The sequence below is a fragment of the Pteropus medius genome, unplaced genomic scaffold (assembly GCF_902729225.1).
Source record: "Pteropus medius unplaced genomic scaffold, Ma_sr-lr_union100, whole genome shotgun sequence".
NCBI lineage: Eukaryota > Metazoa > Chordata > Mammalia > Chiroptera > Pteropodidae > Pteropus > Pteropus medius.
This window is the reverse complement of record NW_024340697.1, coordinates 2,608,489-2,680,577: the sequence shown is the minus strand read 5'-3', so window position 1 is coordinate 2,680,577 and position 72,089 is coordinate 2,608,489. Positions and strand designations below refer to the sequence as shown.

Genomic DNA, 72,089 nt, shown 5'->3' with positions numbered 1-72,089 from the left:
TATTGCTCCGAACACCGAGAATTCATGAATCTGTCTTTTCATTTCTGTGTGTACAGCTGGGTCCTGGAGAGGTGGATTTTGGGTTTCACACATGGCCTTTTTGCTGTGTTTGGAACTTGTGCATTTGAGTTGAACAGTTAGTTCTTTATCGAGCAACTGTCTTGACACTACTTTGGGGCTTCTTGATGAACCATCAGGGAGTGCCACGACAGACACTGTAGGGGAATGAATGACAAAGAGACCAAGCTTTCACTTGAAGGCAGCAGACAAACTCCTGGAAACAACTGGGAATAAAGTGTACCCTTCAGAGCTGTGCTTGATCCCAGCTCAGCAGAGCAGTGGAGGTGGCCTAGCAACTATGTTGACATTTAATAAGGAAGCAAGGTGGGAGTGGTTTAATTAGGTGCAGATAAGTATTTTCTATCAATAAAAGTCTTCATTAAATAATAGTCTAGCCTGCTCCAGGGAGACAGACTGGCGGGTACCAGCTGCTGAAAAGGCCTTTCACCTCTAGCTGTATTCCACATCTGTCTGTGCGTGGAGGCTACGACCATTTTCCGGATGGCCTAGAAAGCCCCTCTGTGGATTCCTTCTACAGCAAACTCTTTCTGTAAAGGACGACGTAATAAGTATGTTTGGCTTTGTGGGCCATATGATCCATGTTGCAACTACTCCACTCTGCCGTTCTGGCATGGTGTATGCCGTAGACTATACCTGAATGAATGAGCATGGCTATGTTCCAGTAAAACTTAATTTATAAAAGAAGGTGGCTGTGAGATTTTGCCCGTAGGCTGTAGTTTGCCATCCCTGCTCTAGGGAGCCTTTCATGCTCAGAGCCAGGTTCTGTTTGAGCCACTATATGTCCCTGTTGTGCTCCCTCTGAAATCTGGAAACGTTCTCTACATAGAGTTAGTTATCTCTCAGAGATACAGTGAAAGTCACTCTCACTGCTTAGAGGTTCAAATTTAAACCATTGATGGACAGTCATAAAAAAATAAGACCTAGAAATCCTTGAGGCCTAATGTTATTTTGCCTCTTGGAAGACTTGCACCAAACGTTAAAACTTTTGAAACTTTGTTTGCCCTACTCATTAGGAATTAAATTTGTTTTCGAAATGAGAAATTATTTTGTAAAAATAAGCAAATTTGATCATTTACTAAGCTGTGTACACCATGATGGTACGAACCATCTTCTTGGCTACCCACTGTAGACCGAGCTCCTAGTCATAGGTCCAAATTAAATATTTGGTGAATGAGCTGAAGAATGGGGCGTGCAGATAAGATTATCTATTTTCTGAGCATATTTATCGTGAAAGGAAATTGCCGTACTGTAATTCCAGTGCACAAGACCATGCTGTCTTTTTTTATAGGATTCGTTAGAGCAGACTTCAGGTTTGACATCCTTGCATCGTATTCTGGCCTTCTTGATTTGCTCTGCTCTGGTGACACAGTCTTGCCTATCTATCCCCTTAGTGTAAGAGTTGTTGATTGGATCAGAAAGGATATCCGCGCCCATAACTCCTTACTGGTCTTAGTCCTACTCAATCCCTCAGAAAACATGAAGTGAGAATGTTAAAATAAAACGCAGCAACTATCACCAGTCTGATTTCCTACCTTCCCTCCAATGAATATTGTCATTAAATGAAATCAGTAAATTTTCTTGAGCTATATATATTCAGCATAAACTAGCGTTCATGTGGAGTAACTGCTTATAAAGCTATATAATCCCCAAGCCAATGTAGCTAAATTGCCTTAATTTGAGAAGTTGCTTATAATGGGTAACCGTTTTCAACTTGAGCAGTAGCATACTCTGATATAACCAGAAGTCTTTATCTGCCCAACAAGGAAGACGATCCATAAGTAGGTTGAAATTTCCGCTCTATTTCTGCTGGTAGGTAGATGTTCCTCTCCAGGTTTCCTTATGTTTTATTTACCCTTTAACTTTTGTTCTATAGTCTTGAATTTTATTTCTTACAAGCAGCATAATGTTGAAATTATAAATTGTTTAATATTATTTTCTGTTTTAACTTGAGTGTTTATTTCATTTACATTTAATGTAATTATGGACATTAATATGCATGGTTTTAAATCTACCATCTTATTCTGTGCTTTGTACTTGTCTCGGTGATTCCATGTTCCTTTTCTATTTTTTGTTGCATTATTTATTTTTTTGAGAGGGGTCAGGTTCTATGCCTACCAGGGCAGGATTCTTTATACTCCCATATATCTGTTCATCCACTGCCATCATCACTGGGTATGGGCGTGACGTTAAAATTGTGGCTGATTTGGGAGATTTTAATTTTTTTAGTGGTTTCTATAGAAAATAAAATATGACTTATTAGCTATGGACATGTAAAGTTAATACTTTCATTTTCAAACCATGAGAGTAAACAGAATATTTAAATTCTATTTGCTCATTTCCTCACTTAGAAACGTATATTCTGTTGTTAGTATTATTGTGTATTTCAATTTATCCCACAGGATGAGATGAGTTTTGCTTGATACAATCAGTGTTCATTTAGTTACCCAAAATTTTACTGTCCTTATTCTTCTTTACTTGTTGCATCTTAGAAATTTCTTCTGGTATGTCCTTTCTCTCTCTCATTCCCTCTTTTTAAAAATTTTTTTAACTCAGTTTGTGTACATGCTTTAGAATTTCATTTAGAGTAACTCTGTTGATGGTAACCTATTTTCCCTTACTTGGAAATGTATATGTTTTGCTTTTATTCTTGAAAGGAATTTTTGTTTATTGTTCTAGGTTGGCAGTAATTTCTCTCTACTCGTTAAGTGTATTATTCTACTGTCTCCTAATTTCCATTGTTGTTTAGAAGTCTGCTTTAACTGTCAATGTAATTCCCTTGAAGACAATCTCTATTTTACTATTGTTACTTTAGATTATATATGTGTTTTAAGTTTCTCATTGATTTGATCCTCTTTGATGATTTTTGGGGGACTCCTTGAAATTGCGGACTGTCATCATTCATCACAGTAAAATATTCTCAGCTATTATCTCTTCATATATTGCCTCTGTGCAATACTCATTAGAAAATGTAGGTCAAGTCCTCTAACTGCATTCTATCTTTTTACCCTCTCGTTTGTTTTTAACAACATGTTATCTCTCTGTACTATATTCTGGATAATTTTTTTCTAATTTTATCATCCAGTTTCACTGATTCTTTCTTCAGCTCTAGCAGATCTGTGAGACCTGTTTACTGAGTTTTTAAATTCAGTTTCTGTAATTGTATTCGTATGATTTCTATTTTTTGGTTTGTTTACACTTTTCTTGGTGTTTTTATCTATAAGACCGACACAGATAATTAAACTAGTCATTACTGGAAGCTGGATCTCCTCGCGTTCAGCATTCTTTCCCTGTTTTTGGAAGACAGCATCCTCAAATCCTTTTTTTTTCATCCTAATCAATGACCCCTTGCAATTATAAATTTCATCTTTTATGATACCAAGTATTTTCTTATGGTTGGTTTCCTCTGCAAAGTAACACCATCCCTGCACACACTAGAGAGTGGAATAGCAGACCATAATTCAGGGATCATTTCGTGATAATTCAATATATACCCATGATGCAATGGGAGAACAGAAAGCCGAAGTCCAGAGGCTTGGAACTGGATCTTTGAGAAGACTCCGGCAGGAGTGGTAGGTAAACGATGAATGAGATCACCCAGAACATATCCCAAAAGCAGATGGAAAAGCTAAGTCTGAAAAATGCTCATAGTTCATGGGCGAGGTGGGAAAAGAGTGGCCAATTAGGAGATTTAGAAGTTGTATTTAAAAATCGGAAGAATAGTAGAGCTTTACTTTCTAGGAAGACAGGGCAAATTTCAAACTTGAGAGAATGAAGACTGGAACAGGTAATATGATCAGGCAGGTTGGTGGCCATTGATGACTTTTGAGAGTGCAGTTTTAGAAGTAGTAAGTCAGGATGCCAGGGTCAGGGACAGTAACATAAGGGAGAGTTTATAGATTAAGTGACAGTTGCCATGAGACAGAGCCTTGTGCATTCATTATACCAGGGCCTGGCAAACTATGGCCTGCAGGCCAAATCTAGCTGTCTGCTTTTTTTATAAATAAAGTTTTATCGTAAAGCAACCATGCCCATTTTTTTCACCTATTGTCTACAGCAAAGTTTAAAGAATTGGGGTACGCACCGTATGACATTCAAAAGCTGAAGACATTTATTATTTGGCCCTTCATAGAAAATGTTTGCAGAACTCTGAAATACACAGATGAATAAACTTTTGTTTCTTTTCAGTGGTACAGGTGAGTACATTTTAGGCCAATTTGAGGGGAAGAACTGGAGGGAAAAGGCTTAAGGTCGTGATAGGAGAGGGGTTAGTTGATGATGGACGGTTCTCAAGGAAATGGGATCCTGGGGCTGGTGGAAAGATCAGCTTTCAAGATGTTCACATTTGCTCTGAGTCATGCAGACAAGAGAGAGGAGACAATGTATCTACCAGAACTTTGAATTGAGAAAAAAGGAATTTTGAGAGTGCTCAGGACTAAAGTTTTCGAGTTCTTTTTCTCTTTGTAATATAAGATGTCCAGGAAGTTAAAAATCCCAGACCTTTGAAAGGGTAAGACTGTGTGACTTCTTTCCTCCATTTTTTTTCATGTTTATAACCAACTCTTTTTAATTTCCTGAGTAGTGGATGGTTTCATTTTTATTTTGCAAATCTAGTTCCTGACCTGAGCCTTGCAATATTTTTAATTTCGATTTTTTTTTCCTCCACAATCTCTACGACCTCCTCATACCCCAGGAATTTTTCAAAACTCTTCAATCTTTAGGAGTTAAATGGAGCTTCTCCAAAGTCTAATGTAATGTGTATATTATAGTATAATGAATGCAATGTACAGAATGTAAATATATTAAACTACAAAGTGGAAATTAGGACCGAGGAATGAAAGGTGGCTATAAATATTGTATGTGTAAATGATGTTAAACCTGCTTTATGGTTCAAATTCAGCAAATATTTTTGGTATTCAGAGTAAAACCCAAGACATTGCAACCTTACTCTCAGTATCAGAAAGCTGACAGTGTTTATTCGATCAATTAATTACGGATTACCTTCTATCAATTAAGCATAGAGATAGGTATAAATCTAAGACATTGTCTTTATGTAGTTTAGAGTGAAGATGGAGAAAATCACTGAATCGATCCCACTACAGTTAGTAAGGGCAGTGATATCAGAGAACTCAGAGTCCCTTGGAAATGCAAAGGTGGGCATGTTAGCTAGCTTTGAGTGATCAAACACGTTTCCTAGAGAGAGTGAACCTAAATTGTCTTATAGCTTTGGTTTGCAAAGTTTAAGGCACCTAAATATCACCTGGAGATCTTGTCAAAAATATGCATTTCCAGACTTCTCCCAGAGCTTCTAAATCAGTTTTAGGAGTGAGGCTGAGGATTCTGTGCTATCGCCTGGTGGTCTGTGAACCCTACACTGAGTAACTGGGCTGTAAAAGATGCATAGAAATTATCTAGTGGCATTCGAGATAATATCCCATTGAGATGCTCAGAACATAAAAATCTCAATTTCAAATGAGTCTGTAGTTGCTTTGGGAAAATCTGAGGTTATGAACGTTGAGTGCTTATGGTTTATGTATGTTTTTGAGACTTTTTAAAAAACTCAGTAATAGACTTGTTAGACCTGTGTTTCTCTCCTGAGTGTGGTGGTAGTCCACTTAAGAGACAAGTGACTGGGGACAGCATGATTAAAGAGGGACTCTAATTAATGACACAGCTAACACTACAAAAGCAGAGGCATCTGCTACAGTTGCTAAATATAATTGCTAGAGAAAAGTTTATAAATATTCATTTAAATGTATTTCTCAAAGCCTCGTGTTTGGAACCACAGCTGCTGGGTTGCCTAAGAGAAACACAATTACACCACAATTAATGCATTCTTAAAGAAAAAAAAAAAAGCTTTATCTTTAATGTGCAGGCATTCGAGCAAATGCCACGGATCAGCGATTTCTATAGCTGGCATTTTGCATGTCATATTTATTAAACGGTGTTACGGCTTATACTTTAGATATTTTGTAGTTTCTCTGATTATGGCTTTCTCAATTTAACAGTTATAAATTTAACTTGTGTTGAGTGACTAATATACTATTTAATGTCTTGTGTGATTAAGTTTTGAGTTTGCTTGCCAAAAATTTGGCTAAAGACTGTTGAAATGAATTTCATTTTCTTTTCAAACAGAAATCTGGAAAACTCGTTTTAATTTAATATTGCAAACAAAGGGATTTGGGGGGCGGTAAGGGAAGGTTTTGGTATTAATCTTCCATTTTATTGTCTGGGGAGGAGTGTAGTAATAATTATTCATTGACCACTTGTGCTCGTATGTCTCCCAATATTAAGAAAATGACAGTATTCCTGTGACCGTGTAATATTGTAGGGGAGGAAAAATTCTTTTTCCTTCTATCTTCCCAGGTAATCTGGCTGGGGCCCTGTAAATTGTAGTGACAAAAGACGGGTTAATAAGAGAGTAGCATACAAATTTATATAAGTTTTTATGTGATACGAGAGCCTCCATAAGGAGACGAAGACCCAAAGAAACAGTTAATCCTGAGTGTTTTTCTACTAGGTTTGATGAGGAGTGAAAAGTCATGGAAAATTGTCTTGGGAGAAGGGATGTGAGCTGAGGTTGGCAAACTAGGAGAAACTTAGCAAGGCCTCTTTTTTCAGATTCCCTTCAGCGTCCCTCTGTCTTCGACGGTAAGGATGCTCCTTTCCTCAGTCGCGGGGAGGGCATCACTCACATGAGGTTCTTATGACCTGCCTAAGGGGACAAAAAGAAGGTTAGAGAGTCCTTCCTTCACCTGCCATTTCTCAAATTCTTTCAGCTTAAAATATCCATTATGCCAAGGTTCCATGTTTTTGGTAACATGTTCTGAATTGTGTCAATAGCATCTCATATATTGAATTTGGTGGATTTGTGGGAGGGAACATAGCAAAAGCCTTGGAAAACCAGCTGGGGATTTTTAGAGGGGGTATTTAGGTGTCTAAGAATAAGATGGGCCAGGCATGTGTTAAAAATACGCAGATTCTCAAGGATAAATTGAAGGGAAGATACTTCAATGGCATCCTTATCAGAGGCGAGAGTAAGGCAAAAGGCAGAATTCATGATTGACAGACTAAAACGAGAACTAGGCAGCAATAAGCAGAATGTTGTCATGTGAGCTTGATACCAATACAAGATTTGGCCTAAGATTCATGACTGTAGCATGGTGCTCAACCTGGGGACTTTTGTCCCTTGTGGCACATCTGGCAATGTCTAGAGACATTTTTGGTTGTCACTAAATCAGGAAGAGGGGGAGATGCAACTGGCATCTAATGGGTAGAGCCCAGGGACATTGCTAACCATCCTATAATGCACAGGACCCATAACCAAGAATTATCTGGCCCCAAATAACAATTATGTGAGGGTGAGAAACCCCTCTCCTTAGGCAAGGGGCTGACAGTAGACAAAAGTGGGATTGGAGGTAAGCACATACCTCAAATGGCTTGTTAGGTTTAGTAAACTGGGTGAATTGTTACAATTTGTGTTCGTTTCCAGATTTCTTTAAGAACAAAATATTAGGTGGTAATTGCATGATCTAGATTCTGGAAAGAAAGATAAAATTAAAAGTACTCTCAACCATTGTGTGTTTGACGATGATATAGCTTTAATAGCTTTTATTAAACTCACCTGAAAGCTTGATTATTATTTCTTATGAAACAAAATGAGTTTTATTGATGCTTTTTACATTTCCCTTCTTGTTATTTTAGATTCCTTTCTGAAATATATTCCTTCACAAGGTTACCCAGGTAAATCCTCTGTGTGGTGTGCTTGCTTTCAGCATTACGGAGAGTACCATTAAAATCTTCCAGGGTTCTATGTCATTCTCTTTTACATTACAAAGTTTAGTTTGAGCCAGCCCTACCAGTGTTAGAATGCACTGACCGTATTGTCCAGTTTGAAGGTAAAGATCTTTTATAGCTGTGGGGATCATCCTTGAAAATGGCATGCACAGTGCAGCATTTTTTAGTGTTACCAAAATCATTGAAATTTATATTCACCGATGAATGTTTGTTCCGATTTAACGAACCTCCTGTTGACATTTTAAGATCTGAATATAGAGGTCATTTGAATTTTCAGGTCTTTGACGACGGTATATATTGAAGTAAACGTGGGAGTGGGAGAAATTTCCTTTTTCCCTGCTTTGATTCTTTTGGCTGTTTGAATAATTAAAATTGCATCAGACAGATCAACAGGAAAAAATAATAGATACCTACGGAGAATCTACACAAACACAAGGGATTTCAAAGACTGGCAAAAATGAGGTATATGTGTCATTGTAGAGTAAGGCGAAGGAGGTAGAGGTCTGGAACTTGAAGGGAGGAAGTAAGGTGAGTCACAGGAAAATGGAAAGCGTTAACGTTTGATAAACAGGTTTGCTGGGCCTTAGAGAAAGGATGGGTCACAGAGAGGACTTTGATCAAAAATCGATCACACCTAGTTCCTATTGAACTATGGTTATCTCTGATGATAGCTCCCTCTCCTGGAGCAAATCCTCTATCTAATTCTTTTAGGTAGTTAGGAGGAAGGTCAAAGGTTCTTCCTGAGTCCTTTGTTTACTGAAAATAATCAACCTAAGGTAATCCTTATGCCAAAGAGACCTATCTTGGGTTGGTAAATTTTGCTCACCTACAGTGGCAAAGATTTATCTACTGTCTTGTCACTAATAAGAAACATTTCCTTTGTTCTGCTTTTGTTGTAATAAGAACATAGGGGGAAGTGTGAAGAACGTTTAGCTGAAATGACAGACAACTTGCAAATTGTAATTTTGAGGGTCTCTTTTGACTGTCTTTTCTTGATATGTCTGAGTCGTTTTGGATGAGAATGCGATGACTCTGTTCAGTTAGCTCACCAAGTATTGATGTAAATTTCCCCCAAACATAAAATATTGCCTAGTTAGTGCAGAACGAAATGAGAAGTGGATTTCACTTCACTTCCCTGCCTGACTAATTGGCAGTGGGTGCCTTAGATTCCTAGAGGCTGAGAAGCATTCTCATTGATTTGTAATTTCTATCACTGGCATAGAAATGAAGGTATTGACTGACCGTCGTTACGAGGCCCTAGAACTCTGCCTTCCAGGGCAGGGGCCTCCAAGGCTGGACATGCAGCATGTTGATCCAGGATGGGCTTAATATTTGCTTTTTATCTTAAAAATAAAAACAAAAGACAAACTTTTGTCATATGCAATAAGTGGATCAATGTCGGAATGCTCATTTTGGTCTGCCATGTGTTCGCGTTTCACGTTCGATCATGTTTTATCACGTTCTACGTTTGATCATGTTTCATCACATTCCATGTTTGATCGTGTTTCATCACGTTCCATGTTTGATCATGTTTCATCACAGTCTATGTTTGATCGTGTTTTATCATGTTCCACGTTTGATCCAGAGGATAATATGAAAGTTCTGCAGTGTGGAGGGGTTGTCAACTGTACTCTCGCCCCTCTTCCCCGTTTAGGCTTTCAGTATTTTGCACTATGTTGTCATTGACATCCTCTAGGGTGTCAGTACTGTGCCTAGTTTAATCAAAACAGACCTTTAAACAGCAGATTCTTTACCAACTGTACTTTACAATGAGATGGGACGTGGCCATAAAAATTTTTTTATTTATGCGGAGGCTTGTTCTTTATCTTATGGCCAAATACTTCTAAAAGTCTTGTCAAAATCAACAGTGTTCCTTTTTATTTTACAAAAATTCTTTTCAGATATGACAAGAAAGTATTAATAGTATACTATCTAGAAGGCCTTTTTGCGATGTAAACACATTTTGTCTGTGTTTCGAGATAAAATTGTAAATAATGTATAAGCCATTAACTGTTTTCAAGACAAACCAGTTTTAAAATTCTGGACCATTTTGAAAGTTGATGTTTGTCAGTGTTTCCATTGTTGTAGATTCTGAAATAAATCTATTGTTGTTAGAAATAATAAGCGTTACTTATCAACAGTCATTGCTGTAGGCTTAAGTCCTTGGAAACAAGATTTTCTAATCTGGTTCAAAAGCTTCCAGATTTAGGGTTCCAGTGTGTTCTGAGGTCATGTTTTAAGAATATGAAAATTAGCACATTCTGATCAGTTTCTCAGACAACCAATTATTGCCAGTGAAAGTGGACATTTACTGTCAGAGTTTCAACAAAAATGATTGCCTGGAGGGTGGGCATGGGTTGAAAAATGACATTCATGAGTTGGAAAATTCAGCCAGTCAGTATTTGGGTCAACATAGCTCTGTTAAGTTTTTCTTTCAATCTGAGAGCCACTGATCCAAATTTTACAATGAACTCCATGCCAGACCTTCAGATTGCTGTGTCATATAGTATAAAGCCAAGGTTTTCAAAATAAATTAAGCATGTTAAAACAAAGTAATCTCCATAAAAAATATTAACAGGCGAGTTCCACTGGAGCACATTCTGTGCTATAAATAATAAAACACATAGCTAAGGAGACATTTGTTTTATACATTACAATTTTCCATTTGTGTTTTATTATGTATATAACTTATTAACCCAGTGATACAAGTAAATATTAATATATTCTAGGTGAGGGGTACTCAAAGCAGGGCCGCAGGGCCACGTCTGGCCCTGCGCCCCTTCATTTAGTGTTGTTTCTGGCTGCTTTGTGCTGCAAAGGTAGATTTTAGTAGTTGCGTCAGACACTGTATGGCTGGTAAAGCCAAAAGTATTTACTACCTGGCCTTTTACAGGCAGTTCGCTGATGCTTCGTGTAGGTTAATAAGGCAACAGTTGAAAAAGAGATGTCCCACTCTGTCTTTTCACTCAGGTAATATTTTTCCAAACACCTCGTAGTAGTGTTTCTCATACGCAGTTGCGCATTGCCATAGTCTTGAGAGTTTCAAATATTCTGACACCTAGACCCAGGCCTAGCTCTTCTGATGTAATTAGTGTGGAATGGGGCCTGGACCTCAGGATGTGTAAAAGCTCGCCAGGGGTCTCTCGTGTGCCGGCAGGTTTGAGAACCAGTGCCTATGGCGCTTCACAGTCCTGATGGCAAGTGGATTTCTCTACAGTCTTGAGATGCCCCAGTTGCAGCCCAGGAACCGCTCTTGCCTGCGTGTCCTGGTGAACTAATGCTGGAGGGAGCCATCCCTGCAGTGAAAAAGAGGACAGGCTTGGGAACAGCAGTCTTTTGGTAAACCTTCAGCTTCCAGAAAGTTTCTCAGAGATGTGGCATGAAGACATGAGATCGGACCCATCAAAATCCTTTTATTCTCTAGACTTCGGTGATAAGTAAAACCCAATGGCTTGTACTGCAGATGTTTTCAGTGCTTTCCTTATCTCTATGGTGCTTATTTTTACCGGAATTGAGAAAATCGCTTGGCACTGGTCCTGGCCATCGTTTTGCGTTCGCATGTCAATGGATGATCTGAAGTTCTAGGAGTTTGTCCATGGTGGATTCCTTTTCCTGCATGGTTTAGGAACTAAGGATTATTTCAGTAATAATCCTATTTCTGAATGGCTGCCACATAATGTTTTTTTGCAGCTCTGTGCATGGCTGTCATTGTAAACACTGTTTATAGAACCTTTATCAGCATTTGCCTCTGGAATTTATAAAGCACTTAGTATAATTTGCTGTGAAACCAGTTTTTTTTTTTTTTAAAGCTTAATAGAGTCGCACATATGGAGTATTCAGGAGATAGCAGTTTACATCCTATAAATGGCTTGCCAGTCTGAGGCATTTCTCTTTGAGCCATTTCAAATGATTGATCAGTTAATTCACACGGCCACGTACTGTTCTCATTTTACAAATGAGGGAAATGAGGCAAAAAGGGGACAGGGGACTTCTTTAAGGCCACGTAGCAAGTTAGGGGCCATTGAGAACTGGGACCCCAAGGTTCCTCGCTCCTCAGTCTGACATTGGCCTTCCACCACAGTCCCCTACGCCAGGCAGCGTGAATTCCCTGCGGGTCTGCGTCCTCCCAGAATGCAAAACACCCTTAGCAGATGCTTATAGTAAAACACAGGACCGAATCACTGCTCCCGCCTTGAGGAACACTTCTTCGCACTTTATTATGATATTTTCCTTAGAACGGCATAAATAAATGGCAATAGATCCATAGGGAAACAAACGTTTTGCTTTTTCAAATTAAACCAGGAGTCTGGGTAGGCAGCGTCATGTACAGAGCAGTCTGGGAGTAATTCCACCAGCGGTCTATAGGAGAAGGTGATAGCCAGCAGTGTGTTCTCTAAATCGTATGATTTAGCATGTGGTCATGCTGCGCCTTTTATTTAGAAGTCTTTTTATAGAGGTGCCGCAGAACCTCGGCTAGTCAGAAGATAAGGAAGAGAGAAATGTAGCCATCTTAATGGAACCTGGAAAGATAAAAGGTTAAAAAAAAGCCTCGTTAGGAGTTTATTCAAATTTTTAATTTCTAGACTAAGTACTGATAGAGTCCTCTTTCTGTACGATGTAATCATGTTTAATATTCATGCCATGCCGCTGAGGGGATGCAAAGCACTCGATTATCAAACAGCATTCACTTCTCTCTGTATACTTTCTAAGGCAGCAGAATAAATATTTTTAAATTATAGAACATATTCCATAACCATGGCGAAGCCGTGTTTATCCACAAGAACTCCCGTTAATTAAATTTCTCGTTTGATGCTTTAAATGTATGGAGACTTTCCTTGAGCTAATAAGGGTGTCCAGCAACATATGTTCCGGAGAACCCATCTTTGTAAAATGAGACCATTTGGCTCACTTAAAAGATGACTAAGTGCATATCTGGATATAGCAGTGTATTGTATAACTTGTAAATTTTAAAGCGAGTAGCCAGACGGATACATTTTATGTTAATTATGATTTTATTGTTACCCAGTCTGTGTCTTCTTGAGGCTTACCGTTTAGGTGGGGGGTGTGACAATAAGCAGAGAGTCTCATAAGTCAGTCCAGAGGTGGTTAGCGCTGTGTACAAGCATGGCCCAGCCCCGACACAGCAGTGCAGATTCTAGGCTGACTGTCCACATCCATATCAATTCATTCTGCGAGGAAGAGTGAGCCCAAATGGATTAAGACAGTCAGTTATTCCTCATGGCATAGCATGTGTGCAGCGTTTCGCTTGTCCCTTAAGGTGCCCAGGGCGATGTGGAGGGGTCCTGGATAGATGCTGTGTGCACAGTGGTTTCATGTCTTAACTGGGAAGCATGGCACTGAGGAATCTTCCGATGTTACAAGGAAAATGCTAGCAAACCTTCCCATCTTCCTCTCTGAGAGAGAGTCTCTTTATCAGCCTGGAGTGAATGTAAGCAGATCTTCTCCGGGGTGAGAGGGAGACTTTTCCAACCTTATTATCTTAGAGTGCGATAGAGATAAGGGCCCTCTGTGCTCTCCTGGTCAGCAGATGTACCTGTGACGCAGGGCTGCACTCTCTGTAGCTTGAAGGCTCTTTGCTCTCTAAACATCCTAGGACAAAGCTCTAACTGCCCTTGACTTAGAAGACACAGAAAAACCTGAATTCTCTCTCAAAACCAAAATGAGGCGATGTGTTATAAGGTGTCTGAAGGGTATCAGAGGAATGGGCTTGACCTCAGAGCTGATACATGAAGGCAGAGCAAATTATAGGCATGACTCTGCAAGAGTGTTTTGGGAGAGGAAGGACAACATGAGGTGGGCGATGTGCTTGGCATATGCCCAGGGGACTTCAGGAAGAGCAGGCTGGCAGGAGCGTCGTGGGCAAGCAGGAAGGTGGTGTGGCGAGTTTAAGAAGTGTGGAAGTCGGGTCGTTCAAGACCTCGTGGGCTGTGGTTTCAGTTCGGAGTTGATCTGAAGAGTGATGGGAAGCCTATGCCTGCCTATAAGCGACCTTCTGTATTTTCAAATTATAGCTTTAAACCATGCGGTGGGTAAAGTAATCAACTTAGCTGGTCTCAAGCAGAATTTTTAATTCATGAATGAATAAGATGGAAAATACCAAAGTGGCTTATATGTAGTATTGTTTCATGAAACTTTTGTTTGTTTTCATATTTTGAGGATTAAAATATTTTTCCTATATTGACGTCTTTTCTGATATCAAGGTGGGACCCACAATCAATGGCATCTATAATATGGTAAAATATGGTATAAATATTCCGTATATGCGTGTGTCAAGTGGGTTGCTGTGTAATATTTACTCGTGCTGGAGAATCTTCTCTGTGTACTAGGTCACTGTCAGCGTTTCTCCTCCAGACCCTTAGTTAATGGTAGCACGTTTGGGACACGCTGGGAGAGGTAGAATACCGTGTGGAAATTGGATGCCCCCATTTTGAGTGGGGTGATTCAGAGGAGATAGAAGTAGTTTGGGGCTCTAGAAGCAAATACAGTCGTTACTTTGGCCAACTATATCGGACGACTGGGATCAAGCCAACGGACTCAGGCAGTGACAGTCAAATGTAACAGGATGGGGAGGGCGCCCAGTGCGCAGAGCGAGCTGTGAGATGACAAGGCTTGGGCCTTCTCATGCCACTGTGCCCTCAGTGGGAAACCAGCAGAAGCGAAGACAGCTTTCTGTGGCTCATGGGCACTGGGATGGGTACAAAGAAAAGATGTGTGGCGGAAAGAAGCAGGCCCGAGCCCCATACACAGCAGGAGGCAGCCGGGCTGTGACACTGGGGAGCCAGCCTCGGGAGGAGAAGGCCGCTCTGTAGTGGGCTCACCTCTTCGATCCCTTCTCATCCACACCCAACATGTGCCTTGCTGACTCTTCCTCGTCCCATGTAGTCTTAGTGACCTACAGAGGGTTTGCTTTTGGGGAATATGTCCAGGGAGAGATCCCACCTGACTGCGCTTTGGGAGTCTGAGGTTTGGAGAGACTAAATACAAGCCAGGCCACCACTCTCTAGCCACGTGGGCAGCTGGAGTCCCACAGTGTCAGGGCTTGTGTAAATCCTTTTTGTATACATCCGAATTCAGTTCTTTTAAGAGCAAGGTCGAGCCTCTGCGGGAGATCAGCTGCTTTAAGGAAGAGAAGGGATGGATTCCTTGGCTGGAATCCTGCTGTGGGTTCCATGTTCTCATCTCTTGAGAGGATGGAAATAAGTGATGGGTGTGCAAAAATGACCACAGGTGAGTTTAGCTAACAAATAGGAAGAAGAAGAACATGCTTGTCATGCCTTAAAAGTAAAGCCCTGTGTGTCTGTCCCTCTCCAAGTGCTGTTTTGTGAAACTCTATCTTCATTTCTCCAACATAGAACAGAGAACTGCCTCTTCAGTGTGTGCCTGGTCGGCAACACACTTGCACTCACTTCTTTGAGCCTGATTATGTGTAGTTCAAGCGGTACAACCTTTTTTCCAAGGAAATGAATTCAGTCATAACGTATTTCCCAACAAGTTCTCTAAGATATGCCCTTTCCTAATTGTCAGATTATGACTAAAATTAATGAAATCGCCGAAGGATGCCCAGTACCAGTAAATTAGCATGTGATAATTTGTTCTTCACCTAATTCTTGGTTCAGACTGTAGCTTCTGCCCTTATATGTGGGCTTTGTAACATCGAAAGGCACTTCCCGAGCTTGACAAAGTGACACATTTCGCTTGTGTTTATTAATTGTTCTCAAGGATAACAGTTAGGATTTGTAAACATAATTTTGATGCATTATGAAGAGAAACTGCCATTTTAATGCATTAGGAAACAGAAACTGCCAGTTAACTAAAAAGCAGTTTGAAAATAAATGTTACAGTGAAATTTCCCTAATTTTCTTGTTATTTTGGCTTGTCTGTAAACTGAGTGTTTTCTGTTCACAAATGTTAAGTCCCCAGATTATTTTACTTCTCTTTTTGCTGACACAAGACTATTTTCATAAACAGATATGTCGATGCATACAAATTAATTACCTCTTCATTTGTCAGTACATTTAGTAAGCGATTTCCGTTACTAATAAATTTTCTAATTAAAATAATGGGGATGGAATTTTTCATGGTAACACAAGCTGTTGTTTCACGGTCTTTTCATATTTGAATCACAGGAAAAGTTCTACAGATTCAATAAAACTCTATGAGGACAGAAAACAATATTGTTTGATGCTTTGTCAAAGCTGTAAGCTCTTTAATATAATTTCCATTGAGTCTGAGTTTACTCATTGAGTTTACTGTTATTTCTATGACGCTATCCTCACCCAAAACACAAATAAAAATATGCCAGAAGAGGAAAGTATTTTAAATGAATCCAACCTGTTTCCCTTATTCAGTTATGGAAAAATATTATTTGCTATAAAATATTTTGTAACTTTTTTACATTTAACTCGTGTAATATACATTTAAAAAAAAAAATGATAGAGTGACGACCGAAGACATATACTCTAAAGTTTCTAATTCTTGAGAATTGAAACCTGTCTAAGCTGATTAACTCAATTTCACTTAGATGCAGTTTACCTTCGAAGGGAATGCTAACAGACCATGTGGCTCGCAAAGCTAAAAATACTTGCTATCTGGCCTTTTACAGAAATTGTAATCTAGATGCGTTATTCAGATTATTCGGGTACTTATTCGATTCATGGAAAATAGTCCTTAATATTGAAAGTTTGGCATCGTCGCACTAGAATTGTAGCACTTACATTGACTGCATTTGCTGGCCTGGTTAAGGCCTCTGTCACAACTACTGAATTCTGTTTCGAGGCATAAAAGCGGAAAGCAGACATTGATAATAAACAGATGAATGTGGCTCTGTTCTAATAAAACTTTATTTACACAAACAGGCTTCAGCTAGCTTTGACCCACCAGGAGCTTGCCAACCTCTTTAAAACCTTGTTACTCAAAGAAGACTCCACACAGGAGGAGCATCAGTATCCCTGGGGGCCCCTGAGAGATACAGCCCATTCAGGCCTCACCTGAGACCTACTGAACCAGAATCTATGTTTTAGCAGGAGTTCTAGGAGATTCATATACTCCTTAAAGTTTTCTAATGCTAGACTCAACTGCTCTTCACAGACAAGAAATAGCTCCTAAGGGAGCTTGTGAAATGAATAGATATTTTGACTGGCTGAGGTACAGCGACCAAGCTGTTTCACCGTGGACATCTAAATGCTCGTGTTACCAGAACCCAACATTTTTACTTAAGTCTGCCTGATCCCATCCACCGGCCCAAAAGAATGCGCCAGCAGGAGTTTCCAGTATAGAAGGAGGAAAAGAATTTAATATCCAATTGGCCAACTCCGAGAAGGAGAACTTTTGGTTTAAAAAACCCGACTCTCTGATGGCTTGTAGCTTATAGATTCTATAGGGCAAAATGGCTAGACACCAGTGAGTTAAGATTCCGGGTCATCCTTGAAACTGATCGGTCAGAGGGAGAGGTAGGTTAATAAATCATTTCTTCAGGTGTTGAGGACAGTTCTGAGGTCTTTGCTGGTGTCCCTCTGTCTAGTCTTATGGGAAAGTAGCCAGGGTGTCATTCCATCTCTGGGCTTAAGAGCCGAAACGTGACTTAGGTCAAGATGTTATCTATAGTCTGACAGAGAGGTAGCCACGTGACCATTAGTTGGGTCTGGCCTAATGTTCTCTGCTGCTTCCAGGGTTGCTGATCATCTAGGGGAAAGTCTAGGTCTATGAGAGGTATTTGTGTGTGTGTGTGTGTGTGTGTGTGTGTGTGTGTGTGTGTGTGCATGCCAGCATGTGTGTAAAAGAGAGAGAGATGATTTCTATAGCTATGATTTAAAACTAAATTTAGTCAAAATCATAAAGACCCTCGGTTTCACTAGAGTATGGAGATCTTTATCTGGGACATCGATTACTCTCACTTTCTGATTCATATCTTCTTAGGCGGTTTATTCTATTTCTTTAGAGGAGAATCATCTCCCAATTTCTTACCCTGGAAAATACTGGCTGTGGGCACTTCTGCATGAGGGAATGGGTAGGGCGAATTCTTTCATATATACATGTTTACCTTGCAAGACATTTGGTTCTGGCCAAAACATCCACAGACACATTTGGTCCACGCTAAAAAGTCCTTGATATTTGTTCCTGTCCCAAAACATTTACGGAGACGTTTGGTCCATGATTCATTACAGAATACAAACATTGAAACTCATTCAAATTGAATGAAAAAAAATTTTTGGTAATTCTTGAGGAATCTTCCATTACATGTTGATTCCTGTTCTTCATTTTGAAGTTCAGCAGTGTTACCCTCAAGTCGATGAGCAATTTCTATCGAAGCAATAATTGACCTGATTATTGCTTTCATATTTGTTCTATCTGGAGATGGTTTCGGTGATACCAATTTGATTCTTTTGGTATTGTGATGAGGTCGGTGGCTGTATTTGAGTGTGACCCTGAAGAACCTAGGTGACAACCTGATTATAGCTGCTGTTTGTCTTTTCACATTTCAAGGAACCTCCAACGTGGCCCAAATTTCTCTGTGGATGTTTTGGGACAGGACGAATATCAAGGACCTTTCAGCATGGAACAGATATCTCCCTGGACATTTTGGAATGGACGAAATGTCTGCTAATCAAATGTTTAACATTCCTTCTATTTTCTGTTTAGGTTTTGTGACCCCCCAGTTTTGTTTCTGGCATTTTTGTGTCCTAGTCTTTTCGGTCATTTTTTCCAGTCAAATCAATTCCTCCTATGCAACATCCCTCGGATGGTCCCTCAAGTTCCATCGCAACATCCTCGAAAGCAGTGTATTGGGGACTGGGGAACAGTCTTCTTTCAAATTAGAATTTTGCTATTGCTTAGTTTTCATTATGTGGCCCATGCTATATTTTAAGAAATCATCACTAAAGAATTTAATTTATGCAGCCGATTCCTTGGACTTGCTCACCACAAGTCAGGCTGGCCATATGAGTGTCCTCTGTGAGGAAGACAGCTGGCGTTTGCTCAGTTTTGTATGAGTAATCATTGCCCTCAAAAGTCTCCCCCATCTGATCAAACCTAATTCATTTACTCCTATAAAGAAACCACTCTGTATTATTCGGCGATTAAAATAATAAGTTTTCAAATATTGAACTTCTCCATTTGCTTATGTCTTGAACTTGTGGTATGCAAATTTGTAGTTGATTCAATTGACTGTAATAATCGTTGCCAGAGGGAGTAATTGTGGGTCAGCCAGAGAATAGACTCTGTAATCTGTCTCCTGAGATGAAAGTACCACATAGCAGATCTGATGTAGTTTCACTTGGATATTTCCTCATTTTCCAAAGAGATGACGATTACAGTGTTCCTGCTAGTACATACCATGCCTTTGTGACTATCAGAGGTTGATTAAAAACTCGTTTCCATTCCTTTCGTTGTCTTTGCTCATATTTGATGTCCCGTGACTTTTCAGTTTCTCCCATCAGTAGGTAAAGCCTATTTCTCCTATCGTTCTCCCAAAAGGGAGGCCTCGTGCCCTGCTTTGGCCAGTGGAATGCAGGACTGATGATGATGATGCGCTTATTCCGAGCCTAGTCCCAAAGATGCCCCACGTACTTCTGTTCTCTGTGTCTCAGAACACTGCCCAGCCCTCATGAGAACAAACATAGGCTAGATTGATGGAGGGTGATAGAGCCGTCCCAGCTAAGGCCACGTTTGACCACCAGTACTGGTCAACCAAATATTTGACTGTAGGTGCTTTATTGAGCCAAGCCTAGAACTGGACAGGTGAGCCCAATCCAGTTGCCCTCTGCAGAGTTGCGAGCTAAGAGATGTATACAGTGTTGTTGTTTTCAGCCACTAAATTTTGGTACGATTTGTTATAAAGTGAAAGTTAACCAAAATGGTCAGAAGTGGGAAAAATTACTCCTTTGGGTGGATAAGTTAGATAATGGTGCCCTTACTCTGGCACAGAATTTTCCAGAATGCATACCGTTACTCCCTTCCTTGGGTTTCCTCATTCAAGGTTGTAGCCTTCACAGTCAGAAGTGGCAGCCATGAGATCTGGGTTGCCGCATCTACTCGAGGCACAACCATGTAGGAGCTGTGTGATCCCCAGGATGGAAGCCAAGCTCTAAAAACCTCTATTATTTTTCCGAGATCGGATGTGTGAACATACTCCTGGACTTCCCAGAATATACTACTCACGAGAAGCTTTTGTTTAGAGGCAGAAGCTATGGTATAGCAAGAGGAAGCCAATGAGGGCAGGCATCTGAGTCTTAGACACATTCCAACAACGCAAATTCTCCAGGGTTCTTTTCTTTGAGTGCACAGGGCTGGACTCTGTCACTGGCTTGAATGCCATGATCTGTGTGAGGGATCTTGCCCTGGGGACACTTCAGAGTAGCTGTCAGTGCAGGGCACTCCTAAAGTCTCTTGGTCACAATCCAGCTGAGGCTGTCAAATCCATTAGGGCAGTTAGAAACCATCAGTAAACAAACTGACCGTGGTTCTAACCATAAAAAAAAAAAAATGCATCATAAATCCTACTGGTCTTATCTTTATCTTGTCCATGTGCCCCAAATCAGACATTCAGCATCCTTATAGGTGAAGATAGAGCTTTTCCCCCATCTAGTTGTTAAGTCAGTTTCATCTGCAGAGCCTCAGTTTCCTGACCTATAAAAGGGAATTAATTATAAACCTTTGCATAGGATTGCTATGGAGATTCCATAACATGATTCATGCAGAATACTCAAAAATACTGTTACCATTATTAAATAAATGAACATTCAAGCAGTGTGACTTTACACACAGTACTTCAGCTTACCTGGGCCTCAGTTTCCTCCTGCGAAATTCGAGAAGTGATGATATGATTGGACCAATCCAGTGATTACGTCTTGAACACTTTCAGTTGAACTGATGCGCTTAAACCCAATGAGAGAACCCTTTATTACCTACCAGTAGTTGACGCCAGTTAGCATGTACTAGGTGGGAAAGCTAGAAAAAGGACTTTTAATTATTCCTAGTTCTGAGAGGATAGTGCATAGTTATATGGATAATCTAGTAAACAAACTTCAGCGAGCAGATGAACTAAAGAAGGCTTGAGGTTTAGAAAAATCTGTTGAGAGAGGGTTGAGAAACTTTTGGCATTGAAAGTTTGGGCATCACAGAAAATAATCTGTTTAAGTTCACCTTGGTGTTGGCATCACTGTTGTCCGTGAATTATTGGTGATCAGTGGGCTTTCAGCAGTGCTCGGTGGACTGATGGAGACCTTAAATTGGGATGTCACTCGCTAAAAACGTATGAGTACCTTAAGGGAGAATAATGGGATGAGTGAAAAGTTTGGTTTGCCATAGTGCTCTTCTTAAGTAAGGCTTGATTTTATCTCTGAAACAATATTGTCTGTGTGTGTGTGTGTGTGTGTGTGTATGTGTGTGTATTTATGTATATGAATAATCCATACATTAAAATATTCCATTCAGTATATATTTTCTTAAAAAAGAGAAGCCCTGAAAAGACATTGAAAAGTTGGCATTTTGGTATATTAAACTTTCATTGGGGAAAAAACTTAACATGCTATTCTGCCAAATCTTATTCTCCTGGTTTTCAAAGCAGCCAATACATAGAGCAGCCTCATGAAATCTAAATCTAAGGAAATGCGTACGTCGCTCAAGTGCGCTCATTGGGAACACAATAAATGGATGAAATGCAAACATTTATGCAAAAATGTGATTAAATGCATTGTGTTTTCCAGGTGACTTTACTATTTATGTTGGAATTAATTTTCATTTAAGAAACAGATAAATTGTAATTTACTTATTTCTACCCGATCTTAAATTGGAACTAATGTTAAAACTTCGGCTCTTGGGTTCCTGGGTTTAATTGCGAATCCTGAAAGTAGTTTTTTTTGCCCCCTGGCATTTCTGACAAATAGAGTTTTCAAATTGCTTAGTAACATAATTTAGTATCTATAAAGTAAAAATAAATCCACTAATAAGTCTACAATATTGTTTATTCTTTCTTCTTGAATAATTCACTCTTAAAATACTGCCTCGGTGAGCAAGGTGCCCTTGCATTCCGAAAGCACCATATGGATAGGGTAAATATGATCCCAATTACTCTTGCTATTTTATATGGAATGGCAATATAGCTAGACAGTTTAAATACCTGTAACTTGTCAACCCCTCATTTGTGGTTTCCCACAGGACCAAGGCAGTATAGTATATTTTTCCTAACTACAGATGTTTGCCATTTTTAACCGTAATAAATGTACCAAGAGTTTTTAAAGCATTATATTATTCTACCCCATTTAAAGATAAACATCTGTGTGCTTTAAAATTGGAATAAAACATATGAATCATAGAAAAAGTGACACATTTTATGAGCCATATGTACAAACTTTAGAAACGGGCTAACTTTCAAAAATTATTATGGACAGGCAATTATGCGTTTAAAGTTTCACAAGAGCATGATTCATTACCTGAGTGACATTGAGCATTTGTCTGCGTTTTGAATATTTTTGTAAGAAGGCAGCTACTAGGGCGTGTTGCTTTTTTGGACTCTTATTTACAGAGGTGTGACCAGGATGACAGGTAACTGAAATTAGCCAATGTTGATGGATAAAGAATTACGATCCTCAGTAAACGTAGGTTTAGATGTAACAGTGCCGATAAAATGGATCCTTATTCCTTAATCAGAAAAAACGACGCGTTTGAGGATAATGGATAACCTAGGTTGTATTTTCACATGTGAAAATTAAAATGTGGGCTACAAATGGATACTGTTTTACTCTATATTTTCTGCAAAATTTGGATGGACTCTCATGACCCTGTGCAGTCTATGGTGCCAAGCTTGTAATCTTGTAAACGTAACTTTTCCCACAAAAGATGAGCATCAGCATCTTCCGTGTCTATGCTTTAACAAGCCAGCTGACCAAAGTTAGCTAGCAGGTAAGATTTCATTAAAATAGGAGAGTCTTTCTGACATCCCACACAATTTATATAGAAGGCATGTATGTACCTAGCCGGAAGAAACATATTCAGGCATGTAACTTCTGATTGTTCTGGTCATCTCCAAATTGTTTTTAGGTTAGGGCAGAAAACCACAGTAATGTGCACTTTCCGGAGCATAAGTCCGCCAGGTATAGATGATGAAAAGGTTTCCCTAGGTCCTTAGATCATGGGTAGACTTTTCTGATGTAAGGGACAGCCAGCATCGGTGAGTCTTCATCATCCTGTCCCTTTAAAAGACTCTCTTTGCACACTGTGCAGTCAACTACTTTCATCAGGAATCGTGGGAAGTGCCTCTCTGTAACACTCTTCAAATTGCAAAATGTCACCGAAGTATCCTTAGTATCTATCTGTCTTTCACCGGAAAGTAAGTTTGACAGTAAGCTTTATCCTGTGCCTTTTGTTTTCTTTGATTTCGGGAAGAGAAAAGGTCTTGAGTAAAATTGGTTTAAATATATGAATTCAGTAGAGGCAACCTAGTTATGCAGTTTGCATGCAAATAGAAATGCCTCCCTCTCCTCTCCTCCTTCCTCTCTTTCCCTTCTTCCTTCCTACAGGGTAGCAATTATAGCAACTCAAACACAAATAACCAAAAATTATCATTAAATCCATGCAGTGTATATTCCTTAGTTTAAGATTAATGTTCAATGAAAGGCGATCGTTTTGGAGGCAAGTACGTATTCATTAAGAAGCTTTTCTGGTACATTTATGTATTATCTTGATATCTTTTTAATCGCAAAAGTGAGGTAAAAATGATCATTACTGCCGTTGTTCAACAATATGGGACTATTTAGAAGTTTTAATTGAGGATCTAGAGATAAATTATATGTACCTGACTAGAAAAATACAGTTAGGAATTATAAGGAATGTACACATGTTCTAGCCTTACGCCATGTAACGTTTCTAAGTGTCAAGTTCGTGGCACTTTTTTGAGATGTTGGTTTGAGATAACGAAGTACACTATTCTGAACTCTTGATTGTGTAAGGAAAAGAAACTGGCAGGGGATGTTGTTTTCCTTAACAGGCATTCTGATAAGCAAGACCCCCTTCAAGCCTAATGTTAGCACAGATGCTTTTCAACAGTCATTTATACTCTGCAGTCAAAGTGGGTCTTGAGGTCAACTGTGACTTTGCAGGATGAACCTTGAGGAAGATTAACCATTAGAAGAAAGGTGTCTACGGCCATGCCACCCTGAACGTGCCCGATCCCTTCTGATCTCGGAAGCTAAGCAGGGTCGGGCCTGGTTAGTACTTGGATGGGAGACCACCTAGGAAGACCAGGTGCTGTAGGCGTAAGAAATAAAAAGTAAGGGATTGTAAGGTGACAAGGTCTTTTAGGGTTGCCTCGCCTAAAATAAAATTAAAAAAAAAAAAAGTAATTGAAAAGAATTCTTTATATGGTTATATTACTTTACCGTTAATATCTGATATCAGCGCCTGCCTCCATGGTGAAAAAGTTTTATAAAGGATAATATTTCACTTTACATTTGGTTTGTTTTGACTTAGAAACATAACGAAGCAGCAGTATGTGTGCTCATGTGCAGAATGCGTCTGCTCACGGATATGTGTCCTGGGCAGCACATAGCCCTATGGAAAAGGAAGGCAAAGAGCAGCTTTAAAGCGGAGTTGGCGTATCATCTTTATGCATTTGTCTGTGATTTGGCCTATGACTGAAAAAATCCACCTACGAGATTCATTCCACTGCCCATCCGTTCAATAATATTTATTGAGTGCCCATCATCGACACTGATTGAGCACCTACTACTACATACCGATCACCATGTTTGGTGTAATGCAAAGATCAATAGTCGTTTCTTTACTTGAAGAATTTACACACTGTTGGGAGCTACAGACATGATTTTAAAAACTAAAAATTTACAAGTCTTAGAAATAGATATATAATATAGAAATTCAGGAGTGGTTGCTTAATGTTACCCAAGTGAGTGAAGCCATGAGAAGACACAGAGGTGGAATTTGGACTACGTGGAAGAGCTTTTGCCAGGCATTCGCTATTACAGTGTTCAAGTTTTCCAGTGCCCATCAGGTAACCTCGTTTTTGCCTTTTAATGAGTAAGGAACTGGAGGCCTCCAGAGGTGAAGCAGCCTGCATCAGGGGAAATACCTAACCAGGAATAGAGCCAAGATTTCAATCTCAGTCCGCTTAATTCCGGAGCCCATCTTACCATTCCTCCATGTTGGATCTTTTGGGATAAAGAAGAGTTCACTAGATAACGTGTAGAGGAAAGAAAATCTCAACCTGAGAACAGAGTAGGTGGAAAGGCTTTTAAATGTCAACAAGTTGAGTTGAGACCAAACAAAGCATTTTGTGGGGAATGGCAGCAAGAAGGAAGGCACTTGGGGTAGGGTGGGGAAGGGATTATCAGATTGCCAGAACTAAAGGTTACAATCCAGGTGTAAGATGCAAGAGAATGGCAGACGGAAGGCTGGTCATCCATTTGTGACCAAAGAATTCTTTGTTTATTTTAGAGAAGCTCCATTGGCATTTGAAAAATGTTATCATGCTTTCAACTTAGGTCAAAGATTATTTTATCGTACCCTAAATCTTGATTTTTGATAGTTCCAAGCCACTTTTTTCATATTTGGACAGGATGCATATCATTATTTATGGATACCAGACTTCTGTGTATGGACCACAGCTTGCGTGAAATTTGTTTTTATTTCTTTCTCTGTTCTTGTCTTTATGCCTTGATGTTTTATATTCCTGGGTTCACTTCGCTTTTTATACTTTATCCCCACTGATGCCATCCTCACCAGTCCTGCTAACCTATGTTAAATCTGTCTGTCTACATTGCCACAATTTGCTCATTTGTTTGTGGTATATTTCACTCTCTCAGCATTTCTAGGAATTTAGGAAATAAGAGATGAGGCATAGCGTGTTCACCTTGCTGCCATACCACAGTATCATTAAAAAAAAAAAAATTTAATTAGATTAGTTAACGGACGAATTTAGCTAGCAATCAAGTCACTCAGTGCCAAATGGAATTTCCTTCCATCTTTTTGAAGACTTAATCCCAGTTTTCCTTAGAGTTGGTCTTCCCAGTGGACTACAGTTTTGGAGCCTGTCCTATGCCGGATCAGGCTTCCTGCTAGTGCCATGTCACAATAGGGTCTCAGATAACCAGGTATTTCTTAGGCCGATGTCGACCATGTGACACCAATACAGTGTTGATTGTATCATAAAAATTGTTAACTGTCCCCTTAATGCAGTCTTTCCTGTGAAAGCGAATTCATTGATTCGGTACTCAACACTTTTGCATGTACATTTAGTTATGAGGAAAATGATTTATTAACGGTTGTAGTCAGCCTAGGAACAGTGAATAATGGTTGATGTTTTTGCAAGAAAGTGATAAGCTGGTGGACAAAGAGGTCAGTCAGGTAGGGTTGTCAAAGAAAACCATCTCGATTCTTATAGATTCTCTGGAAAACATCAGATTTTAGCTGAGAAGTACACACGACCAGATATCTCTGTGTTAAATTGTATATAGCTTGTGCACCTTGATTTTAGGTTATTTTATGCATTTAAAGGTTTTGATTTTGACATCAACCTTGAATGTCATTGAGCTCCAAACCTGCCTTGCCGGCGTCCCTCACTTTACTTATAAAGATGAGCATCTGTGTGTGTATCCAATGGTCTTCCTAAATGACCTGCTTTAAGGTGCTGAGTTTTCAATCCTTTGCTTTCCCATTACTGCGTTAAAAGGTAAGTGACATTCAAATCACATTTGGAGAGCTGACCAGCACTTACTTTCTGCTGGCAGCATGCTGGCTTGAGGATTGGGATTTCTTAACTTAGTCTTTACCTCAGGAAAATTGCAAACCTTTTTTTTTTTTTTTAATTTATAAACTTCACGCCTCTTGCCCTCAGCTTAGTTTAGTTTTGTAGGGTTTTTGTTTGTTTGGTTTTTGTTTTCAAGTCAGTTTCTTTATTTGTAAAATGACTAGGCTTGAGGCCATATTTTTAAGTTCTTTCAGCCTTAAAATCTGTGGCTAGGATTATCCTTCATGAAGACTTGCCTCCGAGAGCATTCCCCTTTATCTTCAAAGCATGAAATAATCTCCTGGAATTGTGTCATTTTAGGAAACGAATCTAAAGCACTGATCAGAAAGTAATGACGCATAGAAGGGAAGCATTCTGAAATATCGTTCTATTCGGAATCTTTTGTCTTTTTTCCTCATGGCTAAGTTACTGATTTTTCTAGAACCCAAACTGTGAGTGCTCTTTAATCATGAGGACTTTGGGATCTGGATTACTGACTGAAAAAGAAAGGTCCAATTTGTTTCTCCAAATTATCCAAATTATTATGATTGTGTAATCACTACTGTTATTAATATGCACCATTCACTGAGCATTGCTCTTTCAAGGCACTCTACTGTTTTATGAGACGGGCATTGATCTTCACTTACAATTAAGGAAACTGAGGCACAGAGCTGTTCAGTGGCATGAGGTCACACATCTGGCAAATGACGAATTCAAGATTTGACTGCTCTACCATATTTGATTTTTGGTGGTTGGCTATTGTTATGACTCTTCACAGTCTATATTATTTCATATCTCCTAACAGTGAGCAATCCTTGATCTAGGGAACTTTTTAAAAATTATCCCTTTTCATACATCTTCATGGCTCTTACAGAGTCCAGGAGCATGTGATTAATCAGAGCTGGAAACTCATGTAGACTTGCTTTCTGACCTAGTCCTATTAGCTAATTTAAAAGAAGATAGTTCATTAACAAAATAGTGATTTTTGCCTCTGGATTTTGCCAAATCTTTTACTTCTTTTAGAATTGATATCCAGTAGAATAGAATGCAATTCAATTTATACATCTGAGCCACACGTATGCTATGTTCCAATTAGTAACACATGAAGGTTGACTGATAGTTATTCCTTCAAAACACTGGGTTTTTAGTGGTGCCTGCTTGAAGCCTGATACAATAAAAGACACCGCAAAGGAATAAAATAGCGTTTATCTGTAGTCTGTACATACACTATCTCATTTGGTGCTCAAGCCCTTCTAAAAACTGTACGACTTTAATCGTATTTTACATTTGAGGAAGAAATTGAGGCATGGGGAAGTTAAATGACATGATCCGGGTCACAGACTGTTGGCGGAAGAACAGGAAATGGAAATCCAGGCGTTGTGATCCAGAACAGGCCACCTCAGTGGGGCCCTTGGTGGGCGTGGTCAGCTCTAGCAAAGATGCCTGTTGGAGGAGTGGCCGCCGGAAGTTGTTATTATCAAGAAGTTCATTTTTGCTGTGAAACTTGGGGCTGGGAGGGCCACTCCAGGCTGAAGAAATATGTAGAAAAATTACAGAGGCAGGAAAGTATAACAGAGACGTTTATGGAGCAGCAGTTAAGCTGGCAGAAATGTCTTGCGTACGAGGTGCTGTGGCTAAAAGATGGGCGAGGGTCAGCTCGCAGAGGGTGGCAGAGGACAAACAAGGCAAACCACCTCAGGGCTATTTAGCGGACGTTTACACAGAAGTAACCACGTGTCCACTTACACAGTAATTAATTCCTCACAATGCAGTTAATGTGTCGCCGTCACCATTCCCTTTTTACAGACTGGGAAGCTGAGGATTCAGAGTATTACCTGGCCCAGCATCACAGAGATAGTAGGAAGGTAGAGCTGGGATTCAAACCGAGGGACTTTGGCTCCAGGGGCCATGATCGTCACTACTGTGATGTTGTAGATATTATTTGGGAGTGGAGTGATTTAATGACTCTGTGTGGGGGGGTGGCGGTGGATGTGAGTGTGTGGTGTTACTCTCACACTCCTCACGCGGGATGGTCAGTATCTGTGGTAGGATGGTAGCAGTGAACAGGACTGAGACTTGAGAAAGATGCATGCAATAGGTTTGGGATGTGGAAGTAGGAGCTGGGAGGTCGAACTGTGGCCCGGTGCTTTCCCGATTGCCATGTGACCCTGCATCCTGGGTGAGCCCCTGTGATCTGCTCTCCCTGTTCACCTAGTGGCGAAGCACAGCAGAGCTGTGGGAATGAATTCTAGTCTGGCCCTGCTGATCTCGAGGAATAGCAGGCCATCCACCTGCCCGTGCCCAGCAGGTCAGCTGGAAATCGGAGTCTGGAGCTCAAGAAAGAGATCAGGCCTATAAATGGATTTAGGAGTCACCTCCAGCCATGTGAGAGTTGAAATTGCTCACGGGGGATGAATAGAGGCCAGGAGGGCTGGTGACCAGCTGGCCGCCGCCTCCTGAGAGGGGGTCAGGATGATGAGATTACGGGGACCATATTACACTTCTCTCTTGTAACATAGTTCATATCTTTTTTTGGTATGTGAAGCTGTTTGTTGAACTCTTTCTTCACCTCGGCGTTTTTTACCCGTGCATCCTGAGATTGAGGTGAGCGTTCCTGACACTTTTTTTATTGGCCTCCACATTTGCTATTTCTTTGGATAAAATCACTTCAGCAGTGGGAGCTCAACATAGCCTCATAGTTACTAAATCTGTATACAAAACCTAAAACCAGTTTTTCCATTCATTTTCGGTGTCGCAAAGTCATTTTCTTTTTCATGGGGCACCGTACGTTGCCGGGGAAATTACGATGGTGTCATTCGGTGTTTTGTTAATGTACTGATTCCCTTAATTTAATTTGGAATTCGAAATGTAGCTTGCGATTAAAGTTGTCGGAGTGATTGCCCAACATAACGAATTTCAGCAATGGACTTTGAATTATCTTCTGCTATTGTCTTTTTTATTTATTCCAAAGTCCTTTAGTCCACATTTGCCCCCGTCTGTTAGGCAGCCCGCTCTTGCCCTAAGGTTCACCTCAGCAGGCCGTGCCATTCAAAAGAAACAAACTGGACCTCAAGAAGCCTTACTAAAGTAATGGAGGTCCTTACTTAAGGTATCAAGGACTCTGGCTGAGTGGGATTATGGGGCGGGCATCTCATCTCACTGCAGAACTTCCCCTCAAATTCTCACTCAACTTCTCTTTCCCCAAATCCCACTTCTGTCAGTATCTGCTCAAATTTCTGCTTCTCTTCTCCATTCTTCTCTCTCTCCCTCAGCCGGCACACCCTTCTCCACTTTTTGAATCTTTGTGTATTATATCTTACCTCTTCTTGTCACCACTATTACATGCACACTTGCAGTCCTTGTCAAAATCGTCATTATTTTCTTCATTATTATTCATCAACATTAGTAGGCGGAGGATCAGGAATTTTAATGCGTTGTCCTCATCACAAATATTGATTTCATCATGATAATTCTTGAAATAGAATGGGCCATATTCAACAAATTGTGTACAGTGGATTCATAGCTGAAAAACACTTGTGTTTGGGGATGTTAGGCACAATTTCACGACCTTGGCAGACTGGTGGTGGCGACTCTTTTGGAGTCTGTCTGTCTCTTTTTTTTTTTTTCTTTCCAGGCTTTAGTAGCAAGTGCCTAATGTACCCAAATGTTTGTAGACCTCGCCAGGTCACCTCGTTGGGGAGGGAGGTAAATCTAACTGAAATTCTCCTTTGCCCCCTCCTCCAACCCCTTCCTCAGCACACACAAAGCAGGTAAAAACAGTCATAAGGATTTCTTCAAAGTTTCTTTCGTTTATTCAGAGATATGTTACATCTGGTAAAAATGGATACGAGAAATTCCATGGAACATTCCACTGGACATTCTGTGGATGGGTAGATAGGTGGATGGGTGATGTATGATGGATGGATGGATGGATGGATGGATGGATGGATGGATGGATGGATGGATGGAGTGTGTGAAAAAAAGTGATTCACTTCCCCCCTTTAGTGTGTGATGGTGAGAGAAGTGGGTGGGTGCTTATGGCATGGTTATAGATATATGTGAACTTGACTTCACATCTGTTTAGCACAAGTTCAAGAAGACACTCCTTTTCCTTCTACTAATTTGTACGTCTAACCCTTTACCCGCCAAATTCAGAAAGGCCAAGTAACTTTCCCAAGGACCCAGGACCAATTAATTAGAGGTGGACCTGGGCTTCCTGTCCAGAGGTACGGAGCTGCTGAGCAGGGCTAATAACAGTTAAACACTTGAGAGTTTGGAAAGCTTTGTCTTTCCTCCTGCTGCTCATTACTATTCCCAGTGATTTGCCCAGTTGGATAAGCCTACATTTTGTCATACGGATGCATGATGTGTGGCATATTGGGAGACTGGGAGGGATGGTGCAAAATCTAATCTGTCACTAAGTCAGTTTAGTTCAATCCTGTTAATTCTGTACTTTATTGAACGCTAAATGTACTCATATCTTATAAAATATTAATCTCTCTAGCTCTTTCAGATACGACAATATATGATGTGCTTCAGGCTTGGAAACTTGACAAAGAGCCTAGGAATATTTTTTCTCTGAATTTATAAAAAGTATTAATTAGGCTATACTATACGAATAAGAAATATATAACGGCAAAGAAAAGGCAGATCTTTACTGTTTCTCTTCAGCTTCAGAATATAATTTTGTGGTTAAACTACATTTTTCATTAAAAATTTTTAAATAATTGTTTAAAAATATGTATATATGTTTTTAGATAAATGCTTAACAAAGATTAATGCAATTGAGTTGAACTACCGAAAATTATGAACCAGTATGGAAAAGCAAAGCAAAACATTAAAGATACAGTCTGTTTTGGGGATGGCAAATTGATGGTTAACTACAAGTTATCTTTAATGGAATATCATTATAATTCACCCAAAACCAATGGAAAATGTTTTTTAGGAAGATAAATTTTGCATGGAAAATCATTTGGTTGCATTGCGATAATGTAAATAAAAGACAGAAAGGCCGAATCCAGTCTGAAATTGTCTTTTTAGGGGTGGCCGAATCTTGACAAGGCTTGAGCATGATGGGCTTAGAGAGAATCCTGGGTCTAAATTCATCATCTCTCACTGATTCCTGCTGAGACCTTGGAAAATTTAAACAATTTCTTTGCTTAGATTGCCATTATCTGTAAAATCAATTAACAATACTTCCTTTGCTCTGTAGATTATGAATTCGATAGCATTTTTTTCTAGCGGACCTCTTGTACATACTCAGCTGCTGTTAGTACCCCTTAAAATATTTTGTAGTCTGCCTCCTGGTTTTGGCAAAAATGGACTGTACATTTCTATTCTCCATTCACCTTATTGTCATACTCCCTTCTTTACTTGTCGAGCGGAGGCTACTGATTTCTTGATATTTTTCTTTCATTTGTTTAGAGATTTAAAAAACCCCACAATTCTTAGTGCTTCCAATGGATGCCTTCATTATTTCTCTGAATGCTTAATAATAATAATAATAATAATAATTTTTTTCCTTTAAAAAAGGATCATCTTAAAGTTTAAAAGACTTTTTTTTCATTTATTAATACTAGTAGAATTGGCATATACAAATAGGATGTGAAATTATGTGGGATCTATTTTAAAATATTCTAAGTAATTAACATAAATAATATTTTTCACTGCCAAGAAACTTGTTGTATAATTTTCTTTTCGTGTAATTAATTGGGAGTAGTTGTGATAATATGATGATTCAGCTTATTTTGGAATATTCTGTTTAATCGTATAATCCGATTGAGGAAAAGCTGCTTTCTCTGGATTTGGGCACAGGAATGGATGCTGGCTGGGTAAACTTGGCATTATCTCTCTTGAAAATATGTGTTTAATATTTTATATCTTTAATCTTTTACATGGCCGTCTATTACAAGAATTCTTGCAGTATTTGTCATCTGTTAAAATTGTTTTTAGTACTAAAAAATAAAAATCTAGAATTAAAAAAAAAGAACCTTATAAAATTAATATAAAAATTTCACCCCAGGACTAGTTTAATTGTGCATATGCAAATATAGATGATCATGTTTGAGAAGAAATATAAACAAATGGTAAATAATAGAAAATTAAATTGTTACTCTTCCTACTTATTTCTTAGACATTTCAAAATTTCAATATTTTATTTTATGATATAAGATGATATCAGTTTATTTATATTATTATTTAGTTTGTTCATGAAAGTGAAATGTGACTAATATTATTTTGGATTTTGCATTTATTGTTTCGTTGTATTATATGTACAGATACCGTTATTTCAATTTTTTTCAAGCATCATTGTTATTTAGATTAATGCTGGAAATTTTCATTCGAAGCAGTATTTCATAAGTTAGCATATGTACATTTGACTCTTCTGTTTCCTGCTGGGGTAATCTGATTTATGAAGAGTTGTTTACAAAGAACACTCTTAAAGTGTTAAGGATAGGTTTCGGTAGATTAAATTCATAAGGACTGGTAACATAAGTTATTCCTTTATAGTCATTTAAAAATGTTTACAAACCCTTACACTGTGTGGGCAGCTGAACAGTGAATCAAGGTTGAAAATGAAATTGCAGGTTTTAAGTAAGTGTTCCTTTCAAACAGCTGGTGCCCCTATTTAAACTTCAGTACTCTCCATCCACTGAAGTTATCCTCTAAGATTTCATTGGCCATCAATAAAGGAAAATATAAGTGACGCTTCCATTATCTGTCATGTTTCCATGCATGAGAGGGAAGCAGAGAATAAGGATGCTTTGTGATTCTATTTCTCATGCCAGGAGAGGGTAGTTAAATGAGATTTCTGCAGGACTTCTAGATGATCCCCAAAGCTAGGGCGAACAGGAAGAACTAAGTGTCCCCAGCACTTCCCAAGGTGAGAACTGCAGACACTTGCCCTCGGTCTCCCCTTCTAATAAGCAAATGCTGAAGGAAATCCTTCCAGAAAATAAGTGAACCTCGGATGAGTCTTTGCTGTCCAGAAGACCCCTCAAAAAGCCCTTAAACATGCCCCTTCGATCGTAAGCTAAAGTGTCAGCGGTCCATGGTCTAAGTGTGGATCCTACTTTACTGAATCCAATACTTTTCTAGGTGGAACAGTAGAGAAATTTGCCTCATGTTGTCGGTCATGGTGCTTTGACTCCATTCTCTCATAAACTAATGGGAAAAACAACAGAAATAATTCAAAACCAAGAAGAAAACATCATCTTCGATGATACCAAGGAAGCAAGCTATGAACGCTTGTCAAATAAACACAGCCTAACTTACCAACCATGGCAGGGAATTCCCACAATCAGTGACATTTAGTCTAGACTGAGCTCTTGGAGAGAAGACAAGCGTCTTAAGGAAGGGAGCTCTCCAGAAATTGGGGACACACGGGGAAAGGGGTCAGTGATTGTCCCCAAAGGAGCAGTATCCTGGTATAGGTGCCTCCTATTAAATTTTATCATAGACATGTATGTTTAGGAAAAAGCGTAGTCTATATGGGGTTTGGTAATATTCTCAGTTTCAGGCTTCACTGGGGATCTCGGATCTTATCTCCTGTGGCTAAGGGATGATGACGGTAACACTCGAAATAGATGTTTAGATATTTAATACACGAGGACACCAAGACACCTAAAACAATTATTATGTTATGTGCAAATTGTCAAGAGCAAAACACAAGGACAACAGACCATGTAGCGCGGTCATGTTGATGTCATTTGAGATATGGGGCAGGAGGGAGTGAGGTTCATTTTTCCTTTTGTTCCTTATTCCCTTTGTTTTGTAGGGTTTAATTTTTCACTTTATCTTTTAATATCATGGGCCTGTTTTATTTTCATAATTATAAGAAAAAGGAGCAGAGAAGATTGTTTTCAAACTTCGAATTCCAGTTTGCTTCCCCATCCCCCACCCCACCCCAAACAAGAAACACCTTTATTACATGGGCTAACATAGTAGGGAGGAGGGTTTACTTGCATTTCCGGGCCTTGGTTTTTCTCAGATTGAACACCAGCTCCTTGCCCACTAGCACGCAGCCATCTGCTCGGCCACATTGGCCTGGTCTTGAAGCGATGCGTGCGAGAAGCTTGTCCTACTGGTCCGGCTCCTCTAGAAGACTTCTGATGTGGGCATTCTTTTCCCTCCTGAGATATTTCTTCAGAATTTTCTTTGATCATTTTTTAAAAAAATCTCTTGCTTCTCAGGAGTCAGCTTGGCTCCCTTCCTGCATCCCAGGGACGGTGCTCAGTGGGACTCGTACCATTGTCTTTCTGGTGCGCTGTCAGTGTCGCATACATCTTAGACAACACTCGTAATCCTTGTTCTGCACGTACAACACTTGGAACGCCAGGAGAAGTTTCCTACATCCATCCTCAAGGCGCGGTACTTCTTGTTTCTCCCCGTGTGCGGCGGGGGGCCAGCCTTTGTGTTGGCAGCGGGGCGTCCCAGCTCCGATTTTTGCTTCCGGTCGTGCGACACTTCTGCCGATTGTCACAAGACATGGCCTGTCACCCACTGGAAAGAGCCAGATGTGCTTTTACGGTTGTATCGATTATTTGCAAAATTTCTGACTTGTTCATTTAGCCAGATTTCAGAAGATTAACTGAAGGAATTATTGACAGAATTCAGAAGATCCTATGGGGGAATTATTTATAGATCCCAACCACCGCCTTGGTGGTAGTGACCTCGTCTTTATGGAAAAGTAAAGTTGTTTTGGAATTATAATAATGGGCATAGATAAACTGTCTGGTATTTAATTAAATTTTCACACTAGTTTTGATTAAAAATATCTCGATGAGAAAGAACTATGGGTCGAAACAGGTTAGACATTTCGGATCACCTTTGTAATAAGTTAAAAACAGGTCAAGAGACAGAAAATGAAAACTGGAGGTGAACAAGGAAAATCTCAGAATGAGTGAGTAAATCTCATAGAAGTTTCTTCCAGAAAGCGCCTTCTTAAAGCTCTCGAGTGAAGTTTTGAAAGAGTCTACATCATGGCAGAGCGAGGTGTGCCCAGAATGTCAGATGGTAAGAAACGAGAAAGAACATTTGGAGAAAATGTGTTTGCCTGTGATGTGTAATTTTACTGCGGTTCTATCTAGAGGACACTATGTATGAAGACTCCTCACAAATTTGTAGATCTAACTGCTGTTTCTAACACCATTTCTAGTGACTTATTTCATTACTCTCTTGGCATGGGTCCATCTTCAAAAGACAGGAATATGTGACTTATTTTTTTATGCTTGAGTTTCTCAGTGGTCTATAGATAAGCAGTTTCCAGACTTGAGGATTTCACAGTCTTATACTTTTTTTATCTTTTAATTGGGGGACTACCATAGTGATATTCTCCATCGTTTGAGAAAAAGGAGGACCGTTTTAGAGTAAACTTTTTGTTAAAGGGTAAGATACAGATAGTAAAATGCACAAATCTTAAATGGAAGACTCAAAGAATTTTCACAAAGAAAGCACACAGTTGAGCTAGCACCCGGAGTAAGAAAAAAAACAAACAAACAAACCAGTAATAGCCACTGAGGCCCCTCATTCTTCCTTAGGGCCACCCCAGCCTGAGGTCCCCTATGGTAACATCAGTCACCACAGATTAGTGTTGCTTGCTTTTAAATATCCTGTTAATAGAATCACACAGCATGTGCTCTTTTTTATCTCCTTTCTTGCATTCGACATTGTGTTTGTGAGTTTCCTTCATGTAGTGGTGTGTGGTCTTTCATTCTTAACACTGTGGAATTCCATTGAATGAATATATCACAAGTTATTAGCCATTTAATGGTTGATGGACATTTAAGTAATTTCTAATGATGAGCTTTTACAAATCATGTTGATATGAAAATTCCACTTTGTGCCACTTAGTGACCATATCTGAATATTTATGTTGAGTACATATCAGCGAATGATATTGCTGAGCCAAAAGGTATTTTTGTATGCTTGAGCTTTCATGCTGACTTCCAGTTTTCCAAAGTCTTCGCTTTAGTTTATGCTGTCACCAACAGCGTTTGAGAGTTCCAGTTGCTCTTCCACCTCTCCCCGACACTTGTCATTGTGTATCTTTTGCACTGTAGACATTCTGTTGGATGCATCATGGTATCGTGGTTTTCAGCATTTCCAAAGAAAGCACATTTAACAGCAAAATTAGAGAGTGTCAGTATAGGAAAAGATATAAGACAGTTGGCAATTTTTGTTGACCTGCAAATTTGTAAACATACATATTGTAAATATGAATGCCGAAAGATCACTACATAAAACTTTCTTTTGATCATATGACGTGGATCTCATATTTTTCTTGACATACCTGTGTTAAATTATGAGTTTTTTTTATCAGCTAGTTCAATATAAACTCGGGTAGTGGAGCCTGGGTATTCAATTCGTTCTGGTGTTTCCATTGTTATTACATTCATAATTGAAAATGGAATTAATATCTATATACTGGTTTTCTAAATCTATACTATTCTGGCCAGATTGAGAGAAGCTAGAGAATAACAGCTCATTTGCCTGAGGCTTTCTATAGGGCCATGAAGAAAGTGTGGGTTGGCCGACAAGTTGGGACCAGAGAAACGGACCTTCACTGCTTAAGTTTCTCTCTATGTGGGCTCAAAGAGAGGATGCCATTCCCAGCTGGATCCACCCAACGTAGACAAAAAATGTGTCTCAAATGGATTTTGTCACCCATAAAGTGCCTGCTGTTGACCAGCACATGTCTGCAGATTGGACTTTGAGAATCAAGAGCGCAGGCTGATTCTAGAGGCTGCTTTTCATCACATAAGCACTTCTTTCTCTGCATGGGGTTGCCCCATTTTAGCTCATCCGTTCACAACTACTTTGATGTCCCATTTTTATCCATTGGACATTCTTCCCAGCAGTGACTTCTGCCTTATGGGTGGTTAGAAAGCAATCATGCTAGACTCAGCAACTGAAGCTCAAATATCTCGGTTGCTCGTCAAAAAGTTGTTTTGAGATAAATCTTTCATGAAGTTCATGACCCTTGAGCTTTAGAGCTTTTCACTCATAATGACCCCTTATAAGACCTCGTGTCTAATTTCATATTTGTAATCTTGTATTCTTGCTCTTAAAGTAGTTTTACCCCAAATTGTGTGAAGTAGTGAGATTAAAGATGGTTGCGGTGACACGATACTACTAAATCTCACTTCAGTGTGTGAATTTCTACATATTATGGATTTGATAAGTTTGGCTTTTTCTGGATATAATATACCTGGTTTTAATGTAAATAAATGAAAAAGCCATTTGCAAAATTTTTGTATGGTTAGTATGGTATTTTTTTCTCTAAAGGAAAGGTAATAGAATTGTTTTTCCTTCCAGGTAATTCAGTCTCTACTTAGCACATTACAAAAACTTTTTTCTATACTGAGATTTGCATCTGCCATGATCTAATACTAGCGAGATGCTACTTCAAATATATTTGCGCACACTTCCATATCTGTATAATATATATATGTTTATAGTAAGTTTTACAGTGTTCGATTTGGCTGCAAATTTTTAATAAAATGTGGTAAAAGGCAAACTATATTAGGAAAATAATAAAGTGGAATAAATGAGTGCATTTTCTGCCTCCAGAATGAACGATATATTTTCAAGATGGACATGGATAGTTGAACTATTTGACTCTTCCTCTACAGTTTTCCTTCGGAATAGGACTGAAGTTTCCCCTTAAAGAGAAGAAATTTGTAACTTTCATATTAGTCTGTGCCTTCAATGTGATAGCAAAATCAAATCCACTATTTAAAAAAAAAAGTGGTATACTGGAAAGAATCTTGGCTTCAGATTCCCGGTTTTTGAGTAGGAGCTACATATGTGTGGTGTGATGTTGAGTCCGTCACTTATTCCATTTTTATATCCTCAGACAAAATAACCTAGGAATGTCACTTGTTATGAAAGCCATTAGGCCTTATTAAACTCTCAATTGCTATACAAATAAAAGGTGATATTAATTATTGTTATTTTTATGACTATTAATTATCTTTTAACTTCAAAGTGAAAAAAAAGTTCAGTTTTCTTTACCTAAAAAGAAGTTGGCAGGCAACAAAAGGACAGAAAAGATAAGTTGACCTTCGTCAAAATTACAAAACTTGTATCAAAATACACCATGAACAGAGTGAAAAGACAATTTACAGAAAGGGACAAAATAATTTTATATTATATGTTTGATGAAAGATTGAAATCCAGAATATATAAAGAACTCCTATAATTCAACAACAAGACTCCATACAACCTGATTAAAATATGATCCAAAAACCGGAGTAGAAATTTCACAAAGAAGATATTCAAATGGGCAATAAGCATATGAAAAGATGTTCAGTAGAACTAACATTAGGGAAACGCACATCGAAACCACAATAGGATAGCACTTTACAACCACTAGAATCGCTATTGTTAAACACACACACAAATACACACCCAGAAAATGACAATAATTGGTGATAATGTGGAAAAATTCGAACCTTGTGCATTGCTGGTAAGAATGTGAAGTGATGTAGTGGCTGTGAAAATGGTATGTTGATTCCTCAAAAAATTCCTAAACCTTGAATTGCCATATGATCCAGCAATTCCACTACTGGATATGTACATAAAACTAATGAGAGCAGGGACTCGAACAGATATTTATACGCTCGCGTTCAGAGCGGCATTATTCACCAGAGCCAAAAGGTGGAAGCCACCCAAGTGTCCATTGGCAGATGAATGGAAACACTAAATGTTGTGAGCGTATATAGATATATACACACACACATACTTACATGTATTTATATACAGTGGAGTATTATTCAAGCTTAAAAAGGAAGGCAACTCTGATACATGATACAGTATAGAACACCTTGAAGGCATTATGAAATAAGCCAATCGCAGGCAAATAGTGCGTGATGATAAAAATACGAGGAACCTAGAGTAGTCAGATCCATAAAGACAAAATAGAATGGTGGTTGACAGCCCTCAGAAGTAAGGAGGAATGAAGAGTTATTGCTTTACTGGTACAGAAAAGTTCTGGAGACAAATGATGGTGGTTGTTGTACAACCATGTGAATTTACTTGATGCTTCAGAACTGTACACTTAAAAATGGTTAAAATGGTAAATTTTACATGTATTCATCAACAGTATAGAAAAAGCAGGGTCGATGTGTTCGGCTTAATATTCCTTCCTTCCTACTTCGCCTCGGGGTAACACCCCGATTTTAACCTGGGTACCTCGAAGATCTCCACAGCCAGGGTAGATGAGCAGCAGCTCTTCCTTTAATGCTTGGCTTAGCTATCTGTTTGCTCTTGGGGAGGTCTCCTGGCACCCCAGGGAATATATTATGAAGGATTCTAGATCCTGGAGAATGAACAAAGGGTGTGTGGAGTTTTTGTGCCATGGGAGAGTTTTTTTTTTTTTTTTTGGCATTAGCATCAAGACAGATTTGATTTTACTTTATTTCTTTTCAAGTACAGTATTATATTAATTTTAACTTACAAGGTGATCCCTCTGATTAGTCTAGTACCCACCCGGCATTATACACAGTTATTCCAGTGTTACTGACTCTACTCCCTATGCTGTACTTTACTTCCCCATGACTATTTTGTAACTGCCAACTTGTACTTCTTTTGTTACTCCAGAAACACACTGTCCAAAGTGGTGGCCAGTAGCCATATGGGCTATTTAAATTTAAATTAATTAAAGTAAAATGAAATAAACCTTTAAAATCTAGTTATTCGGGGGCACTAGATACGATTCAAGTCTTCATTAGCCACACATTTTATCAGATGATGAATAGATTAAGAAAATGTCGTTCATTCATGCAGTAGAATAGTATTCATCAAAAAGAGGAGTGAAGTACTGATACGTGAATGAATGGATGAATCTTGAAAACATTATGCCAAGCGAAAGAAGCCAGACACAAAATACAACAAGTTTTATTATTCCTTTTAAATGAAAGTCCATAATAGGCAAATCCCAGAGACAGAATGTAGATAACTGATTGCCTGGGGCTGAGGTGTGAGAGTTTGGGGAATGGCTATGAATGGATATGGAGTTTCTTTTGGGGGTAATGAAAATGCTCTGGAATTAGTAGCGATCGTTTCTCAATCTTACATAACGAACATCACTGAATATACACTTTAAAAACATGAACTTTATAGTGTGAATTATATCTCAATAAAGCCATGTATATTACATGTATATTACAAACATACATGTCACTTTGTGAAATATGTTATTTTGTGAGCAAAAGTCCTTTAAATTTACATAAAACCATTGTGCTGTTTAATTTCTTTTAAAAAAGCCATGTTTGGCTAATGGGCTATTATATTGCGCCCCAGAGATAGAGAAAATTTCCAGTCTCTCTGTAGATTCTTTTGTGCAGCACTTTGCGAGAGAGAAGACTCTGCTTTTCAGACAAAGATTCTCAGAATGTCCCTCTCTTCTCTCCACGGTTTCATTCTTGATCTCGTGGCCAAGCACCTACATTTGTTGATGTGGCTGATTTGAAATCATCTATAAGGCTCGTTTCAGGTATCATGAAGTTCTTCCAGAAATCTCTGGGGGAAAGATATTTCATACTTCAGGTATTGATGTTGGAGGCTAATAAAGTCATCCCACAAATGACTCGGGCACCATATTGAAATCTGACAAATGAACATTCTAATGATTTTAATGTCTGCAGGTTTTTTCCGAAGTCAGGTTTATGTGTCGGCTTCTGAGGCTTGGGCCACATTCTAGTTCATTCAAACCGTCGTCAGGCAAGTTGTCATTCATGCTAAAACGATGTCATGACGATAAAGAGGACATTGAGTTACTGTCTGTTTAGGGCTCAGTACTTCACTGAATAAAAATATCTCTAAGTTATTGTTGACTTCCTCCTTGTGATTTATTGATTTTCGAAGATACACATATTTTAAGATCTTTATGGACTAATTTTATAAATATCTCCATTTCCAAAGAAACAGTTTTAAAATACTTTTTCAAAACTCACTCGTAGCTACAAGAAGACATTATATAAGTTTAAGGAGGAAACTTAAATGTGTATTGCTGAGTGAAAGAAGCCACACTGAAAATGCTATATACATACTGTGATTTCAGCTACATTGTGGAAAAAGCAAAATTATGGAGAGTAGAAAGATCAGTGGTCACCAGTGATATTGGAGGAGGGAGAGATGAATAGATAGAACTAGCTACTCTGTAAGATATAATCATGCTAGATGCATGCCAGTGTACATTTGTCAAAACCCATGGACTGTGCAACAGAAATAGTGAAAGTTAATTTGAATGTTGTTTGAGAAAGATGTGTCAATCTTGGTTCATGGGTTGTGACAAATGTATCCCTTTGGTACAAGATGTTGATGAAGGGGGAGGCTGTTTGTGGGGACAGCAAGCATTAGGTGAGAACTCTATTTTATAGAGGAGTTTCAAGTTTATAGCAAATTGATTAAAAAATACATTGTATTAATTTTACATAATTAAAAAGTTCTTATGTATTGTAACTATATATGCAATTATTTGTTCCTATTCCATACAAGGTACGATGCAGATACTTAATTTTATTTTCCCACTTTTTCTCTATTTTTTTTTTCAGTTCGAATAATATCGAGGTATTCTAGTGTTATCAAATAAAGCAATAGATACCTTTTCCAGTAATAGATTTTAGAAAACTGTACGGTATGCCGTTGATAATAATCATTAGTATTTTTATTGCAAAACTTAGCTCTTAAGTATTTTAAACTCCTTTACTGTACTCAAAGGGCATAAAATGCAGCAACTAACATGTAGTGAATGTGATCCGCGTGTCAGACTTTGCCAAGAATTCTATGTAGTTACTCATTTAATCCCATAAGTCTCGGAGGTATGTACATTATTCTCATCCTACAGATGAATGCATAACTGGAACATAATCTTTAGCATCTGTGCTTTGAACTCCAACTGCGTACAAATATGATGTGGATCCAGGTTTCCCATATCCAGGACAGCAGGACCTGGCATTGAATGGCGTCCATCGTTGATCACAGTACATGAAACCTAATGAAATTATAGATGATGTAGCTTCCCGGGTGTACACATGTCCTGGCAATTTCCTCAGGTCTCTAAACTCTCTCTCTCAGAGTTGGTAGCATAGAATGAAAACCAGTGAACTTCAGAACTAGATGCCAGCAACCTGAACCCAAAAGACTAACTCCGAGGGGAGGAGTCTTTCCCTTTGGAGCCTCGCTCCTTTATTATTTTGCATGACTTTATGGAAGTATGATTTACATATCTTAGCATTCTCCTACTTTTCAGTGTATAAGTCAATAATTTTTAATAAGTTATTGAGTCGGGCAAGCATCACCAAAGTCTGGATCAGAATCTCTTCTGCGTGCTTGCTCATCCCACCGTGTTCCCATCTCAGTCCCTGGAAGCCACTGCTCTACTTTCTGTCTCTAGTGTTTGGCCTTTCTGACCAATTTCATGTAATGAGAACCATACAGCATGTTTTCTTTCTAACCGCCTTCTTTCTCTTAGCTTAATGTTTTCAAGTTCAGCACTTGGTTCCTTTTTATTGCTGAATGATATTCCAGCGAATTGATATACCACAGTTTCTTGATTCATTCTCCAATTTACGAGTACGTGTGTTGTGTCCACTTCTTTGGTTATTAGTATTAATGCTGTTATTACGATTTTTTTAAAAAACTCATTCGTATTTTCCCAGGTTATGCAGTCTGCATATAACTTCTCATTTTTCTCAAAAGCTTCTCTGATTCCCACACCTCTTATGCGTAGACAAGGACTGAATTGAGACCCCAGTCCAGCAGAAATATCTTTCGCCTGTGGAAAATGGCGTGTGAGTAATCGTTCAGGGCTCTGGGACGCTAAGGTCACAGGTTTATGCGTTTGGACCAGTGGCTCTCTTATGTTGCGTATGGTTCTGTACTGCTTGATGACAGAGAAAATATGATGGTTCCCTTTCGTAGGCTTCGTATCTCCATTTTAAAGGATTACACAGTAAAGGCGCTCCTGTTGCCAGCCTCGTGAATTGTCGTTTCCTTGGACTTTTTAGCTCTGCCTGCAGACCCCCAAATCTCGGTTCTAAGGTGGTTTTACTCATCATTTCTTTGATACTTTTAGAGTTCAGTCACTGGGAGCCTCTAAAAGAAGTCTTTACTTACCATAGTTCATGTTTCAAGAGAAAAAAGTTGTGAAACATAGAGAAGGAATTCAATTATAATTCTCAAAGCAGAAAAGGGATAGCTTCAAAAAGTCAATGCTGGATGTCTGTAAGAGCGAGCGGGAGACTGTCTGTTCCCAGTGTTCAGAATGCAGGTATCCCTCGCTTGCCGTACTTTTTAGAATTTGAGATTTGCCTCACGTCATGTGTCATTCCTTATGCCTTTTAACTGGATTTCCAGATAGACATTACATTTCAAACTTCGACAGTGTTGTAAAATATACTGCAAAGCTTGCCCTGAAGGGAACATTGCCTTTTTTTTTTTCCCCAACAAAACAAGGGTACAGAATGCCGGAAGCTATCATCAATGCGGGATGGAGAGAATGTGATGTGTGTTTCCATGATGTTGCAGATGCGCTTGCTGGTCAATCTATTAATAGCCCAGAGTTGATTTTTGACCTTGGATTTGTTAAATGAAAGAAGTTATAAAAGAAACCGAAGGAAACCCAGGGCATATTTCTCACTTAATTTTTTTTCTGAGTATTTGGTATATTGTGTGTGAGGGGGGTACAGTTATATACATATAATTAGCGTTTTCTGCGTAAACCATTTGGAAATGTAGATGTTGCTTTCGAGTTAATCTGATTGGAAATAAGATATCTTGTAGGGCTCATTACTCTCATCTTTCCAAAAATATGTTTGCTTATTTGTTTATAATCACTGCAGTGTTCTCAACGAAGTGCCACCGTTCTGTTAAGGGACAGGCGGCAGAGGGGGACGATTTTCTTGGCCTTCTCATGCGTATGCAGGTGGGCGCGGTCCCCTTGTAGGCAGGCAAGGCTGGAGAACTCAGTAGCTCATTTGTGACCTTGAAGGATCCACTTCATCTGGTGACGACCACAAGAGACATTTGGGGTCAGGGTCTTTACCCAGCCCGTTGATGCTGCCACTTCTCAGATTTAAGGTTACACTTAATGCTTCTTTTCTGTATTTCAGTGATGTACTTTGATTGTTCAAGCTTGCATTTTACTTTTGTTTTTTTATTTTTCTGGCAGGCTTATCCAGGTTCAATGTTGTAAAAATAGCTGTCCAAGTATGTACCATACCACTGGCTCTTGAGACCAAATTTCAATAACTGAAAAATTTTGCAAAAGATTAGCTTACTTAGTGAGTTGAGCTGAAAAAAATGTATAGTTCACCGGGACATATGGGGATGGTTTCTTGGAGGGCGATTGTCCATATGTGTATATTGGCACAGCTAACGTTTTCAACTTTATTTTCTGTATCAAAACTAATCTCGCAGAAATAAAATAAAAGAAAAAGAAGATTCCCGTGCCATCTCCCATTTACGCAAATTTCAGTTCTGATCAAGTAGTGACTCACTATTGGTTACCAATATTCTAAGTGTTAAGAACAGTCATATTTGCCAATTATATCTCAGTAAAGTTGGGGGGCGGTGCGCAGAATGAAGTGTAGTCATGCAAGCCAACAAATAAAAATCCCTTTTCATCTTTCCACAAACTAAACAGGCACTATATTCTCATCATGCTCTGGTTAATTACTGACATTTATTTACTAGTTAAAAACTGGTTGGTTGATAGATACTTAGTCCATGCTGTGTGCTCAGCCATAGAGCTGTTGGCCACATCTTTGGAAAAATATTTCAAGAAATTATTGTATTTAAAAATTAGTTTGCGCTCAAGCAATTTATTATTTTTTTTTTCCTGACAGTTAAATTCTGCTTTATATGTTCATTTATTTTCTAATCATATGGGGGAAACAAAGATGTTCGTGGGTTCTTGTGTCTTCTGGCTCTTTTACTAAAATCTCAAGTCATGTAAAGAAGAAACCAATAAGTATTTTGAACTCTGAAGACCTCAGAGGAGCGCCGAGGCTTCGGAGAATAATCACCAAAGTCACTCATAATTACTCTTATGTTGTCACGCTAGCGTGATTAAAGGAAGATGGAGTCTTCTGGAAATAAAAAAAAAATCGATTTAATGGAACAGTTGAGTTTAATGGCCTTGTCTCACAAAATAATGCAAATCAGCTCTTTCTTGAGCTATGTCAGACTGCAATCCTGACGTTGCATTTTTCTGAATCTACCGTGTAAGGTACATTCTGAAATATATTTATGTATTGGTTAAGAGATGGCTTTTACAAGTAGTCAGAGCAAGGAAAGTTCAGTTAGACTATTAAGGAAATCTTCTCTGGAGAATGCATGGGCAGTGAAATAAAGTTGTTCAGGGGAATGATGAGTTTGCTAACTCGGGGACGATTCCAGGCTGATCTCGACATCACCTCCTGGTGATCATTAGCAATCTGGGGTGTGGCTTGCCTCAACGCCAGGCAGGCAGACGAAGCACCAGGCCGTGCTGGGAATGCCGATCCTGTCTTTCTGTTGGGATCCTTTAGCCTTTTCTCCTTGCACGGGAAAGAACTCGATGCAATAGTTGAACACAGTTCTTGTTTTCACAAGAACATATTTTTTTGGCATTATTTTTTGGTTCTTCTGGACTGTGAGTTTTAGTTTCCTATGGTTCCTGTAGCAGACTGGTGGTCTTAAAAACAACAGAAAAGTTTCATTTCAGTTCTGGAGGCCAGAAGTCCAAAATCAAGGTGTCGGCAGGGTTACTTCCACCCCCTGTGATGGCTCTTCCAACTTCTGGGGGCTCCGGGCATTTTTTCACTTTGGGCGGCGTGACTCCAACCTTTGCCTCTGTGGTCACATGACCATCTCCTTTTCTTTCCTTTCTGTTTTCTCGTCAACTTATCAGGACACTTCGTCATTGACTTTGGGCCCAGTTAGTTAATCCAGGATGATCTCCTGGATTCTTAGCTTAATTACATCTGCTGAGATCCCTATTCCAATAAGGTCACGTTCTGAGGTACGAGGCGCTAAGATGTGGATGCATCTTGTTGTGGGCATCCGGTCAACCCACTACAGATAGCAAAGGAGACTCAATTAAATTAGTTTCAGTAGAAATCTGTCCATTTATTTTCTTCCAGCTCATTTAGGCGGTCTTTATCTTCTTCTTGTCTCTGAAAATATTAGGGAAAACCCATTTCAAATACTTGCCCCGTTGGAATGATACAGTTGCACAGGGAGTGTGTCACATATTAGCTAAATGTTGGCATTTGTCTTTGAGGCCTGGGACGTGCATGACTCTGAGGTCATCGTAATCGGCTCTGACCACACCTCAGACTGTATCGGGCCCAGCAGCTCAGCTGCTAGGCTCAGCTCCTTCGTCGGTGGCATTCTGCCAGCTGGAGTGCCAACCGAAGGCACTTGTGGCTATCTGTCCTTGCCGTGGTTTGGCCTTGCAGTTGTGCCATATGGAACACCTTCTCTTTTCGATGGGCAGTCTCGTCTAAATGAGGGCATTTTAAAATTAAACTGGAATTTATTTTCATTTTGAGAATTCTTTAATAATTTATGAAACCATGCAAATATTTGGAGTCACACCGGTCTGTCTCCACAGGCTTTAGAAATACTATTTTAGAGTATAGTTTATACCATTTAATTAACCGAGGCCTCCTTTTTTGTCTGAATCGATTGGGTTTTCAACACATATTTCCTTGTGCTAGATATTGTCGCCACACTGGAGACAGAATGACGGGCACGTGAGAAGGAAAGTCGTGTAGTCTCAAACCGGAAACAGATTCAAGTGCATATGTATGCAATGTGAGAAGTGTCGTAGGTCTGTATCAAATGCCATGGTGGCTCATTAGTTTGCTGGGCCATTCTGGACAGGCTTCGTGGAGGAGGTGGTGTTTAATCTGGGTCTTAAAAGATAGATATGTGTCCAGTACAGTTGTTGGAGAGCAATAGTGAATCTCACAGTGAAAAGCTCTGTTAGAAAGCAGGTCCCAGTAATATGAAATGCATGATGGGTACAAGGAACTTAGTTCAATGTCGTAAGAATGAAGATCAGCGACGGGGGATGAGGCCGGAGTCAGACAGACATTGTTCTTAGGCTGAAGAGTTCGGACTTGGTCACAGTCACAATTCACAAACTAAAGATTCAGCTCGGAGCACTGATTTTCCTCTTCCGTTGTGTCTAATGTACATTTTATATATGGCGTATACATGTGTGCGTTGGGGTATATAATTTCCGCCTCCTCTGTGAGACTGAATGCCTCTGTTTTTTATTGGCCTGGACTTTTGCATGTGAGTTTTCTAATATTGAGCACACGCTCTTTCACTGATTATAATCATCCTATTTTAAAGAAAAGGAAAGCTATGCAGTTCAGTAACCAACATGATTCACAAAGAAATTGTCCACAGGGACTTTACTTCAAATTGGTTGCTTCATTCAAAGATTTTGAACTGAGAAAGCAGATTAAGGGAAGTAACAGAAAGCTGAAGCTGAATGAGTTGGGAGTTTTACTGGCAATTTCACGCAGGGGGCGCACATCAGTTCTCTGAGGGAAGGCGGCCACCTACTCTTTTTGGCCTTGTCCCTAAGGCCCTATGGCCGCGGGCAGTAGGGGTGCTGTTGAGAATCCCTTGCGGCCCCTGGCAGAGGCTCTCCGGTGGCCATCACCTGTACTGTGAAAATCTAGTCATGGTAAAAGACTAGGATTCCGAGGATGCTGGCAGAATATTGCAAATGTCCTGAAGTCAAAAATGTAAGCAGGAATATGGGATGCTTCTGGGAACCAGGAGCTGTAACTGTAATTCTTCAAGTTTTAGTTCAGACACCCGCTCTTTTCTCAGATTGCTAGAACCTATATCTTCTTCTTTAAATATATTTTTATTATTTGTTTCTTGAATGTTTTATGTTCAGGGATTTTTATCCTTAGGAATATTTGGAATTAGTGTCTTTAGTAAAATATAAAAATGGACCCTGTCTACTGTGTTGTCCGGGGAGCTACGTGATACATTAGTCTTCTTGCCAGGGGGAACTTTCTCCTGATAATGTGCCTTCCCTGTCATTAGACAGGAAGCCCAGTAATAGATCGTGTTTCTCTTTTTGCCTCTGCTGCTGGGGAATCTGTAGCTATTCTTTATGCTAAATTGTCACAGCTCTCTTCAGCCTAGGTTTTTGTGTAAAACTATCTCATTCCTTATGCTGCTTGAATTTTGTAGTTTTATTCCTGCCTTATTGCTTTTTCAGTATTTGTGTTTCTTTATATAAGTCACCTAAATAAAATGTAGATTCACTCCCCTCTAGAATACACAATTAAGAATTAGCTACCCATATTGCATAGGCTGATGAATATCTCCTGTCCTCACCATGTCACAGCTAGATCATCTGGTCACAGTTACATCTGAGAATTATGGTGGGCCAAGATGTTTGATAGGCACGTGGAATGAGCAGAAGAAAACAAAACAAAACAAAACATAGCGGGCAGGGAAAAATGCCCTGCATCAAATGTTATTTTCTAAACTAATTTACTCTCGGCTTAAAGAACTCAGCCTGTAATTCCTATTAAGAGTTTCTTTTGGTTTCATTTTAATCTGAGTATGTCAAAGTTCTCATTGAAGTCAGCTTGTTAGAATATCCATCATGATACTGACTTCAATCATTTAAGGAGTCTTTATCATACACCAGGTGCTGGGCTTTCTGCTTTGTAGATGCTTATTTGCTTCTCATTACATCCTATAAGGAGCTCCCTATTACCTGGAGGGGAACTGAGGCTAGGAATGGCGAATTAGAAATACAGGATGCATGGGTCAATTGAATTTCACATACACAACAAACGATTTCTTAGTATAAGTATAGCACGTGCAATTCTTGGAATATACTTATAATAAAAATATTACCCCTTGCAATATTTGAGTTATACTGGAAAAAAATCATTATTTATTGGAAATTTATATTTAGCTGGGCATTCTGTGTTTTATCAAGCAACCCAAAATAAGAAGAAATGCAGATTGTTGGCCTATGATAAAAGCCAACATATTTCCAGAAACCAGCCCTGACCCTCAGGAGAAGACTGTCTCCGCCAAGTGGCTCCAGTGCTGACCCAGGACAAGCCTGGGCTCCATCAGAGTTTCTTGACTTGATTCAGATTTTCTGTCTCTGCAGTCAGATTAAGCCTCCTATCTTTTGACGTTTGCTAACTTTCGGAAGGTGCCAGAAACCTGCCATCTTTATTTCCGTGCTTCTAAAACGTGGCTGAACGTTAGCAGGACCTGAGGATCTTTTAAAAGTTCTCATGCTCAGGTCATAGCCTAAAGCATTTATGTCCGAATCTCTGGGGTGGAACCAGCTATGAGTACTTTTAATGCTTTCCACGTGTTCTAATACACTGCCTGGGAAGAGAGTCACTCCCTAAGCTCACAGGCCCTGTGAATCCTCGGCTGAAGCAAAGTGACATCAACCCCTCCTGGCCCAGGCTGGGGTGTTCTGCGCATTCTATCCCTCCCATGGCCATTCTTGCCATCAGCATCCCCCCACCTTTCAAAGTGGCCAAGTTAGATTCTAGATAGAGCGGCAAAGACCAGGTGTGGTGGGTTCTTCCAGCATTTCGTCTACGTGAAGCATTGTCCTTTGCTCTAGGTTCTGTAAATTGGGCTTGGCAATGGTGACTGAATTGTAAAAGTAAGATTCCTGAGAAGCTGGCGTGGCCCTTTCCCATGTGCTGACAGAACTGGCCTCCCCTTCCATGGGTTTGGGGCATTTGCTCAGAGAAGAGAGTGAGTTCTGTGTTATGGAAATATCCGTGTCTGATTGAATAGAAACATTAATCCTAAGTACCACAAGGCCTGACGCCATCACGGATGGCCCCCGGGAGAGTCATGGAGGCAAAGGGCCAACCCCGGGCAAAGGACCAACCCTGGGCCTCGGGTGCCGTGATGTAGCTGAGAGGTCCTTTCGAACCTTGGTTAACCTGCCTGATGAGATCTCTCTTCCTACTGCCTCACCAGATAATTCTACACTTAGAGGGCAATTGCATTACATTTTGGTCCTCCTCAGGTAGGAAATATGACAACCTTGTATAACTTACCCCCGGATTTATAAAGGCATGTACATAATTGCAGTATGCATGACATGGTGTTTTCAGGGGGCAGGTTGACTCACCCACTTTGCTCCAAGTATTCTGTTGAATTTTCCAAGTTCTAACTGATTGCTTAGTGGAAAGGAAATAATTCATTTTTGCGGAGAGAATATTCCATTTCCCATGCTTTAACCTGGTTGTTTAAAAATTGAAATTCTCATATGACATTGCGTTGCCTTTTTTGCATTTTAATTATTATGGAGCCTTTAAGAGAGTACAGTCATTAGGTAATAATCAGATGCTGATTGCTTAAACTCTACAAAGTGTTTGCTTTCAAGAACCTCAGCCCCACATAATAAATGGTAAGAGTTTATCAAAGCAAGTGGCATATACTTTTCCTCTCTATTTTGATTCAGATGTGTAACAGTTTCTACCTGCTGCTTTCAAATGGCCCTGAGAACACCTTTTGTGTTAAGCCCACTCACAGCTAGAAGGAACCAGCACCAACCAGACAATAGAATAATATTATCTCCCAACTAAACAAAGCCAAAAAGCCAAAGGGACAAATTGTTCTGTCTGGAATTCCAAGCCTAGGCCTTGTGGAGTCCTGCTATTTTTAGAACTTGAGGGGGAAAGAATCCTCCTTATTGTAAAAATGATCCAATTAAATATCAAGTCGTCCACTGGGAAACTCAGAGTTTCCTTTGAGCACCGTTTCAGAGACCAGTGTTCTTTTTATCAGAGCACAAAACATTGCCCACAGAGGTGGCAGTCTTCAAAGGAAGGAAGGGGGGTTCTGTGGTGGCGGGGTAACCTGTGCCTCATGGGGCGGCTGGCGGTTGGGACAAGCTGCGTCATTACCACTTATGAAGTTGCGGAGGTAGTTTGACCTTGTTATACCAGGAATACAGAAAATCTGACTCCGTCTTAGCTCTCACCAAAGCCTTACATTCAGTTCGCCTTTCTTTATACGTGTGTCGGGTGTCCAGATGGGAGCTCGGTAGATTATCTGGAGTGAAATTATTCTCATTGAACAATAAAGAAGATTGATACCTTGTACAGACTGAATGAAGTTAAAGCTGAGCATTTATAAATTTTTATGAAACTTAGGAACCATCCATAACTTTCAGAGTCAGGCTGCCTTTTTAAAGATGCAACATTACTTACATATAGAATCTTCCGCTCCGAATTTTAAGACTAGAAAGAAGCGAGAGAGACTTTCATCTGGTCCCGGAATCAGAAAGCATGCGTTAGAATGGGTAGCAATTTTACTGATAATCCATGGCAGAATGATCCTCGCTGAGCTCCGACTAACTCTTGCACCGGTCTGCCAGCTGCCTGCCTGGTGCCCGCTGCTTGTTCTTCACCAGGGTATGGTAAGTGAGGCATTCGCCTGGGGTGCACAAGATGCTATAATCAAGAGAAATAATATTTTAACATTATATTTTTAAAATATATGTATTTTAATTACTGTCGACATACAATATTATATTAGTTTCAGGCGTACAACATAGCGATTAGACATTGATAGAACTTACGAAGCGGTCACTCCAATAAATCTAGTTCCCATCTGACAACCTACATAGTTACTACAGTATTATTGACTATACTTCCTGTGCGGTGCTTTATATCCCCAGGCCGGGTTCGTAACTACCACTTTGAACTTGTTAACCCCTTCTCCTTTCTGTCCCCTTCCATCTGGGTTTGGTTTTTGCAGTTATTTTCATTTTTTTAAAATAGTGTGTACAAATCAAAATGACTGTAAACACAAATCCCAGATGGAACAGATATCAATATTTTAAAATAAAAACAGAATCTAACATGCGTGAGACTAGCATGAGGCAAGCGAGGCCAGGATTCTATAAGCGCAGGTCGGAGCCACTCAATATTCACATAGTAGGTAATTGATAGTTTTTCTTGTGGCCTGGTATGTGGAGCTGGCAGCTGGGTGTTTACACCGCCTTTAGCTCTAATCTCCCCACTCCCCACGGCGTGCCTCCAAATGTAAAGAGTGGGTTTATCCTCTGCTCCTGGCATCTCACTTAGTTCTGCTTTGCCTTCTACTTAGTTGCCCCGTCTCCTCCATTCTATCAGAATATCCTTGAAGACATGGATGTCGCCTTACTTGCATCTGAATCACCAGAACCTAGCATACTGTGCGACACTTATTTGTAATATATTTTCCCCTGTGCTCCATTATTCCTGGAATCATCTTTCTTGTTTCTGGATGTCCCCGTCCCAACCTAGTGTCTTTCTAGATCTGGCTTGGTTCTTCCAGTGACATGTGTGGCACTGGTGGGGGTTACCCTCCCCATGAGTAAACCAAATGAATGGAGACTGCAAAGCGAGATGATTAATTTGTAGAAGACCTCCCACCTTGGCCATTGGAAAAGCTGGTTTATTAGTTATCTCCTGCTGTGTAACGAATAACCACTAAGTTAGTGACAAATACTACCCCCTGCCACACCCCCATTTATTATCTCATAGTTTTTGTAAGTCACAAGTCTGGCGTGTCATGGCTGGATTCTCTGCTTAAGGTCTTACCAGGCTAAAATCAAGGTATTAGTCTGATGAGTGACTGTCAGCTGCTAGGGCCTGCGTGCTCCTCCGAGCTCACTGTTTGTTGGCAGAACTCAGTTCCTTGCAGTGTAGGCCTGAGTTGTCCGTTTTCTTGACATGTGCCCCTTTATCTTCAAGCCATCGATGAATGGGACACTGAACCCTTCTCAGGCTTCAAGGCTCCCTACCTTCCTCTTGCACCTTCCTATCCTGCTTTTAAGGACTCAAGTGATTCCATTGGGCCCACTCACATAATCTAGGACAGTCTTCCCTTTTTAAGGTCAGTTGATTAATAACTTCAGTTACATCTGCAAAGTCTCTTTTGCCATCTAACAAAACGACAGGCTGATACCACGTGAAGGTCATGCGATAGTTGAACACTTACAGTTCCAGCTGGTACTTTAGGGGCCAAACGTTTTTGGTGTCTTCTTGGCTTTCTCTCCAAGGCATTTGGGAAGGTCGGGATCTGTCGTTTAGAACCACAGGGATCTTCCCGATGGATCCAAAATCTCTCTTGTCGAATCCCGCATTGTCATTTTCTGGGACTTTGGCAGAAGTGTTTCTTTGGGCGTCCTGAGTCCTAAGACTGTGAATCCCATCTGGTCATGAGACATGATCTAGCATTCATTTCTCTGTGCCCTGATGCGCAGCACAGAGCCTGATCCATGGGAGGCAGTCTAGACAGGCTTATTTGATGAAATGAATTGATCTGTCCTGTGAATCTTCTATTAGGAATTTTCAAACCAATATTTATAATCACCATTTCCTACCAGCTGTTTCCATATTCCCCAAAATGCTGGAAGGCATCCTCCAGTTGTCCAGGCAATATCTCTTTGAGCAATCCTCATCATAAGTAGCTTCTGAGAGGACTGGATGGACTGTTTGCCTAAAAAAATTCTTTCCTAATTATCGATGCCAACATATGCATCTGTTTCTCCTTCTCATCATTACTCATGCACAGTCTTACACTAATGCCTTCAAATGTCTGAGCTATGGTTAGAACTTGAATTTGTGTACTTAGGTCTGTGGTTGAATCTGAGAACCTAGTATATTTTATTGTAATATGTTGATTTCTTGACTTTGTGAAATCTCTTAACCGTACTTTCAATTTCTTGTTGACTTCTAGGATAAGACTTACATAACTGGATATTTACTTCCATACTAGCAGTGCACGTGTACACACATACTCTCTCTGACTCATTGACTCACTCACCTGCACACAGTTTCTTAGTCCATTGAGGGTAAATTGGCTAGTTTCAAAGAGTAGCTCACCTCAGGTAATGTCACGCAGCTTTGTTATGCTTGGTTTTGTTTGAGATTTATTTTTTTCTATTTTAACAATATCATTCTGCGCACCTGAAATCCAAAACAATAGGAGCAGTAAGCCATCTCCTAGGTCCCTGATTCCATTAAAAAAGGTGGGGACATGTCAAGATCGGCTGGTAAATGTGAAAATTCTGGTAATTTGAAAGGTAGATCCGTTGTCATACCTTTATTTATTGGGTGAATTAAAATGGGGTTTATGTACCATTATCTCGTGAGTACGGTTAGTGTGACTTTGCAGAGATCTGTATAAGCCCCGGGTACAGTGCTCAGATAGTTTCCTCGGACGCCAGCGACAATATTTTGCATTTCTCAGAGAAATATTTCTCCCAGAACATTCCAAGGTTCTTACTGCAGTCGAGGTGCTTACTACTCATGCGGACTAGACTCTCTGACAACCTCATTCATCTCCTGTAACAGAAGTCTCCGAGAAATCTTTCTGCTGCATCCGAGTGCGTATCTCCCAGATCACAGTTTGTGAAAACAGATTAAGAAAAGTCCCTGCCAGGCCTCACCAAGAATATGACCTGAGTGCCTGGACAGGAAGGCACATCATGGAACTTAACTTTGCAAAGGTACTTTCCAAAGCATGCTAGACACGTCGGGCAAATATAAGGAAGAAAAGCGGCAGCAGCACTGTTAGAATATTGTCTCTGCAACTCAGTCAACTCTGAACTGCATGCGAGGGGACTGTACCGTTCACCCTCACTGCTGGTAGCATGTCATTTTAATCAGGTGGGATGTGGCCTCGTAGCCACTCCTCATTATGTTACACACTATCACACTTTTTGGACTGTGGGTTTTTGTTAATCTTGTATTTAATGTTATGTATCAAAGATGAATTAAAGCTATGGCGGCCCGTTTTATGACTCAATTTCTAATAAAGGCCCACAGCAGTTACTTCTCAGCACAAAGCTGACACGCGACAACGCATCTGGTGCTCATTTTTCCATTCTCAAATGTTGCTGATTGAAAGAGAAAAGAGACGCGTGGCAGTCAGCTCTCTCTGACAGTCACCATCACCAGGCATATCCTGTGTGCAGATGGAAGCTTGCAGAAGGTGCTTCTCTAAGCACAAGGCATCGCAGTGTTTCATGCATGTGTGAGTGTGTGGATGGGATGTTGGCTTGAAGTCACGTTGCTCGCAGAGGTGCAGGGGTGCTGGCAGTGGTTCAGGCAGTTGAAATGTAAGCTAGCCTTGTAATAAAAGCCCCGGGAATGCAGAGGATGCCTCGCCATTAGGCATTCTCCTCGTGTTTCACATAAATGCATCCTGTTCTCAAGAGCGGATGAGCAGTGCATTTGCACTGGCTCATTCAAATTGAATGCTGGTAAAAGGAGAGTCCCGAGGAAACAACAGTCTGGCGTCTCTGAAGACAAGAGCAAGGTTAAGCTGTCACCCGTGTCCTCCGTCGTTTATTGGATGTTTATTTGCTGACCTCATGCATACCCTCGGCACGTTGCAAAGAGGGACCGATGGGGCGACCGATGCCTGCACAGCACAGGCACCCAGGCAGGATTGCCTGGGCTTTTCTGGGCAATAAAGTTCAAGGCTTTATATGTGGCTTCACCTGTTGTCCCAGAGCCTGTTTTGGATAATGGTTTGCTGGAAGAGAAAGCTTCTCCGGAGAGGCAGTTTGTATTGTATTTTTCTTTTGTTCTTTATCAATGCTGCAGCTTTAACTTTGTCACAGCGAGGGTGAGGAGAGCGAGCGTGCAGAGAGCTTTTTGCAGTGTGCTTTTTCCGTTAGTTTTAACAGGAGCAGAGCGTCCCTGGAAACAGGACTCACTTGCTCTCTAGTCATGTGCTGTGAGGAATAAAGACACTGTAGGGCAGTGAACCTGAACTTGGCCCGTTCATCCATACTGCATTGAGTGATTGCATGGAGTGGAGTCAAATGCCACTTGGGGGTGAAGAGCGCGCATCATCTTGCATTCCTCTCGGATGTAGTAGGAAGGACCCTTGACAGAATCCAGTAATTAAAAGGTAAACCATGAAAATGTATGCTGTGAGTGAGAGCATGAGGGCCGAGGGCTGATTTCTCGGGGAAGAGGAAGTGGTTTCTTTTTATTTGGAAGGATACGTTCTTTAGATTCTTTTTGGACCGTGGATTAGAAGAAGATGGGGAAGAGAGTTTGACTCGCTGCTAACTTATAGCAGAGTCTGGAGGTTACTTTTCCCCATAATGATGATGCTGCTTGTCCCCAAGTACTCAGCGCCGTATGGGTTTTCTGTCCCTGGAGTAGGAGTGTTTTCAGTGGGGATCCTCTGGAAAAAGAAAGTTTGACCACAGAAATGAATGCGTACACTCTTCGCTGTTTTTGTTTTCTTTCTGGTGAAATCTCATCTTGAGAATTCATTCAGTGTTTTGCAGTAGTTTTTCTGTTTGTTTTCCCCCCAAATGTAGTGAGAACTGGCTTTCAGAGACACAATAAGACTGGGAAATGTGACATTTCTCTTAGTTCCCTTTCTCAAGGCATATATAGTTTCTATTAGCCCTTGACGAGAAGGTGAAGTTCTAGGTAAAAGCATGTCATCTGCTTCATGAAATCGAGTACTATCTTTTGTAGGTCATTGTTACATGTGTTGGCTTTATATTTACACACAGAAGTAAGCACTGTCTCTTGGCAGTGTGTGTTCTTGGCAAGTTATTGATGAATTTCGTGGCCGTAAACTTAGCTTGTGCCTAGTAAATGTCCTGTCCAGCTCTTTGAGCCCTTTTACAAGCTGCATTAAAAATAGAAGGATAGGTTTTTAATTAAATTAAGTATTGTATTTGCCCTTCGGGAGCCAAAATGCAGTTATGTGGTCATGAGGACAATATAAATTGCAATTTTAAAATAAGCCTGGCTCTCTATAGATCATTGAGGTGTTTCCTTTTATCACCCACACAACTGGATCTATTGCATATGTGTTTTAGTTAACACTCAAATTGAATACGGTGATAATTTGAAATTATCCTATATATATATATAGATAGATAGATAGATAGATACCCATTGTATATCCATTATACATATCCATATTTCTTATTGATCACACACACACACACACACACACACACCTCTTCCAGAAATGAGCCAAGGTGAACCCCATGGATGGATCTGAAGCTTCTGTCTTGTTCAAAAGGTTAGTTTGGGAGCAAAGCAATTTGTCAGTAGCAGAGTTAACAAGACTTTGAATATAGCATTCTTGGCATAGAAATTCGGGTTCTCAGAATGAAGAGAAATGCTCAAGTGTGCATCACCCAGTGACGTTTCACTTGAGAAACAATGCCGGTGATTACCAGGGATTCATCACCACATCCCATGTACATCATTGTTTCTCTGCCAGAAAATGCATCTGATCTGAGGTTGAGATGATGGCAATGGGGACAGAGATTTCGAGGAGGAAATGCAAAGTCTTTGGGGAAAGTTGGGATCAGAACTAATTGCTTCTCATGGAGTCCATGCTGGCACAGGAATCGACTTTATGGAAACTTGGTAGAAGAAACAATTTTGATTGATGGCAGGTTTTTCATCATTTTCAGCCTGTTAAGTATGTTTACCACTCTTTTTGGTTAATTCATTTAATTTCTTTTTTAAGGTACCAGTTAGGTTTTCCCAATGAATACTTTTTTAGTAAGATTTTAAAGGTTCGAACATATAGTTTTATGGAAGATTGTAGAGTAAAATGTCAAAGTAAATAGCAAATATGTTGTAAAGGATAAGTTACTAACTTTTCAGGAATACAGTTTTGAATAACGCATACTGAGTTCATAAAAGGGCAAGATTTAAGGGCATGTGTAAGAGGATTCAAATTAGTTTTCCTTCATTTTCAATCGAAATTGAAATTTTATTAACTTAATACATTTAATTAGAGAATGTACAGCTGTGTAACAGTAGAAAGTAGGGAAAATAAGCTGGGCTTATATTCCAGAATGTTTTAGCTAATTTGGATGAGCAGTTGAGTTTTTATTATGTGGACTATTTTGCTTAAACTAAAAAGTGTTTGCTCCGTTGAAGAAAGGTGTCAAAAATCCCACTAGCACTCAAGGTTGCTCCAATAATCATTTCTATGGGGGGCCAGCCTGACTTGGCTTGTTGAAACAGACAGGAAGAGTTTTGTGATGACGAAAGTCAGGAATATCTGTGCTTGAGTTATTTCCTAGATTGATTCACCAAAGCAATTGCAATATCTTATATTTGCAGAGCAGCGTTTTGTGAGGAGCTCAGAGTGTTTTTTTTTTATTTTTTAGACGTTATCTAATTATCAGAATGCCACAGAGAAATAGAAGTTCGTAGTCTCTCTACTCTACAGTTGACATGACAGAGGGACAAGAAGTAAGGCAATTTGTCCAAGACGATGTGGAAAAATACTGCCACACAGCTAGGAGATGAGCCAAGGTGAGCCTCATGGATGGATCTGAAGCTTTTGTCTTTAAGACCCCTTTACTGGTTGGCTCTCAGTTGTGTCCTTGGGGTCGCCTGCCCAAGGGGAACATGTTCCAACTGATCTCTCTGGACCCCCACCCCAACAATTTGTGGTAAAAGAATCTCAGTGACCTGACCAACACCTGCGATGACTAACTGGCCTGAAAGCAATGAAGAACATGCCTGTTGGTTGCAAAACTGAGGTCGAAGAATTAGCACATGTCACTAGAGGTCTTTACAGCCAATACAGAAAGCAACAGGAAGTGTGATTTCCCCATGTTTAGACTTGAACATAAATCTCCTCTCCAGAAGCCCATCAGCTGTCAAGGAGAGAGTTGGGATGCTCTCCCTCCATTTATATAGGAGCCAGAAAATCGACAGTCAGGAAACATGCTTCCTTTATTATTTCAGCTTTTAGTCATCAAGTCAGGCTAAGCTTGTTCAAAGTCAAATTAAAATTATCGAGGATTTGGACAAAGTGTTCTCATATACTTATGAGGACTTAGTCTCTTTACTCTATTAAGTGCTTTTTTGAAAGAAATTGTGTCCTAGTTACAGGGTAAGAAGATGATTTCACACACATAGAAGTTCTGTAGAGCCTATATTTTGGAGTATAATTTTAGTTTTGAAGTAGACACCAAAGCATCTTCAACTTAATATATTATTTGGATTTACAGAAAGTTGGATGGCAAGGCAAGGACTTTCTAGAAGACCATTACAAATTGAGACTGTCTGGCTGTGGTCAGATCAAAAATGTACTACCGATACAGTAATTTAAAGGTAGAGTCCGCGCAGATGGAATCTAAGAGGAAGGTCTGCAAAATGGAGTAACAATACCAGGGGATTAGATAAAATAATCCTTTAGAAGGTATTAGCCCTCCAGGCAGGCACCCAATGGCCCCCTCACTTACTGGATCAGCACCTGAATGGGTTGGGGAACCAAGCTGAGAGGGAGGCAGCCTAGCAACAGAGCCACTAATGGGTGAGGGCGGACAAGTGTCGAAGGTTTTCAGAGGAGGAGGAGAGACCAAAGAATTGGGGAAGAGCAAGGCCTGGTAGACATTGAAGGAGCCCTAAGAATCAAGGCTGACTTGGATACTGATTGTCACGGGCAGAGGCCCGAAGGCTCTTAGTGCCCTCAGTAAAGAGCTGGTGTGATGCGAGAGAATCTCTGAGAGCAGAACATGAAGGTCCCTGATATGTTGGTTTTCAAGGCTGCAAGAAAAGCTACAAGAGGCACTTAGAGAAATGGAGAGAGAGAAAAGAATGTCTTTTCCTGTGATCAAGGATACTGAGTAAAGTAGCTAAGGTTCATGGGGGTGACCCAGAAGCAGAGGACAGAAATGCAAAGGACCAGCCTGGCAAAGACGTGTGACGCTCGGGGCGGGGTGGAGAGTGGGAAATGCTTGGAGAGGGTCTGTTGAAGGCTGAAGTCTCAAGTTCCCCACGTGCGTTATACATTTGGAGAAGCTTTGAACCAGGGAAACTGGGGGCTTTTCTCACCACGCTCTTGACCTGCCTAGCATAGCGTAGCGCACAGTAATTGTTTGCTGAACGGAAGCCAGACTTTGTGCTAGGTGCCACTTACGTGAGACGGCCCCTGCTCCTCTATAAGTTTGTCCTCGGGATTTCTGGGTAACATGGGGAAGGACTGGCCGCTCATCCCCAGCTCTCTTTGTCCCCCTCTTTTGCTTTCTCTTAATCAGAAGCACTCTCTACCATTCGACATACTCTGTTTTCTCGATTTGCTAAGCACTGGAATGGAGGCTCTGTCCTGGTAGTCCTGATCTGTCTCGTTCAATGCCTTCTCCCCCAAGCTCAAAATAGTGCCTTTTGCACAATAGGAAATGTTTGTCGAATGAATGACTCGCTCCTAACTCATTTCCAGCCCCTTCTGGAACTTTCCCACCGGACCAGTGTTACTTGTATTCTGTGTCCCACCCCTCCCGAAAACAAGACTGTTAGCCTTTGAGGGCAGCTGATGACATCACACTAATTTTTGAAAACCATCATTAATTGGATAGCACCTTAAACTTATGGAGGTACTTGATGTTAACAAAATTGAAATTATACCCCCTAAATAGGACCTAATCGCTATCCTTAACATTTTATAGTCATACTCGTTGAGGGTCTAGCTCACAGATAGAATAATCTCTAACAGCAAAAGAATATATTTAAATCAGTGGTTCTCCAACAAAGGTGATATTACCGCCCCCTCCCCAGGGATCACTCGGAAATGTCTGGAGACATTTTTGTTGTAGCATCCGGTGTGTTGTGTGTGTGGCCGGGGGTGCTACTGGCATCTAGTGGTTAGATGCCGGGAGACTGCTAAAAATCCTACAATGCACAGGACAGTCCCCGACAGAGAATGGTCTGGCCCAAAATGTCAATGGTGCTGAGGTCGAGAAATTCTGATTTATAATGAAACTCTTATCACGTTGTTTTAGAACAGTTTTTATTTTTTGATGTATTTTCCATTATACTGGGCTTCCACGTGGCAGCGGTTTGTCTAACTCATATCTGCGCATCCCAGGTTCAACATAACACCTGGTGTATGTAAGCCTTTTAATAATTGTCTGCTGTATCGATGAATGAATGAATAATAATGATGCCAAAAAAGGATCTCTAGTATACTCTTTGGGACATCATGATTAGAAACTGCATTTCTAATGAAGACCTTGACATTCAGTAGTCAATAGGGTCAATGTCAAGTTTTAAAAACAGAGACAGAGCAGCCATGCATTCTTTATTGAAGAAGTTCGCTGAGCCTCACATCATGGAATGTCAGCACTGAGGGTGACCCATGAGGTTATTCGCTTCGGCCCTCTTAAATTACCGGTGAAACACTAGAAAGCCAGATCGGTTCAACGACTCGCCTAAGATCTCACAGGTACATGACAGAACCAGGAGTATCATTGTTTCTAACTCTTAGTCGTGGAATTTTTGCACGCTAATCTGTCTCCATTATTTTAACCCGACAAAAATTGGCACAACACATTCATTGCCTGTAATGATTATAGGAGGCACCATCCCGACGTGATATTGAATGTAACACGCAAACATTATATCTTCATAGTATTGTAGAATTTGGCCTGAAACTCATGCTAGGCATTGCCATCATTAATGTAGAGTTGTAGGTAATGGCATGTAAGGGCCGGAATAAATTTTGATAATCGTCTGCTAATCATCTGGTTTCTGGGTGAAGTGAGGGGTGCAGAGATTAGGCACTTTCTCCAGAGTCCTAGAAAGGGGTCTGGAGCTCTCTGCTCTGTGCTCTTCTTCACCATAGAATCGTTTGCTGAAACGGAAGCCTTCTTGCAAACAATATTACAGAGTAACAGGGTTACGTGGTCAGATAAATTTAGCAAATGCAAGGCTAAACAAAAATAAGCCTATCTGTCGGCCAGAGGATATTCAGCACTTTTTACTTGGTGCAGGGCTCCAAGAGGGAGATCCTCGTGTGGCTCCTCCTTAGCTTCTTTATTAGCATATCATCTGCACCCCCCGCCCCACATACCATACACAATCTGTAGCTGCTGTTCCCCTCAGATGTAGTTTGAAAAGTGCTCACTACTTCTTCTGGTCCACTTAGTTGATAGAAAAGTGACTGGTCTTCTTAGGTTTTAGAGAGACCGTATTGACTTTTGGATGGCCCACGTTCACTCCCCACCCGCTCCGTGTCTTTTTGAAAGGGCTGTCCAAAGGATTTTGAATCCGTATATTCTGTTTTTCATGGTAAGATTCCCAGTCGCAAGCCAAGGTTGCCGAGAGCGTTGGTCCTGTGACCGGTGTTGCATCCTCGTAAAGCAGAACGACACTGGGCTCAGAGTCAGAGATCATGCCTTGGCAAGTCAGCTAACATCTGTTGGTTGGTTAGCAGTGAAATCATGCGTGATCTGAACCGTCTTATGTGCAGAATTTCAGCCTGATCTTGGGAGACAATAGGGCTAGTTAGTTTAAAGAATGTACTACGAAATTTGGTGTTTTCCATCCTGTCTATGTTAGAACACATTGGAGCGGCTTGGCGTAGAGACCATTTCAGCTTCTGATCTCCTGCCTGACAGTTCCACGCTGCTAAGAATACAGACGTTATTCTGTAAAGCTGAGGACCTGGATCAGTCCTTCCATTACTTTGTACAACTGGTCAGTATTTAAACTGACTTGAATTTGTAATCAGCTCATTCCCTAGTGGGAAAGCACAGCGACAAAACATCGCCCTTTACGTTTCGAGACTACATCAAAGTACGTATCTCACAAATACGTTCACTGCAATAATAACCTTTGGTGAATTATAAGGAAAGGATACGAACATATAATGAATGACAATGAAAATAGAAAATCAAAGAGTTTCTAAGAATAATCCAGCTTGGCATCAAGCCGAGTGATAAAAAAATCTGTACCTGCAAGGAAAGCAGTCTAGACAGAAAGAGGGAGAATTGTTTTTAAAAGCTGTCCAAAGGAGCTGAAAATAGTGCTTTGTTTTTCTCACAGTAAGTTTTCTCTTGATTGTAACTCATGGCTTTTAGAAACATTCTATTGACAGTCCTTTCAGAAATTTGGGATGTGCGCAGATAAACGCAAACAAGATGGACTCGCGTTCAGGTGAGCTTTGAGCTGACTCACCTTTGGCTTCTCTTCATTGAACTTGATGTCTTTCGAGTTCACCTGGATCGAAACCTTTCCTAGATATCACATGAAGAACACAGGTATCTGCCTCGTGATTAGAAACAAATCCCTGCCCTTCAGAGTGAAACCGGGTTTACGGCATTAAATGTCATAACATCTGGAAGGGGCTTGATGCCGCTGAAATTGCACCAAATGCAATAACCTTCTCCAATGTGAAATACAAAGCGATAATCCATTTTTACGGAAAATTATGTGAGGGACACAAGTTTAGGAGAGTTGGCATCCTTATCTAGACTAAACGGTTTATGCAATAAGTGAACATAGGGACATTTATGAGAGGCCGTGAACAAAAGTGCGTGGATGGATTGGTCAGAGGGACTTTTTCTAATTCTCATGGCTCAGCCTTGAGCTTGATAGATGGGCTCCTCAAAGCATTCTGGGGTCTACTTAGCCTTCTCGCGCATCTTTCTGATTGTTCCGTAGGTACGTCTTTACCTATTCGGTTTGCTTTGAAAAAATAAAAATAACCTGAGTACATTATCTGCTTCTCTTCTTGTTTTACTGTAGCCAAGTCATCATTATTTCTTTATGAAAATATCTCAGCAGTTCTTGGATGTTTACCTAATATGTCACAGGTACAAGGGACTGGCAGTCGAGAATTGGAGGAAGAGATTCAGCTCAAAGGACGAAGGCTTTTCATCAAGAGTAGTAAATGGAGATGGTGATAAATAAATGAAAGGGCAAGAAATTTATTACCGAAAAAGCAAGTTACAATGAAGAGATGTAGCTAACCTCATGGGCGAGGGCGGCCCATCATAAAGAACCGTTATGGATAATTTTTGTTGTCGTTGTTCTAATTATCCATATCAGGAGACAAACATTTGGTGAACATTTCGCATTTATACTAGAAGGGAATCAAAACATGCAATTATTGGCAAACAGGACATAAAGGAAAGCTCTTTTTATTTTATTGAAGTCTATTTTTCTGTACTGTATTTGGTTTTAACAGTGTGTTTCTGGAGTTGCGCTGTTCTTTTAATTACCAGGTTAAGAACATCATAAAACAATAGGGAAGCCATACTTTCTTTGTCTTGGGCTGAGACGAATGTCTAATGTTATCAGCAAGCATTTTAGCAACAAAAATTGCTAATGAAACCTTGATAAATATTTTTCACTGTTTTAGATCCCACAAACATCCCTGGGGGCTCAGGTACATTAAATTTGTGTTAACACCATTTCAGGCAAACCTGGTGATTAAAGGCTGTTCATTTCTGTTTTACGGCATTAAATCTAAGCCTCTAGGAAATTCTAAGACAAATTAAATAATGTGAAAGCAGCCAGCTGAAGATGCACAAAGGAGCATGAGGCTTATTGATTATAAAGTGAAATGAATCTCACTCGGAGCAGGAAGATTGAGGAAGGAAAGTTATATCTATGAAGAAAGCTTTTTAATAAGGTGTTACGAATGAAGAGAGAAGTTTAAATCAAATAAATAAGAAAAACATAATTAAAATAAATTAATCATGGATCAACATCTTGCTGGAATTTCCTCTTGTTTATGAGATTTAATACAAATTATACTAATAACGTTACTGTTCCTAATTTGATATACTTGAATCATTTCGGTAACTTTTGTATATTTTTATAATACAAGTCGCCGAGGGCTAAATGAGCAGTATACAATATAAATTCTGAGATCCTCAAGTATTTTCTGCTCCTTCTCTCCACTTCCCTTCTTCCTCATGCATGTGATAGATTTTTCTTGGTTCTAGTCTCAGGACATCGGATTGCCAGTGTCTGCGTCCATCCATGGTCTAACCTGCTCACAGGCCACGGTGACAGTTCTCGATGTGCTAGCTCTACTTTATCTCTGTTGTATGAAAAGTAATAGAGTCACACAATGAAATACTATATAGCAATGCAAAGAATGAAGTGTTGTCAATACAGACGTAACATTTGAGTGAAAGAAGCCAGATAAAATTATGTATAATGCATGATTTCATTTATATGAAGAATAAGAACAGGCACAACTCATTTACAGAGACAGAAGTCAGAATAATGGTTACCTCTGGGATCCAGTTGGATATTGACTGGGAAAGGTTGTGAGTGAACGTTCTGGATGCTACGTATGGTCTATATCTTGGCATGACTGTTAGTTCTATGGTCTATACATATGCAAAGTCACTGAGCTACACACTTAAGATTTATGCACTTTATTATATATGTTAGACCTCAATGAAAAATTTTAAAAACTATTTCCATGTTTAGATGCAAGATACATTCTAGTGAATATATAGAAGAGTTCACTTTTTAAGCAAGAAGGAATCTCTGAATTGTGGAAATATTATTATTTTGTACAATTAATAATGTTAGCAGAGACCCTTGCTAAACACTTAACATACATTTCCTCATTTCTCGTGAAGCCTCGTAGAGTAAGCAGTCTCATTGCCATTTTATAGATTGCCACCAAGTACAGTCCTGCAGTTACTAAGCGTGACAGCTGAGATTTAACCCCAGAATTGCACTGAAGGAATTAATGAAATTTTGACAGCGGTAGAGACCAAATAAAAAATGGAGTCCGATAAATTACTAGATTTGCTCGTTGTGGTTTCTAGTCCTTCTAGAGTATTTCTAATGCAGTCAGCATAAGTACCAGGCCACAGTATTGGTCTTCAGCTTTATGATGGAAGAATAAGTCACACAGGGAATCAGAGGTAGGTTATTAAATATCTCAGGTCCATCGTAGTTTTGTTGTGTGACTGTGTGTGTGTGTGTGTGTGTGTGGTGTTTCCTGGGTTCTGTGAGTGCTGGCACAGAGTTGATGGCATGAAACAGTGGAATTTAAAGAAGAAAGCATGAAAAACTCTGAAATATAAATTAAATAACTTGTAACTATTCATGAGATACGTTTTTTCTCTTTATTTAGTTACGACCCCTTTTTACCTTTGTGAGGGTTTCTCAAAAGCTCCAGTTGAAAGAAAATCTTCGTTAGTGAGACAATCACTTTTTTCGCCAATTCTTTGCCCGTTAACAAAAATGTAGTTGTTTTTTTTTTCTTCGGCGTTTAATCTGCGTTACTTGTGCTCTGTTGAATGTTTGACATACCAAGATAATTCAACAAAATATATCAACTTCACTTTAAGAGTCATTTTGTCCCTCACCCTAGCAGAATAATCGAATGGGACTGGGTCCTTAGCAGTCACTAAGGACCTCCTCATTTCAGAAAAGACTGGAAAGCTGTGCCCTCAAAGGCACAGTACTTTGTCACAGCTATATTGCTCAGGAATGATGAAGCCAAGTCTGAAATGAATTACCTTACGATGTTTGTCACCTTTCCTGCATCTGCAATGAGTCGCTTCGACTTACGGGGAAATTCTCGCAACCAGTAACTAAGACGCACGTGTCATTCAGAAATCCTCTCCTATTTACTTTCTTTTCACACATTTCTGGTTTCAACATAACAGTTATTTGAAAATGTAATCAGGAGAGTACTGATGGGAGCCATCTATTAAATTAATTCCCCCTTGTGTCTCAAAGACTTGCTGTGCTTCCATAATCTCTGAAGTGTTCAGATCATCGTGGAAAGTCACGTTTCTACCTCCGAATCACTTCTCTGGAACGGGTCTCTAAGAGACACTCAATCCAAAGCTTTCATCTGAAAGTGAGACCCGTTGAAACTTGGCAGCATGAGCGCTCGCAGACCACTTAAAAAGTTTTTTTAATACAGTAAATTCTTTCAATACAGTAAATTCTCAAATGAGAATATCCTTACTATAGAGCCATTGCTTCTCATTGAACTCCGGTGACTAAAATGGGGACAGGGACAGGAGAGTAACAGACATCAGACTCCTGACATGTAAGGTCTCTTCTTTATCAAGAAAGAGAATAATCGCTCCAGGGGTATCGTCCTGGACAGAGTTATTGCTACCTACAGATATCCATGAGTAATGGGCCCACAGCATGACAAACTGCCCTTCGAGAACTCATCAGGTTTCTGGGATGACTGCATGCAAATGAGGAAAGGAGCATTTCTGTTTACTGCCTACATTTGCTCTTGCTCCTTGGAACTCTGCTCCCTCAAGGCTGCTCAATTCTAGAATCTTAGCATTCGAGAGATAGAAGAGCCTTTAGAAATCACCCAGTCCTCATTTTAGAAATGAGGAATCTGAGGCACAGACAAGTGAAGTAACTTGCTGGCTGGTGGAGAGTTTACCAGACCGCCGGGTTCTCTCACTTTGGCACCAAGGCTCTGTATGTCCTCCCTGACACCACCTTGCCACAGCTAAACTCTCTAAATGGAGCCACATAGGTGAGCTCTTCAGGGATGAGCAGCATCTGAATAGAGCAGGAGCACAGATGCCTACCTACCCTGGACGTGTCTAAAAGATAAGTCTGGCTACAAGGAGTATTATTATCTTGAGGTCTGGAGAGTCCTGAGCACTGCCTCTTGCACCGCTGCTTCAACTACACAAAGTTGCACCCCTCTGTGCTGCGTATTCTTAGTAGACTCTAGGCCAACCCTGTCCAATAAAACTTTCTGCAATGGTGGATGTGTGTGCTGATAGCCACACGGGACTAGAAATCAATATGGCCGTGCCGCTAGGGAACTAAAATTTAATTTTATTTAATTTGAATCTCAATTTAAGGATCCACATGTGACTGTTGGTTGCCATCTTGGACACAATGTCTTCCTTTCTCTGTCTATGAATTTTCAACTCATAAGTGTCTGCATCCCTTTCTTTCTGCATCCCACGTCCTGGAGATGAGTCCGTTCCATTTAATTTAAACAGAGTCTAGGTACAGTAAAAGATTTTAAGTAATTATTTTTGGTTTCATCTCAGTGTACGTTTACCGTTTTTTTCGAAGTTAACAAACTTAAAAGTACATAGGGAACACGCGATCGGGTGCATGAGTGGTCAGGAGGGTGGGGACTGCAATTAGATATCAGAAGCTTTGTAACTATCTTTTCGGTGTCTTCTGTACCTTTTCGTTTGTGCCTCGATTTCCCCAGTTCTTAAGGAAAAACAAAGGATCATTAGTAAAAAGGCCAGATTTAGCAAAGAAAAATGCAGGGTGGCTTGTATGTTTATCTGAAATTAAAATTTAACTGAGTGTTCTGCATTTTATCTGGGATCCCTGTTAATCTGTGCTTTTAAAGCATCGACATTTCTTTCTTTCTGTTTCTTTAATGAGAAAGAAAGAAATTGTAAAAAATTTCTTAGGCAAATGTTCATAATTTTTTTCATTCATATTTCCCTAATAGAATTTTCTTGACTATAGAGGTAATTTTTTAAAAAGACACGTGATTAATCTAAATTAAGATAGGCTTGGCTTATCTTGCCCTCTGGGCTGGAAAACAATTAAGTAGGTATTGAACTGAAGTGTAAAGAACTGTGAATTTCTGAAGAGTCATTATATTTCACTAATGTCCACTCATGATTAGCTCTGTGTTCAGAGGCCCCATTTTTAAATAATCAAACCATTGATCTATTTTTCTTTTTAAAGCAAGAACACTTTTTTGCTTTTGTTTCTGTTGATTTTAGTACAAATACACATAGCTTTTCAGGAAAATTATAGATGTCATTGCCTTTTGACTAACGTCCGTCTCCCAGAAGGTTTGTTGTTCACACATACTTTTTTCTCAAGTAATCCATTTTGCAGGACACTATTTTCACCCCTGCAGGGATGCAAGGTAATAAAATATTTTTCTACAGATCTAGCAGATGCAGTTTTACAAATCAGAATTTTAAATAAAATCTTGAACATTTGACTACTTATGAAATATAGGCACCTGTGGCCATTCTGTGAAGATGTAAGTGACATCGCTCTGTGTGTGATGATAAGAATAGGCAGTATTCTTGACATCGATATGGAAATGTCATGACTTATTCATTTTGCCATCATCGAATGATGGCTGTCATAACTAAAAGTAACAGCCATTTAAAGAGGACAGAATCTCAGTGGAAACCTAGAATTTCAGGGTGAGAAACTACTATACATCTTCATGTAGAATCTGGGAGTTGGCAAAAGCAGGAATTCAGGCTCAGTATTTAAGATGATGAAGCAGAATTTTGGCTCCTTTTTGAGGCCAAATGACAGATGAAATTTGTTTTGGCCTTCACCCTGTAACCCTTTTTTTTTTACCTCTCATAAACCTTATTTCTCCTTCTCATTTAGATATTCTCTTAATTGCATTTCATAACCAAGTAAAATGTATGGTTCCTAATAAATGTTTTTAGAGGGTGTTATTTGCTGTTCCGTGACCTTTTTGAGGGAATGATTTAGCTTTTTGTTGTCAATGTAAGAATCGTCCAAACCTGTGGAGTTTATTTGAACCAAACTGATGACAATTGCTGGGAAACAAACATCTAACGGATTGAAAACATGCTCTGGAGAATGTCAGTTTTGCTGCTTATTTTACATCTTAGAAGGACCGGAGACTTACAGAGGGTAGCATGAAATCCATTGGTGGTAGATTACAGGGGCGGGAGAAAGCAGTGAGCGCGAATCTCTGGGATTGGATAAAAAGCGAAACAGAGGGACCCATACTTCTTTTACATTGGTGGGTGCAGGATAGTTAATGCTTAACATGTACATCATGTAGAGATGGTACTGGGGGTACAAAATAACATTGAGTGGTTTTGCTGGTGGTCGTGTCTTGAAAAGTACGGAAAAGATTATCGTTTGTAAGATCAGTTATTTTAGATGCAAAAAGACAATAGACACGCTCACTTAGGTAAAGATCGATCTTTGTCAAGGAAGCTGTGGGGAGGGATATGACTGCCGACCAGGACCCGCTTTTAGTCAGGAATTTTTATGTTCAGACCATCCTATGCGGTTGCTTTCAGTCTCTGAATTTGTAGGGCCCACTATGCAGGCCTCCCCTGGGCTTGTCAGGTTTAGTGTGTGGCCCATATTGGCTTACTTAAAACTGAAGAATTATATTGTGCCATGTACTGGGTGTCAGCAATAATCTTCCCTACCTCCCTCTTTCTCCTCCTCCTCCACTCCTCCTCCCACTCCCCTTCCTCCCTCCCTTCCTTCTTTCCTTCTTCCTTCCTCTTTTTATGACATGGCCGTCAAAAAAAATATTATTTATTAAGTATAACAGGGAACAGCCTAGAAAGAGTTGCAGTGTATCTGTTGTTTTCATCTTCGTATTCAGATTTCTTTGTGTTCTGATCGACAATGCCAGCATCCAGTGCAGAGTACCCCGTTATAAAGGTTCAGGGAGAGGGTGGTAATGTACATAGCATGCGCCTTTGTCTCACAGGCACTGAGGTGGAGATGGCAGGTCACATGCTCTCAGCATATTGTTCGTTGGCATTTCCAGGATTCAGAGCAGCCTGGATCCAGCTTGCCACATGTGAAGCATGAAATTCCCTACTTATCTGGCTGTGTTGACAAATTTAACAAACAGACATCTGTTGGTGTAGGTGTTGGGCACTGACCAATAACAATTATAGCTCCCAACTGCTAGTGTAAGGCATAGTGTAGAATTAGTTAAGCTCTGTTGATAAGCATACCAGTAGATTAATTAGTCCCAGGAGGCTTCTCTGGGGAACTAGAGGTTGAGGGTCTGTAAGGAAGGGAGGTCTCCAACAAAACCTTTATAAAAATGCATCTAAGAGATCCCTTGGACTGCTTCAACATGGGGAGTGAACAGAAATTCCTTTGGGGACATAAAAGCTATGAAATTGCCCCCTGTATGTTTTTTTTCTTTTTCCTTACAATGATATTGATATGAACTGTGTTTTAATTACAAACTAGCAAAATTTTCAGAAAATTAATGTCCAGGTTTGTTTTCAGTTATTTATCCAATAAACGATGAATTTAGTAAATTTCAAATGATTATATAAATGCTACTAATTGGTTTTTCATTCACATTACCTAGAAAATATCAATTTTTCATCTATCTACTCTTTGACATAATTTCCCTTGAGAGTTTATTTGAGGCCCTGGAGCCTTTTTTTTTTTTGCCTCGGCTTTAATTGTGTCTACATATTTTATTAAGTGTCTACCTACAATGTAATGAAGTTTAAACTGGAAAACTGGGAGCAGTGATAGCTATTCTTTTGTAAGGATACAAAACTTGAGAAATTAGAGCAAGGTGGAAAGTTTGAGAACTCCTTAAAGTTTAGCATTGTTTTCAATTTTTGTCTATGTACTTTAGCATGTTCACATATTAGAATCATATTCCATTCAATTTTCCTAGTGTAATATCCTATCTAAGCAGCAGAATTCAATGACAGCCTTTCGTACAGATTCATGATTTATTAATTCAGGGAATTTAGCAGCTATGACAGATATACTTCAAAATCTTAGTGGCTTAAAACAATAGAAGTCTGCAAATCAGAAACATAATGTTCAGCCTTTGCTCTATTCAGTATTTCATGCACCACGGTTGCTGGAAGCCCTGCTGTCTTCAAAACATGTGGTTTCTTGGCTTGCCTAGGCATTGATATTCA

The 72,089-nt window shown here is 39.8% G+C and overlaps 1 non-coding gene and 1 pseudogene across 1 annotated transcript; one reads left to right on the top strand and one right to left on the bottom strand.

Moving 5' to 3' along the window:
* The first annotated feature begins 24,028 nt into the window (after nucleotides 1–24,028).
* On the top strand, nucleotides 24,029–24,147 carry LOC120611847 (5S ribosomal RNA). Its single transcript, XR_005655302.1, has one exon. It is a non-coding gene; the product is annotated as a 5S ribosomal RNA (ribosomal RNA).
* A 10,442-nt stretch (nucleotides 24,148–34,589) lies between these two features.
* LOC120611717 (40S ribosomal protein S8-like) lies at nucleotides 34,590–60,658 on the bottom strand (annotated as a pseudogene).
* Nucleotides 60,659–72,089: the final 11,431 nt, after the last annotated feature.